The sequence below is a fragment of the Crinia signifera genome, chromosome 5 (assembly GCF_055691185.1).
Source record: "Crinia signifera chromosome 5, ASM5569118v1, whole genome shotgun sequence".
Lineage (NCBI taxonomy): Eukaryota > Metazoa > Chordata > Amphibia > Anura > Myobatrachidae > Crinia > Crinia signifera.
In genome coordinates this window covers 283,959,140-284,031,228 of record NC_139221.1, presented here as the reverse complement: position 1 = coordinate 284,031,228, position 72,089 = coordinate 283,959,140, and the positions used below count along the sequence as shown (strand labels likewise).

The following is a 72,089-nucleotide window of genomic DNA, read 5'->3' as shown; positions in this document are numbered from 1 at the left end:
CCTGAAATATATACATTGCTGGCCTATGCCAGCAATGTATATATCACTGGCTTATAACATTGGTGGCCAGGGCTCCGTCTCCGTACTCTGAGCAGGGCGGGGCGAGCAGGCTGTGTGGCGGGCGGAGGGAGCAGCCTCCGTGTGGAGCAAGCCAGCCCATACACACTAGGCGACTTTCAGCTGAAAATCGCCTAGTGTGTATGCCCCACCAACGCAGCGCAGGCTGAAAGGTGATAGTCTTTCAGTCCGGCTGACCGCCGCGCTCCCTCCCTCCCCCCTCCCCTGCTCTAGATCATACTCACCAGCGCCTTCCGCACCGCTCCGTCAGGCTGGCTCCACATCCACACTGGAGGTTGCTCCTCCGCCCGGACACACAGCCTGCTCGCCCCGCCCCCCGCCCACTTGTCCGCACCGCCCCGCTCTGTCACTGACTGACAAGTTCACTTCAATCCAGTCCACCGAAGCCCGGAAGCACTGCTGGCGGCCGGCCTGACCTCTGAGTAACCAGGCCAGCCGTCAGACATGACAAGCCGGCCCGACAGAGGGTGGATTGGGCCGGCCCAGCGGGATTTATCCCGGTATCCCGGTGGCCCAATCCGCCCCTGTAATATGTGCAGAGAGAATTAGATTTGGGAGAGTTATTTTGTTTCTCTGCAGGGAAAATACTGGCTCCTTTATTTTTACACTGCAGTATAGATCTCACTTTGAGGTAAGATCCCACCTAAATCTAATTTTCTCTACACATGTTACATCTGCCCCACCTGCAGTGCACATGGTTTTGTCCATTTAAAAAGGAATTTGCCTTATGGAAATAAACACTATCTGCTTGCATCTGTCGTGATTGTCTTGTAATATAAGGGACATATTTACTGTAGCATTCAACACATTTGTTTAAAATACACAGTGTTTCTTCTGTAGTAAAAGAGGTGCCAGGAGAACCCAATGTGGCTCACATGTAAATCCACCTGGTTTGGTTCCAGCTTTTGTTATAAGCTATAGAGTCCCAAACTGTACATTCACTTTAGCAGCTATGCAGTGGAGAAGTAGGAATATAAGTCCTAGACTCGCTCAGCCGGCTCAGCTAAGATTTCTTTTTTCCACTCTAGCCCAATACTTTTTTTTTACTAGCTCTATTCCTGGCTTTTTAGCACTTATACATACACTTCATAACCATCAATCTAGCTCCAATCAAATCCCAGCAGCAGGGCATCCTTATCCGTAACTTGAAAACCCCACAGAGAGCTGAAATTCTATTTTAATTCTGGATGACTGAATGGTTACATGGTTAAGTTAAAAAAAAATTCATACATCAATCATGTTCAATGCCTTATCCTCAAATATCCTAGGTGACCCTGAGAAAGTCTAAACCTCAAATAAAACATAATCCAATTTCCATTAAGAAGAAGGTAAAACTTCTTTCTGGTTGGAAATGAGACAAATCACAGTAATTTCAGGGTGCAGATGTGGGGTGGTGGTGGTGGAGTGTGATGGGTTGTACTGGCCTGCAGGGGTATAGGGGAATCCATGTAGAGAAGAAAAGAAAATCAGTTTAAATGTGACGCACTCCTAATTCACAAAAATGTCAAAATTGACTAAAATTCAAATATATCTTTATTAAATAGTACAGAACAATTATAGTAGTAAGTATCACTTACAGGTCATCATTATTTAAGTAGTAATCTCAAATTTTTATTATTTATGAAATAATGCTTGACCCGAAAATATGTTTCCCTGTATCAGGGATTTTAATGGCGAAAAATTAAAATAAGATGATAGATATAGAGAAAAAGAAATATGTAAAAAGATTAAAATTAGTCTCTGTTGGCCGTTAGTGTTAGGTATTAATGAAACGGTTCCTGTTAATGTTTCAGGTAAGTATGGTACATTCTTGTTGGTTGAAATGTAGTTAATAAATGGGTTTTATTCCCAACTCTGCATCTAGTGTCGTTTTATATTGCGTGCTTTAAAGATTAATCTCTTTCCAATGTTCACATGTGTGTGGTGTATTCAAAAGGTATTAGATAGGAAGATGGGTGGTGACCTGCCGTACGGCCTAGTAAACCACTTCTTTCTTCAAATCCTATCAGTCAAATCAAAAGTCATATACATGTCAATAGGTGCATTAATTCACTTATAGTGTAGATATAATAAGCAGTTATGTTTTTAATTCCGTGTCTCCCTATGCCTGTATCTGACAGGTATTGGGTGAGATGCACCTTACACATTCATTGTTATGATGCTCATGTAATAACGCGTAATCAAATGTATGTTAAGACCACATATGTGCTTTTTTAGCGCTCATGGTTGTCCAGAATGGGTGGTAATCAGCAGTGGGCTTGTAGCAAATTGCCCAGTCTGTACTATAAGTTTTGCAGTTCACCAATTATGGTTCACATATATTCGTGCAGATTGTTTAGAGCAAGATGCCCAGTCTGTACTGTGTACTTTGCAACTAGTCGTGCATATAGTTCTTATTCAGACTTTTTTTGCAGCCAGATCAGAGCACATTGCCCAGTTTGTACAGTGTGTGTTACAACCAATCACACATGCAATTTATTATTTAAGATATATTCGTGCAGATTGATCAGTTAATGCCAGTTCCACAGGAGATAGTTTATGTATCAGTTATATTCTGAATTTAACACAATTACCTGCTAATACATATTTCCGGCTGTCAGCCAAATATTTACAACACTTTTAAGTTATTTGACACAAATCAAAGCCACTTTATTTCATGGTTTATGTTACCGATTATTGAGTGAGTAACTCTTAACTTGTGTATGCGCCCCCCTTACTAGAGCTTCCGCAGTATAATCAGTATTTCATAAATCACTTTCTGAAATGTACAGGCGCCGGAGCGCTCTCAGTACAGTGAGCGGCTTGCAGCCAACGCTGTCTGGGACCGGGTCACTGAGCTCTGCCTGTCTTACAGTGTCTCAAGTGCACCCCGCTATCCCGACTACGACGGACGCTGCGGTGAGCGCTCGATACCCATTTATTAACTACATTTCAACCAACAAGAATGTACCATACTTACCTGAAACATTAACAGGAACCGTTTCATTAATACCTAACACTAACGGCCAACAGAGACTAATTTTAATCTTTTTACATATTTCTTTTTCTCTATATCTATCATCTTATTTTAATTTTTCGCCATTAAAATCCCTGATACAGGGAAACATATTATCGAGTCAAGCATTATTTCATTAATAATAAAAATTTGAGATTACTACTTAAATAATGATGACCTGTAAGTGATACTTACTACTATAATTGTTCTGTACTATTTAATAAAGATATATTTGAATTTTAGTCAATTTTGACATTTTTGTGAATTAGGAGTGCGTCACATTTAAACTGATTTTCTTTTCTTCTCTACATAAGTTCATATTTACTAATCAGTTGACAGCACCCTCAACCTAGGAGGAAAGTGTATATACTGTATATAACACACTTCCTATAGGTGGGCTCATTGCCATTCACACGTACAAACAACCCATCTAAATATTTGACGTACCATAGATGGTGCGGGTCGCTCACTCTCTCCTCATGTATAGGGGAATCCCCCAGTGGGCTCCACTGCATGGGACACACCTCTTTCTCTGGGGATAACAGGGTGCATGAGAGAATGTGACCACAGTAAGACTAATTAAAAAAATTAATCTAATAAACAATATATACACTTAACATCGGCACTCACCTTTCCTAGTTTTGGGGTGCCCTATGGCTTGTGACCACATTGTTTAAACAGACATTGTAGGGGCTCTGCACACACTAAATAAACTGATATTAATCATCTAGGGAAATGGTTAACATAAGCTATGGAATCTTAGTTAAAAACAGGGTGCATAATAGAATTTGACCACAATAAGACTAATTAAAAAAATTAATCTAATAAACAATATATACACTTAACATCGGCACTCACTTTTCCTAGTTTTGCACCCTGTTTTTAACTAAGATTCCATAGCTTATGTTAACCATTTCCCTAGATGATTAGTGACAGGTGTGTTGGTATGCTCACCTATAAAAGCAAAGTGTGCTGTGAGCTTCAGACCAGATAGCATGCCTGGAATCAAACATTGATGTGATAGCTATGTGTATTGTAGCCATTTTCAGCGATAGTGTTAGGACCTGCAGAAAAGTGGGGTCCCGTGAAGGGGGCTGCAGGCTTAAATGCATTGATCAATTCATGAACCAAATCTCCACTATTTATTATCAGTTAATTTAGTGTGTGCAGAGCCCATCCAATGTCTGTTTAAACAATGTGGTCACAAGCCATAGGGCACCCCAAAACTAGGAAAGGTGAGTGCCGATGTTAAGTGTATATATATATATATATACTGTATATATATATATATTTATTTATCAAGGGGTCCAGACCATGGACTCTGTTAAGGTTATCCACACCCCCTCTGCACCCCTAAAATTTGGGCCCCCGTCTGACACTGGAGTGATTACCTAGAGTCTGGCCTCCCTTGGAGTGTTGTGGTGATCATGTTGATGACAGATAGGTTCTTGTCAAAGCTTGGTTCCTCACACACCTTAGTGAGGGCCACTGGGCTAATTGCTGCTGTGAGCCATCTGCCAGAAGGGAGCGTGCACACGAGACGCTCACGTTCCCCATTCTGTAGGAGCCCGACGCCATCCTCTGCCGGCTCCACGCTGCTCCTCTGTCTCCTCCGTAGCCTCCCACAGCCCCAACTCACCCTGCCTGTCTCCCTGCAGCAAAAACGGGCAGTGAATCCAGCCGTGCTGACTGGGACGTGCTCACGCATCCTAGTCAGATGGAGCTCCTGTCCGCCAGCCTGCGCCAGCTCAGGAGATCTGGCGATTCATGGCACAATTTTCCAAATTGTAGTCCACATGAATGGCAAAGTATGGAAAAAAAAACATAATGAAAAATCTGATGTCGACCATATGCCCGTCGGACATTATTCTTTCGGCAATTTGTCCACCTTAAGTTTGACGCGCAATAGTGATTGACCTATTGACCGGCAAACCTAATTACTGTTGACCTAAAGTCTTGGGCAGTTGCTTTCTCTGGGCCAGTATCACCAAGGCAGATGAGTGCCATCCAGCTAAAATAAATAAATACAAGATTATTTATTGCTGTTTTAAATGTGATAGGAAAGTATTGTTATAACCACACTTTAATAAGCAAGTCAGGAAAATTTAAATCCTCCTCCTACAAGGAATATTTTCATATACATTTGAAATGTTCTAGATTTCCAGTTCATTTAGGGGTCAATTCATCATTGATTGGGATGATCCAATTAAACTTGTCACAGTTTGCGGCAGCAGATCCAAGTCAGGTGCTGCAAAAAGAAGCTGCCCCACAATGCCCTAAAACTACCTCATTCACTGCTAAGGTGAACGTTTACATTGCTAGATTCCCTGATAACAAACAGTGGGGGTTTAGTTCATGAATTCATTGAAGCTTGCAGCCCAGTGTCAAGGGATATTATATGTTACATAAAATACAATTTTGTAAATTTTATAGGTAACCATTTTATAGGTAATAATTTTCAATAAATAATCAACCAGCTGTTATTGCCCAGGACTCATCAGGCACCATAACATCACATGTCTTTGTCATTGCGCATGACTTATTAGCCAAAATAAAAATCACATTTTTGAGTCACCAGACAGTTTAGGCTGATTAGACTTAAGACTCTATAATAGTATCTGCATATGCGCAAGTCTGTCACTTTGTTATTGGAGCATCCCAGTGCTTTATGGCTGTAAAGTACTTATCCCAGAAGATATTGATATGCTATCATATTGACTGCTGTTTATGTTCATTCACGTGTACACTAAAAGTACCTTCAGTGAAACCTTCTCTGTTTAAACTTGTGGACTAACCTCCCTGCTCACATCTGCTATGTACCTTCCACCTTATAGTAATATGACAATAGATTCAGTATAATTGTATTAACAAATACTCATATTTGTTAATAAAAAAATATAGTAAATATATCTGAACAATAGCACTGGTTTTCCCACCAGGTACAGATTCCATATAAAGGAAAAATGTTGTCCTACTGGCATTGGATGCCCATTGGGTTTTGGATTGCAAATAAGGACAACATTTCACTCTAGTCCAGCAATACTGTTCTGTGCTCTGCTGTCCAGCCAACTTAGTGGCTGTGCTGTAAAGGCACCCTCCTACAAGTGGCTGTATTGATGTCACTGTGTCCATCCACATGTGGATGTGCATTAGGCAGTGACGTGCGGTGAGGTTAGTGGTTGGCGAGGCACTGGTTTGGTGGAGCCAGCAACGACGGGGTCCGTGGGGATAGCTGGGTCTGGTTTGCTTCTGCGCTGACAGGCAGGTGTAGGAGCTGCCATCTACATAAGCAGCAGAGACCAGCAGAGCAGCTTTTGTCTGACAGCGCATAAGCAACCCGGACCCAGCACTTACTACAGACCCAGTTGTTGCTGGCTCCACCAAGTCACAGTGTCTGCCCATTGGTCTGCCCACATACCTCTTCTACTTAAAACAAAAAACAAAAAAACACTTGTAGCCAAATGTACTAGCCTGTGTTCAGTGGCTGTGCGGAACGCCGGCTGAACTCCGAGGTTTTTTTAAAAGGGCAATCATTTACAAGGGATGGGGTTGCCTTGTAAATGTCTGCCGGCATCCTGCACAACTACTGAACACAGGCTAGTACATTTGGCCAAAATACTTCTTCCATTTAAAAACACACAGATACAGTGCACACTTCTATAACTTTACACACACACACACCTCTGTCACTTAACACAAACACACACAAACACCTGTGTCACTTAACACAAACACAGCCTCCACAATTGCCACACACACAGCACCGTTTTTCACAGATGCTGCTTACCTAAGCAGCACAGACTGGCAGCAGTGAGACGCCATGCGAGATACAGGAGACCCCGGACAGGAGAGGGTGCGGGGTGAGAGACCGAATGGAGCACAGTGTGTTCCCGGAGCCCAGATAACAGCGGGAGCTGTCGGCCTGGCTCCGCTTCGTGCCGCCGCCCCCCCCTCCCCCCAATTACATTACAGGTCGGCGGACGAGCCATGCAACGGCTCGTCCGCATATATAAACGGCACTTTATAGATAGAGCCTCAGTGACAGTAAGGAACGTGCTTTCTGCATACATGAAAGCACGCCCCTGTCACTGTGGAGGCGCCACTGTCCCCAATCACATCTGCCCTCAGTGACAGGGGCGTGCTTTCATGTACGCAGAAAGCACGTCCCTGTCACTGAGGCACTGCTATAGGTGCCGTATATGCACATTTTTTAAATGGGCTTTTGCAGCCTGGTGCTCGGCCCCTCCCACTGCCCGCCCCCGCCAACACTGTTACCTCATACTGTGCTCATAATGTTACCCACCTGGCTTCTGCACCGACCACTGGCGCCTCTGATGGCTGCCTAGGCGCTGTGCAGCTCGGCGGGTATGTGTCCCCTGTGTGATAACTGTACTGTCCCTGCTTATATTGTTACCCACCGGCTGCTGCAACGACCAGTGGCGCCGCGGATGGCTGCCTAGGGGCTGTGCGACTCGGTGGGTATGTGTCCCCGGCATGTGTTCCAAGTGTGATAAACTGTACTGTCCCTGCTTATATTGTCACCTGCCTGGCTGCTGCGGCGACCAGTGGCGCCGCTGATGGCTGCCTGAGCGCTGAGCAAATCGGCGGGTATGTGTTCCCGTGTGATAACTGTACTGTCCCTGCTTATATGTTACTCACCTGGCTGCTGCAATGACCAGTGGCGCCGCTGATGGCTGCCTAGGTGCTGCGCAGCTCGGCGGGTATGTGCCCCCTGCATGTAATGTCCTAATGTAACGTATGTAATGCCCCCCCCCCCTCATCCCTGCTTGATGCTGCACTGTAATCCGCAAAACATTCCTATTGTGCGCAAGCACACATGGCCAATAATGTTGATTCTATTCTATTTCTAATACTATACTATAGGGAGTGGGAGGCACCGCACTTGGTGCCTCCTAAACTATTAAAAATGAAAAAAGTATTATAATAATACGAAGCATATACTTATGACACATAATATGTGTCATAAGTATTTTCTTTGTATTATTTTATTATATTAATCATTAATGACAGGGGAGGCTCTGCCTCCCCTGCCTCCCCTGACTGCACACCCCTGGCATTAGGTCAGCGGTCCTCAAACTATTTTGCTCTGGGACCCCGTCAGGACAATAAAAATTATTATGGGACCCCAGCAAGTTACCACAGAATGGTCACACACATGTGTGTTCAGCAGACAGCACATACATGGCAGTATGGTGGAGGCACCTAATGATGGGAGGAGTCTGATGTAACAGACAATTCAACTGATTTTTCAAACTACTTGGATGAGTGATTAGAGAAGTCATCAGCCTGATGGTCAACAATATGGAGTCGCGACCCCATGCAGAGGTGGTCGCGACCCACTTTGGGGTCAGGACCCACAGTTTGAGCACCACTGCACTAGGTTATACGTACAGTATGCTTTATTCACTTCATGTACACATATAAAAGTGCTCTGACCATGCAGTGTGAGCCGAGATGCCAGTTAAATAATTACAAAAATAAAAATAATTATTTATATTGTTATATTTTGTTGTAATTTGAACCTGCTTGGGTGTAAAATAATTGCCCAATATTAGTGATACCTCTATAGTAACTCCATATAATAAGGTCACCATCCAACAAATTATGGAGGATAATTTTCATGACAGGTGGCCCTTGTTCAAACTGACTTTTCATTACTGAAGCTGCACCCTCCTCCAGTGTGTTCTCAGAAAGAGTTTTCTGCACAGCTGGGGACCTTATTAGTTAGTGACATAGGAGACAATATCCTCAAAATGTGTAAAAGATAATGGTGATGGGATGACCAAAGGACAATTCTTGTTTGCACCACTTTTAATTTGTGCCATTGCTCTGTGGTAATGTTTAACATATAGTAGGTGCTAGAAATTACCATGTGTTTGTTCCACTGCTCTGTCGCTTAGTAACCAGACAGATCGCAGCTGGAAGAAAACATTATTGTCCTGGAAGGTGGTCAAAATTTACTGGAAATTACTTAAAATTATGTTATTGGGGTTACTAATATGTTCTAAACAAAATAAAATAAAACTAGATATATTTTAGCTTTTTTAAGTTTTATTAAATATAAGTTTAAAACCAAAACCAGTCAGTTTTTAGGATAAGCAAAAAAGGGGCAACTAATTAAAACCAAAACCAACTAAAATATACAGTTTTAATACTTATTTATATAACTGGATTTTTTGTAAAAATAATATCAGCCAGTTACAATAATTCATTTTTAATAACTACTGATAATATCACATTCACAGTAAAAAAGCGAGCCACTGCCCATTGTCTCTGTGGTCAGTCACAGGCTGTAGTGTCTCCCTCCACTTCTCCAGTTCTGCCAGCACAGCATGGTGGACTATTTCAACCCAACAAGTCTACAGTGCCACCTCTGCATCCCTTTCTCACTGCCGCCCCCCCCCCCCCCCCCCCCTTAAATGTCCTACAGCAGAAGAGGAAGAGGTTGACAACTCTCTCCATGACACCACCTAAACAATTAGGTACACCCAGGAAGAAAAAGGAGATTCTTGCTGTGCCCAATACTGCCGGCCTCAGCTGCTATCTAGCATTACCCCTTCTCTATCCCCAGCAACTGCCCTTACACCATATCATTAACCACCTTGTTGCTACAGCTGCAATCCACCCTTCCTTGATCCTTGTTCTCAGCATTTTTTGCCCTTACCACTTCTTTGCCCTGGTAGAGCCCTAGAAGCTACCTTAGATAGATTGGCTACTTAACCTTAGATAGATAGTAAAATCTAATCTGAGCGGCTCCCATCCCACCATCCGCTGACCTGCACGATCGCCAGCCCATCCCCATTCTCAGCTATGGACGTGCAAGCATGTGAGACGCTTGCGTGCCCACATCCCTCCGCCATCAGCTGACAGATACTATAATCTGACGCGCTGGTGGGGAGGGAGAGATTGGCTCCATTTGTAGAAAGATAGATAGATTGGCTACTTAACCTTAGATAGATAGTAAAATCTAATCTGAGCGGCTCCCATCCCACCATCCGCTGACCTGCACCATCGCCAGCCCATCCCCATTCTCAGCTATGGACGTGCAAGCATGTGAGGCGCTTGCGTGCCCACATCCCTCCGCCATCAGCTGACAGATACTGAAATCTGACGCGCTGGTGGGGAGGGAGAGATTGGCTCCATTTGTAGAAAGATAGATATATTGATGGATTGCTTTTATGTGTAAATGTGTACTAAAAATATTGTCAAACCTCTTTTGTTTTCTTTTAGCTGGATATTCTCCATAAAACAAATGAAGATATCATAATAGCCGACTACTGGGAGGTGAGTCAAACTGAAAAGCACTACTCAAGGTTACAATCAAAGATGAAGCACAGCAACAGGAGATCCAAGACAGGCAATTCATTGTTATAAATTACTTCCTCGTTTACACTCAGAGTTAAGAATTATGTCTAGCCAATCACTACCAAAAAAATCTCCCCAACCAGCCACTACCCATAGTCTCTCTTGCCAGTCACAGACTGTAGTTTATCTTTTTTTCCCATTCCACTAGTGAAGCATGGCACTCTCTTTCAGTCCGTCATGTATACGGTACCGCCTCTGCATCCTTTCCTTACTGCCTCCACTTCAAATTACCTGGCTGCAGCAGCAGCAGTGGAAGAGGTGGATAACGGTGTCCAGAGACGGAACAAGCAAGATGTGGGCCCCGGTGCAAAAATATGGTTTGGGCCACCCTCCAACACACACAAAAAAATGCATTGTGTCTTTTTGTTTTGTTAACTTCAAATTTAAAGCCAATTACACATTATGCCACACACTGTAGTACCATTACACATTACAGTATGCCGCACACCGAAATACCCATTAACCATTATACCACACACCATGATGCCTATTACATATTATGCCACATAAGTGCATTGCATACATGCCTGTTGCCAGGAGTTACATGCTTAATGCCAGGGGATTACATGCCTCTTGTCACAGGGGGTTACATGCTCATTGCTAAAGGTATTATATGTTCATTGCCAGGGGTAGCCACATGATAATTGCCCAGGGGATTACATGCTCATTTCCCCGGGGGGATTACATGCTCATTTCCAGGGCGGATTACATTCTCGAGCCAGGTCTCCTCCTGTACCTTGGCGCACAGACTCCCTCTGCAGTGGCATAACTATAGAGGGCATGGGGGGAGCAAATGCTATGGGGCCCGGCCACTGGGAAGGGAGGGGAGGCAATCCACTGCACCCTCTTGAAGTTTTTATTTCTTTTCTTTTTCTTGTAATTGTCTACCCCCCAATCCACCCCATAATCTGTTACCTGTTGGAGCGCCTGTAAGGGAGAAGGGGAGAGAAAGTGAGATGGGGAAGTGTGAGGACCAGAGAGACAGAGGAAAAAATAAGAGAAATGGAACAGGGAGAGAGAGAGAGAGAGAGAGAGAGAGAGAGAGAGAAGTAGATTAATTGGTGAGAGAGGTTAAGAAAAAAAGGTACATGGAGAGAGGCAGAGGAGAGATGGTGAGAAAGGTATTAGATGGGGAGCACAGGATGGAGAAAAAAGGGGAGAGAGACTTGGGTGAGAAGAGAAATAAAGAGGCAGGGGAGGAAGAAATAGAGGAGAGGGATGTATGGAGGGGAAAGGGAGGGGTGGGGAAAACAGGGAGTAGGGGGAGAGCCTAATTATCCCCTTCCCTGATACTTTGTTCTATTTCCTCACCAACATTAAAAGCTGTGTACCTTCAGCTAATCCCGATATTGAGATCAGTCCCCCCACTGAGTACCACCACCACTACTGGACCTCATGCATAGCCACTGCCAAGCTTCCTGTACTGAAGCAGCCAGGACTCCTACTCCCCAGCTGACCACATTTAGCAGGCCTATGCCGGGCCTCATGCTCTGCTGCAGGTCTCCTTCTCCCCTATAACTTCCACTGGGCATCCTGCATTGCTGCAGCAAGGGATCCTGCTCCCCCCGATCATAATGCCGCAGGGCCTCCTGCTCCGCCACAGTTATTCACATTGCCGCTGCGCCAGGCCTCATGCTGCTCCATGCACTGGGGCTGGCAGTTGCTCTCTGGTGCAGCTGACGCTGGCTCTGCTGCAGCCTGCATATTCAACCAATTGCCGGGTTTCCTTCTGCGCCCTGGCGCATGGTCCCCTTCTCCCGCTCACTGGCAGGGATGGAACTGCTGTCAACTGCGGGCCCCATTAAATCCTTCGGCCCCAGTGCATTGCACCGGCAGTAGTTCTGCCCCAGACGGTGTCCAAGATGCCACCTTTGTATTGATCCAGCTGGATGCTGCCACCAAGATATAGGAGATACATGCTGTGCCCAGTATTGTCTGCCTCAGCTGCTATCTAGCCTTATCCTTTCTCTATCCCCAGCATCTGCCCATAGTACTGCCTTCCTCAACCCCCTTCTTGCCCCAGCTTCTATTTACCCTTAGCTGTTCCTTGTCCTCAGCACTGCTTGCCCCTCACCCACTTTTTGCCCCGCTACTGCCCTAGTGGGTACCTACCCATATCTAGATGGAAGGATATACATTTTTAAGTTTCATTGTATACTAAGAACATATGTTCACACCTCTTTTCTTTCATTAGCTTTGTCTTCATGTAGAAGACATGAAGATGTCATAATACTGTAGCTGACTACTGTGAGGTGTCCTGGACTGCTAACCACTACTCAAGGCTACAATCAAAGATGCAGCACAGTAACAGGAGACCCATGACAGGTACAGTAATTAATTATTAATAATTACAAATAATATCTTCCTCGTATACATACCCAATACTGCCTGCCTTCTCTTTCCCTAGAATCTGCCTTTTAAACATTATATCCTTAATCCTCTTTCTGCCCCAGCTGCTATATACCCTTACCCAGTCCTTGTGCACAGCATTAGTTGCACTTACCCCCTTTTTGCCCTCGTACAGCCCTACTGAGGGCAATGTCTACTGGTGGTGATGTCACAGTGCCACCTCTGCATTCCTTCCTCACTGCCCCCCTTTAAATGTCCTAGCTGCAGCAGAGGAGGGGATGGACAATGGTGTCCATGAGACCAACTTTGGCATTACCCAGCTGGGAAGAAGAGAAAAAGGAGAAACATGCTGTGCTCACCTTATCCCTTCTCAACCCCTAGCAACTGCCCATAGTTCTGCCCGTCTTTAACCCCCTTCTTGCGCCAAATGCTACAGTATCTATCCTTAAGGGCCCCATACATCAGCAATTAATTGTGACAATTTTCAGATATGGAGATGATTGCCACAATTAATTTTAGATGTGTGGGCTCCCCCTTTTGGCAATCCCAATCAAAATCGCCAATCGATTGCTTAATCAGGTTTTTAAACATGTTTAATAATCTGGTATTATCTGCAGATCTTTTTTATATGTGTGGGCATTCCCAATTCGTCTTCTTCATCTATTTACATTATGAACAGCAATCGATTGGGCAATTTCCAGATATGAAGATGCAATCTTTAGATGGAAAAATCTGCCGATCACTGAAATAAAACTGTAATGTGTGGGCAAAGTCAGATAGATTGTAAAATCCATTTATCTGGCCAAAAAATCCCTGGATCTGGAAATCCATAAATTGTGATTGCTGATGTATGGGGCCCATTTCCCGATCCTTGTCCTCAGCGTTACTTGCTCTTACCCCCTCTTTGCCCCAGTATAGCCCTAGTGGCTACCTACACTCAGATAGGTAGACTGATTGTATGAATGTGTCAATGTATACAAAGAACATATTATCACACCACTTTTATTTTATGGCTGGATCTTCTCCATGAAACAAATATGTCAAAATAGGTGGCTACTGTGAGACGAAATGTAAACTATTGGGTAAATTAGGTTTGTTTCGAATAGCAACCAATTAGATTCTGTGTAATTCGTTAAGCATGGGCCATCTTTACCTCCTGTACTGCAGTATGTATGTCATTGTATGTTACTTATTTTTTGATGATCCCCTCAATGTGCAGTGCTATAGAATATGTTGGCACTTTGAAACTAAAAATATAATAATAATGATTATAACAACAACAACAATAATAATAATAATAATAATAACAACACCAGTCGGCTATTCTGCCAACTTATTACCTCCTCCCACCTCCAAGATTTTTCACGTGCTGCTCCCTTACTCTGGAATACTCTACCTCTCCCCCTCAGACTCTCCACTTCTATACAGAACTTCAAACGGGCTCTTAAGACCCACTTCTTCACCAAACCCAGCAATCTGTCCTCCTAACCTTCTGTTCCTCTCCCTGTCTACCCCTCCAGTGTCACCCCTGTCTGTCTGCCCCTCTCTTTAGAATGTAAGCTCTCACAAGCAGGGACCTCTTACCTCATGTGCTTATCCTTTCTTACTTCAGTAGTCTTCGACTGCACCAAAGCATGCTGTTTGCTGCCACCTGGATACTTACGTTGCAGTAATCGTCTGATGTTCCTCTAATCCTTTACCCTGTATTTGTCCTGTATTGTCTTCAACTGTAATGCTGTGTACACACGGGGGCAATAGGGGCTGAAATCGCTGGGAATATGGTCGCTGGCGACCATATTGCCAGTGATGGGAGTGTGCCCCGGATAAATCGCCAGGGGATCGCCAGGTGCGCGCTTCCGTTTTCAGCCCCATTCTAATCGCTGGTTGCAGGAGCTTGCTCCTGCGACCAGCTGATTACCTCTGCGGCACTGCCGGCTGAGGTTCCTTTTCATCAGCGACCATCTCTGGTCGCTGATGAAAAGGGGACACTGAGCAATATATTGCTAGCAATATATTGCTGAGCAATATATCTCCCCCGTGTGTACGGGGCTTTAGTCACTGTTTTCCTGTTTTGATTATGTGTAATTGGGAGCTGCGGAACCCTTTAGGCACCATATAAATAAAGGATAATAATAATAATAATAATAATAATAATAATAATAATAATAATAATAACTAAAATATGTACACTGTAAGCCAGTGGTTCCCAAACTGTGCACCTAGGCTACCTGGGGTGCCTCGGAGCACTTGCAGGGGTGCCTCAGGTTGGTGGTCCAGAACCAATTAAAATTATTTATGGTCAGTGTAATAGGCAAAATCAGTGCTTGTGGCTTCCAATTATAAAATATGTGGGGAAACAGAAGTGAATCATTTTCTTCATCATATAACTGGACCTAAGGATAACATTTAAGCACAATTTTATTTTTATTTTTGGTAACAAATTTTTGGCCATGGGGTGCCCCGAAAAATATTCTGATACTCTAGGGTGCCGTGATTCAAAAAAGTTTGGGAACCACTGCTGTAAGCTAAAGTCTGCCATTCTATTGTATATTAACTATGTACAGTATAAAACATATCACAGCACTGGAAAATAATTGATAATATACAGTACTGTAAGACATTTTTCAGATGCTGTTTAGAGAGAAAACAAACATAAAGCTTTTATCACTGACATAATAAAACAGTATGTGAGAATAAGTGAAATAGTAGTAGCAAATGTATGTAATATATTATCACTTCTCAGACAAATGAACTTTTCTTGCAAAAACTGGACAAAAACAGACTTGTCATAACTATGGTTTCCTGATGAGAACAAGACTCTTTTGCGGTTTTTGACAAATATTATTCTTAGCAGCAGGAAAATATCTTCAATGGATGTTCCACATAAGTTTTAAGAACCACAAAGGTCTCTTGTGTGCACTAGACATGCATAGTACAAATGATGGTATAATACTATAAAACGCTAATTCAAATACCTATATTCTCTTGTGCACAATTTCTGTTTATCTTCTGCAACCAACATCAGTATAATGGAACCAGTTCGTAAAATAAAGACTTCAGTAGAAGGGAACCAGTTTGTAAAGGAAAAACTTATGAAGTGGAAAAGATCAAAGGACAGAAATCCAAGATAGAACCAGTAACTGAACCCTGGGTGACCTATGTTCTCACAAAATATTCCCATTGAACTCAATGTCCTGTCGATGTTGGGGTAGAATAACACAAGGATTTATGGAGTTGCAACTTGAGGTCTCCTTTCTAGGCGCACAATAACCTCACAAAATGAAGTTGTTTACTTTTAATGGTAATGGACATTTTGAATACTAAAGATGGAGCCGCTGTTATTCAGGCAGGGGATGGTGGAAGATTCGCCAGCCGTCATCCCTCGGCTGCAGCTGGAAGGGGACACACGCACACAAGATGCACGTGCGTCCCCTTACAGCAGAGCTCCCCACCGCGTCACCGCTGGTCCCCATATATATTATATATATCTTCAGAGAAGAAGAGACCAGCACACAGTGGCGTAACTATAAATTTTGCTCCCCCCAGCCAAAAAAGTTTCTGGCGCCCCCCCCCCATGCCTCTTAAACATTACGTCACACATCATAATGCCCCTTGCACTATATGCCACATGCCGTCATTAAACTTATACTCCACAAATCTAAATGCACCTTACACTATGGCCGGAATTTCATGCCGCCCGAGTTCAGTGCAGTGCGAGATATCCAATGAATTCTGATGTTTTTTAAAGGGGAATTAACTTACAAGGCATGGTTTGGCATGGTTTTGCCTTGTAAGTTATTCCCCTTAAAAAAAAACGTCAGAATTCAGCGGACATCTCGAAAACACTGAACTCGGGCGAGATGTCCGCTGTCGACGAAGTCGCACTGCCGCCAGAGAAAGGGTGTGACCTCACAGAGGGGGAAAGGCTTATTGGGAATAATGCTCCCACAAACCATGCCTCCCGTTTTCATCACTATGGAGGCATGTTAAGCGCTCTGTGAGCTTCTGGCATGCCCCCAGCCCCTCAGACAGATGCTAACGCATGGACACGCAGACGGCGACAAACAGACAGATACTGACAAACGGACAGGTCCTAAAACATGGGCGCTGACAAGTTGATACATGTACGCCGACACAGACACATATGTTGACACATGGACACTGAAAGACGCCTACACACAGGGATACGCTGACACACGGACTGCACATAGAGACACTGATGCTGACAGACGCTGACATCTAGAGACATAACACAGACACTGACACAAATATGCTGACATGTGATGACACAGACATTGAATGCTTTGAATCCCACTGTAGGAAACCAGGTTTTGAAAGAGTTAACCTTATTGTTGTGTTCAGCTCCTGTGCTGAAGCCTGTAGAAGGGGAGGGCTCTGTAACCAGAGTGCAGGGGAATAGAAGGCAGCCGCTGGAGCAGGACAGTCAAGAACAGAAAGCAGGGAGAGGGACGATGCTGCAGCTGCCCAGCCTGCGCGGAGGTACGGAGGCTGTGTGTACGGTAGTGTCTAGATCCCATGCAGTTTAGGTAATTTTCCCATCATGCCCTGGGTCCACGTATACCTGGAGGGGGAATATAAATCTGTGGCGAGCGAAGCGAGCCACCGTGCCCGAAGCGTGCGAGCGTAGCGAGCCCGCGAGGGTACAATGCTGCAAAAATAAAACAAAATAAACGACACCTACATGAATTACACATAAATTTAAAAACGTTGTGAGGGCATCTAACAACTTCCGCCCTCACTGAACGTCACTTCCTGTAAGCTATACTGCATGGGAACTAGTCTCTACCCTGTGTGTACTGTGTACAGAGGAAACAGTTCCAAACTTCCTGCCTGTAATGCTGCTGCTGCTGCTGCTGGGAGGAAGGGGGGGAGAGAGACGGAGTGAGACAGGACGGACCTCAGCTCAGCTCTGCAGGTTAGAGTGAGAGGCTTCCAGCGCCCACGCAGCCCCCGCTCCTCCAAGCAGTGGCGGGGGCTGCCTTACACAAGATACGCCACTGCCAGCACACCACCTTTTGAATGAATAATATAAAATATAAAAAAAAGTATATAACAATAGCCACATGTCGTTTAAAGCCACAAGGCAATCCAATTGAATATATTGGGGAGAATACTTATCGTTCCCTGGGAGAGCTGCATGCCAGCAGCCTGTCCCCCGAATTAGCCGGACAGCTGTTTCGGAGTGCTACTTTCGGTGGTGGTGGTGGTGGTGGGGGGCGCGCGCGAAATGAAGCCTATAGGCTTCTCTATGGGGTATTTACAGCTTTTGGTGGCGATACCCCTTTCAGCCGTAACCCGGCAGGGCAAAGGGCAGCTCTTAATGCAAGAGAGGTCCTTTGTTATAATAATCGCATATCTTAGTGCATATGCAGATATTATCGATACGTTAACAAGCGATGTGCAGCAAACTGGGGTGGCGGATGTTAGAGCAGCCCCCCCCCCCCCTCTCTCACTCTCTCTTAGGGCTAGATGTACTAAGCATTGAAAAATGGAGAGTGATATACCACTAACCAATCAGCTACTACCTGTCTTTTTTCAAACACCATCTGTAACATGGCAGTTAGCAGCTGTCTGGCTGGTGGTTTATCACTATCCATTTTATCACTTTTCAAGCTTAGTACATCTGGCCCACAATCCTCATCATGCCTTAGGGCCAGATTTATCAAGCATGAAAAAGTGATAAAATGGAGATTGATAAACAACCAATCAGCTTCTAACTGCCATTTCACAGGCTGGGTTAGAAAAATGACAGGTAGGAGCTGATTGTCTGGTTGTTTATCACTCTCCATTTTATCACTTTTGAAGCCTGATACATCTGGCCCTAAGTGCCTTCTGTATAATATAGTCCATCTAGCATGCCACTCACTTAACTAAAAGGCTGCCAGATCAGTGGTAAAGTGATACTATGCATTGACGTGGTATCACACACACAAAATAACATTGACTAATAATACCATGTTCTCATTGCCGCCCCTGCAAAATCCCGTGTTTTTCTTGCCGTGTTTTTGGCGGGGCACAGAGAATGGATACTTTTCTTCCCCATTCTACAGCACCTTAAACCCGGGAAATTCCCGTGTATGACGCGTTCACACTGCTTCCCCTGGTCTGCCCTGCCAACAAGTGTGTGAATATAAAAGCAGCTTTGATTGGCTGTTGAAAAAGTAGCTGTGATTGTCTGTTTTAGAAAGCAGCTGTTATTGGCTGGCTGAGGATGATGTCATATAAAGTGGCCTGTTTTTTCCAAGCACACTGCATTGCTGGAATCATGGCTGATGAGATGCTTTTGTTTTGCACCATTTTGCTGTTTCATGCAGCAAATGAGAGCTTGCTGCAGCTGCTTACATTGTGCTACCTTGCACAATGCACTTTGAAGAGGAGGAGAGCGCAATTTCTTGCTGAGAGAGACAGTGCTCGCCTTCATTATGTGCGAAGGAGAAGAGCTTTCATCACCTCCAGCGTTACCTCCATATTGAGGTTCAGCACATCCAGTACCCGGCGAATGTGGACCAGAGACTGCTCTCATGGCGAGGTATTTTGGTCTACAGTGGAGGGTTATGAGGATGACCAGTGGATGGAGCATTTTCGCATGTCACGTGGGACCTTTCAGTATGTGCTGGACCTTCTAACCCCTGCACTTTCCAGACAGACCACAAACTGCAGAATACCCATCTCACCTAGAAAGAGACTAGCGATAGCGCTATGGTGGTATGCTACACCGGGAGAATACCGCACAGTCGCCTGCTTGTTTGGAGTGGGGAGATCCACTGTATGCACTATAGTCCATGAGGTGACGCAGGCTTTGCTGGAAGGACTTTACCGTCGTTTCATCACCTTACCTCAAGGACAAAGGTTGGACGACATCATCGCTGGTTTCCTGCATCGTGGATATCCACAGTGTGCTGGAGCTATAGACGGTACACACATTCCTATTATTGCCCCCACAGAAAACCATGCGGATTACTTTAATCGCAAAGGCTGGCACTCCATAATTCTACAGGCTGTAGTGGACCACAAATATTGGTAAGTACATTTTTTTATGATAATATTAAACTGTACTTTGCGTATTGCTAGGGTAACTAAACAGAAATCTTAACACTTTATATTTTCAGCTTCACTGATGTCTTCATTGGCTGGCCTGGCCGTTCCCATGATGCAAGGGTTCTAGCAAATTCGGACCTATACCTTATTGCTGAGGAGAAGCAGGATGGCTGGTTGTTCCCTAGAGAGGTAAAGATATGTTTTTGCATGTTGCAGTTGGGATATTTTTAGTGTTATGTATGCATGTATGTATAACCAACGTACCACATGTATTGTTGTTTTTCAATGTCTCTCTTTACACCGGTAGAGAAAAGTGGCAATCTGAATAGCATACTTGTACTCCAAGAATTCCATATTGTAACTCTTATTTTACTTTGCAGAAATCGAAGATCATCGATGGGGTGGAGATCCCAGTACATATAATCGGGGATGCAGCATACCCATTACGACGATGGTTAATGAAGGGGTTCACCCAGCGCCATCAACTTACCCCGGAACAAATTGATTTCACCCACACCCTCAGTTCTGCACGAATGGTGGTAGAAAATGCCTTTGGCCGTCTAAAAGGCCGTTGGCGTTGTTTAATGAAGCGCAATGACATTGATACCAGCTTCATGCCTCATGTAGTTGCTGCCTGCTGTGTGTTGCACAACATATGTGAGTTTAAGAAAGAACAGTTTCTACCAGAATGGACCGTACTGGAGCCTGAGGAATCAGATCACTCTGCAGATTCTGAGATGTATGAGGGGACAAACACATGTGCAGAAGACATTCGCAACACCATTACCAATAACATATTTGCTTCAACCCACTAGTGTACTATAGTTTTTAATTTTCAATAAACTTCAAAAACATTTCTGTTTGTTTGTACATATTTTATTCATATGTACAACATATATTTTTTTAGTTAAATAGCATAAAGTGTACCAAAAATGCACATAGAAAAATATAATAAAACTGTAATGACAATACCCAAATGCCTTACATAACTTCTGTACAGGCCGGGTGGGCAGACAAATAAACAAAAAGTCAATAAACACCTCTACAGCACATGGTAGCGGGGGTTTTCCTTTCTTGGAGCCGTTCGATTCTCCGCATGACTATGTGGACCAGCCGCATAATCAAGGCAGTGTGGTGGAACTGTGGGAGGCTGAGTTGCACCCGGTGTACGCTCAGGGAAATGGCAGTGATTTGCTGGAGGCTGAGGTGTCCCAGCAGCATACTCGGGGCACTGCGGAGGAACTGGTGGAGGCTGAGGTGCACCAGCTGTACGCTCTTGGAAATGTCGAGGATTTGCTGGAGGCTGTGGTGTCCCAGACGCATACTCTGAGGAGTGCGGTGGAACTGGGGGAGGCTGAGGTGGACCTGCTGTACGCTCAGGGAAATGGAGGTCATTTGCTTGAGGCTGAGGAGTCCCAGCAGCATACTCAGGGAAAAGGTGTGACATTGGTGGTGGGTGAGGTGTGCTGTATGGCACCATGTTCCCCTGGGTTGGGCCTACAAAATTTGGTTGGCCTGCGCTATACATTGGATAACCATACTGAAAATTATTGTGTGGTGGCTGGGGCAGTGCATGGCCTTGTGCCCTAAATAGACTATTAAGGAACTCCATCTGCGTATCTCGGTTCTCTCGATTGATACGCTCATGCATACCAACAATGGCAGTAATGAACGTGTTCTGTAGGTCACGCTCATTGTCCATAAATCGCTGCAGACGAGCATCTTCATGAACTTGCATCGAATTATCCATTTCCTTCAGGTGTTCAAGCATTACGGTGGTCATTGCTTTTGTGGCTTGTTCCATCTTAGTGGACCTCTTTCTTCTCAGTGGCACATTATAAACTATGGGAAAAACAAACAACACATTACTATACAAGACTATAATAATGTTACTTCTCCTTCTACCCAAAAGACATTGTTGGTGCCCATGCACTTGGAAAACCATCTGTGCTGAAGGCTAGATATCAGTAAAACCTTAACTTCTCATTCAGACGTGTTAGCAATGTTGCTGACAGGCCTGAATCAGATCCCCTCTGCACAGATGCATGTGGATGTTAAATTTCAAAAATACTTAAATAAAAAAGCAGTGTTGGCACATGCATGCTTGAGGCCTTTTCCCTCCTGCACTCTTGCTACATGCTGCGACATATTTCTTTAATAAACAAAAATATAGTACTGTGTAATAATGGTGTGTGTAAAAAGTTATAAACTTACTGTTGGTCCGCAACTTTGGACGTGCACTCTGTGGCAATGCTTCAAAGGCTGGACTTCCTTCAGCAGGTAGTGATGATGCAGGCGTTGATGGTGGTCGCTGCAAAGGTGATGGCGGATGCTGCACAGGTGAAGAGAATGCCGTGGGGCCTACAGCTGAATTGTGGGAGTTAAATGATGAATCCAGAACTTCACATTGGGCTTCACCATGGACTGAGCGGGAATCCATTTCACTGTCTGTGGCCTCAAGGTCAATGGGTGACGCTGCTGCTGCTACTGCGTTTTCTTCACAGACACTTGCTGCACTGCCAGCAAAACTGCTGGAGGAGGACAGTGATATGGGATTAGCCAGTGCAGAGTTCCCAAAGATGACATTACACTGGTCATAAAATGGCCAGTCCATACGGGCACCACCACTCTTCCTCCTGTTTAGGTCATGGACCTTAGCATACTGCTTCCGCAGGGCTTTGAGTTTATTCACTACCTGTTGCTGCGTTTTGACGATGCCACGGGCAGACAGGATTTTGGCGATGTTGTAGTAAACAACGGAGTCCTTCACTGTGCCGGTCACTTGCTTTTTTATCTCCTCCTCTCCTCTCACTGCTAGCAGCTCGAGCACTTCCTCATCCCTCCAGTGCGACATGTCTGCTCTCCTCGACGCAGCATATGGACGTCAGACGCAGCATGAAATGGACGTCACGTCACATCCGCCAATGAGCTTCTTTTTTTCCATCATGTTTGAAAAACCCGTGTCTGCGCTGTTCAGACTGAAGTACACCCGTGTTTTACCCAGGAAAAACCCTGCAAAAAACCCGTGTGTAATTCCCGGGGCATAACACCCGGGAATTTCAAAAGGACGCGTTCACACTGAGACACGACACGGGAAATTACCGCTCGCCCTGCCAAATACCCGGGTTTTTTAGGCAATGAGAACGGGGTATTACAGGGAATGGAAAGCAGTTCACTGAAATCTGGGATGTTTGCCAGTAAGCACAGAAATATCTGGGAGAGTTCTCTGTGGTTAGATTACAGAAGTATGTGCCACCAGAGAGAGGACTTTATACAGAAGATGAATGAAATGAACAAGGCTGACAGAGGGGGTGTGGTACAGGAGTCCGACAGTCGGGATCCCGACAGTCATTAGCCCGACGTCGGGATCCCGACTGGCCGGACCCAGACAGCATGGTGAGCGCAACTAAACCCCTTGCGGGCTCTCTGTGCTCGCCATGCTGCGGGCACGGTGGCTCGCTACAATCGCGACCTATTCTATTCTCCCTCTATGGGGGTCATGGACCCCCACGAGGGAAAATAGCAGGTGGCTGTCGGGAACCCAGCTGTCAATGTAATGACAGTCGGGATCCCGATGTCTGGTAAATGCCTGTCGGGATCCCGAGCGAGGCAGCTATCAGACTAAGGACCTTATTCTGGTTAACAATGCCAGGGCGGCCACCCCCCCATTCGCACGTTGTGCACGTTCCCCTGGCATGCAAATGGATGTTTTACTGTACATAAACATCCATTTGCAGGCCAGAGGGAAACTCTCCCATCTTTTGATGGTCGCCGGCCCCCGACACCCACATCACCGGGTGATTTTCATGGGAACGCCCATGAAATGCTGGGTGTTCCCATGGCGAGTACCCCGGCCTGCCATCCCACCCCCCCCCCCCCCCCCCCCGCCATCCCACACTCCCCTTGTATTGATGTTGTTGATTTATGCGCCCCTGTCCATATCGGCGCTGCTATCTAAATGATAGCAGGCCGAATGTATGACCGTTCCGCCCCCGCTGCCGCTTTTGGCTTCACCAGCATCAGGCTGGCGAAGCCCTATCTAAACAGCAGGGACAGCGCTGTCCCTGCTGTTGGCTGTGGGCTGCGCTAGGGATCTCGCATGAGCAGCGAGATCCCGTGCATGCCCAGTCGAGCCGGCTGGGGGACAGGAGACAGCGCATCAGTGTAAACTGATGCGCTATCTCCAGGAGGGGACATCGCTGTAGGGGGGAGTTAGCGATCCCCGGCTTTGGCAGACAAGATGTTAATACATCTTGTCGATGTCCCTTCCTGCTTCGCCTCGCTAATGAGGCGAAGCAGGAAGTATTATAGCGGAGCGATAAGCGCCGCTATAATACATCTGCCCCAATATCTGCCCAAGCCCATTCTTGGGTTATGCTGTCTAAACCATTCTCTCCAAGCCCATTCTTGGGTTATGCTGTCTAAATCATTAAAGATATATCACAATCATACTACAGTATGCAGAGATTTCTCCAGGAAAAAAAAACTATGTAAGCCCTTTTTACTGATAAAAATTTTTAAGTTTATTCCTTCTTTCATTCCTATTGTATTTATGTGAAAAACTATTTTTTTTCTCAAAGTAACATTTATTCTTATTGTTTATTTTTCTATATTTTTATTATGTTTTAAATGTTTTGACATTTTTTGGCTCAATATAAATGGGTACCATCGACTTCAGATGGTGTTACGTTGATGACAAGTGGAAGGGGGAAGAAAATCATTGTTAGAGAGAAAGAGAAAGAGAGAAAAAGAGAGAGAGAGAAAGACAGAGGGCCAGATTCTCTAAGCTTCAAAAGTGATAAAATAGAGAGTGATAAACAGCCAGCCAATCAGCTCCTGCCTGACATTTTTCAAACACAGCCTGTGACATGGCAGGTAGGAGCTGATTGGCTGGCTGTTTATCACTCTCCATTTTATCACTTTTGAAGCTTAGAGAATCTGGCCCAGAGAGAGGGAGAGAGAGAGCTGTAGTACTTCCAGCCGCTCGCTAGATGTCAGCAAATTCACTGACTTTCTTGCTTGTAAAGAAGATAGCTGAGCATTTTATAAGCAAATAATCAAACAATAATCTTGTATTTATATTGTTATTTGTATTAAATTTAAGGTGTTACTTGTATAGCTACATAAACTTACATTAGTTAAACAAACATGATGCTTAGGTCGACACACAGCATACCTCCCAACTGTCTTGTTTTTCGCAGGACCGTCCCATTTTTTTGGGACGTCCCCCCCAGGGCGGACAGTGTCCTGCGGTCGGGGAGGGCAGTTGGGAGTTCCCCCTGCCAGGCACTGCAGAGCACTGTCGACCACTGAAGGTCTTGTAGGTAGAGAAAAAGGAAAAGGATTGTAGTCTCTAGGGTGACTCCCTAGGGTGCACCTCCACTATCTATTACCTGTGGTGAGGATCTCTCTCCTCTGACAATACAGTGTCTTTCTATAGTGGATTGAACATACTATTCTACAATCTACAACATACCTTCACTTGGGCACTGGTATCCCGATCCCCCCCCCCCCTTGTGAAACCACTGAAGGTTGACAGGTCTTAGGAAATAGCATGACGTGGGTAAGGTTGACATGGTCTGAAGGCCAACACAAGCATTAGGTCAACAATGGGAAGGTCGACCATTTCATGCCCTCCCATCCTCTATGGCGTGGAGGGAGAGAAACTTGTGTGTCGAACGCAGCGAGCCCTGCGAGGGGATGCGGTACACTTAGATGCTGTCCATGTTGACGATGTCGACATTCCGCACAAAAAAACTTGAAAAACTCATGTCAACCTTTTCACTGTCGACCTTCCCATGGTTGACCTAATGCTTGTGTTGACCTTCGCACCATGTCGACCTTACCCACGTCATCCTATTTCCTAAGGCCTGTCAACCTTCAGTGGTCAACCCAATTCATGTCCCCCTAAAGTGGGTCGATCCAATGACCCATACTAATATCACTTTCACTTGTGTTCTTTATATTTCGCTATTTTTTAAATGTGAATGAATAAAAGTTATGTTTTATGTCTATTCATTTTTCTTGGGAGACGTCATCAATGTTTAGATAGCATTAATCAATACAACTGATTAATCCAGTCCGGAGTGCCCCAAGCAGGAATACTTTGTTCTCCTCTTTTTTCTCTGAATTCAATACATATTCCTGGGTGGACCCCCCTCATTATAGTCAAAGCACTTTAAATCAATACGACATATATAAAATTATAGAGGGAATGGACAGCTCTACCATAATATATCATCTACAAACTGTGCGGAAAACTGTGCATTATTTTTACACTGCAATTTAGATTTCAGTTTCAACACACCCCACCAAAATGTAACTCTCTCTGCACATGTTACATCTGCCCCACCTGCAGTGCACATGGTTTTGCCCATTTTGAGAACAAATTTGTACTGCGATTAGATCTTAATAAGGGCCAAAGTGTATTATTCTGAACAGTTCTTAGGAAACAATGAGATTTATGCTACTCGTTATCGTTAAATTAACATTTGCTGGTGGAAAAACAATGTTGAATTTGAGCAATCCTTGGGGAGATCCCTGATTTTTCACACTTTGCTGTCCTTTCATGCTCAGCAAGCCAGAACATACTGAACACAGAAAGGTACAATTGTTTTCACCCTTAATAATAAAGGCAGCACCTTATAATATACAGTATCTTACATTTCAGATCATTTTATGATGAAATATACTGCCGAATTAGGAAGAATGCTTATAACAAATTACAGATGGTAAATTGTCTGCACAAGGGGGGTTATTCTAGTTCAGTCTGAAAGGCACAATCACTCTGTAATGGACAAAACCATATGCACTGCAGGTGCGGCTGATGTAACGTGCAGAGAGAGTTAGATTTGGGTGTTTTATTGTTTCTGTGCAGGGTAAATACTGGCTGCTTTATTTTTACACTGCAATATAGATATCAGTTTAAAGTAAAAACCGCACCCAAATCTAACTCTCTCTGCACATGTTACATCAGCCCCACCTGCAGTGCACATGGTTGTGTCCATTACAGAGTGATTGTGCCTTTCCGAGTGAACTAGAATAAGCCCCAAGGTGTGCTCAGGAGATAAAGGACCCACCACAGAAAAAGCAGTTCATTAGCAAGTTGCAGCACAGAAGTCTATTAAATTAATTCACTTTATCTGGGAAATCAGAGAACCAGGATGGTATTCATGGATTTTGAGTAGTGATATACTAATGACAGCATGTACCAACTTTTTGAATGTGGTCCAGAATAAAGAGAGGCTAGACCAAATTCATTAAGTGTGTTCTAAAAATAATACTTGCTAGTACGTTATCCATCAAAGATATGAGGTGTACAGGGAAACAGCATAGGACATTGAGGGACCATATGTCATTTGTAATAATGTTAAGTATTTTTCTAAATTCCACTTGAGCAGAGATCATAGTCAAGGTCAGATATGGCAAAGGAAGGTGGATGTTAGGCTCTGGGAAAAATGGGAAAATTGCTCTATAGGAAACCTGACTATAAGGGCCTTATTCTGGTTCACTAGCTCGGATGCTAACTCGCATCCTTGCGAGTCACCCTAACCCCCCCTTGCGAATAGTTAGCCAGCGCCACCCATTCACCCATTCACAAGCAGGATTCGTTCGCAAGGCTTGTGAATGGATGTTTTATATGCACATCCATTAGCATGCCAGTGGGAACCTCCCCCATCTTTCGATGGTCGCCGACCATCGAATGATGGTGAAGGTGCATGCATAGGTAAGGGTGGTCCAGACCACCCTTACATATGCGTGTAGAATTGCAGGGAATTGGGCGGGCAGCTGACATCCGGTTATGTCAGCAGTCCCCCCCCCCCAGGTGCTACATGGACACATTAGTATGTGTACGCCCAGCATATTCATGGGAACACCCATGAAACACTGGGCGTTCACATATGCTAGTGGCCCAGCCTGGCACCCCACACCCCTTTCCACCCCCCGCTCCCAAGGCTGGGTGTGTGCACCCGGCAAACAGATTTTTCGCCGAGTTTGCACGTACCCAGCGTATACACATGCGCAGAAATGTGAACGAACCAGAATAAGGGTCTAAATATAATAAAGTGCTGGTGTTCTTCCTTAAATGGCAGGTTCCGCTCTACTGCTAAATCGATGTTAAGCTGGTACCCAATCGAACAAATGTATTATTATGCATACATATGTTATCGGAGTGGTTTAATTCAAGCTGTCTTTTCTCTTTGACAGTTGTTTACTGGCACCCTACCAGCTTTCATTCCCAGCAGTCCATGCGTCTTCGATCCAGCACAGGCATCCCTCGATTGTTTTGTCACAATATAATAAAGTTTATTATACAATGTTAAAAGCACCCCCACGCCACCTCCAGTATCAACGTGAACCCGAAGCGCGGCAAGTGCAGCGAGCCCGCGAGGGGCGGCGGTATGTGTCCTCCGACCTTTTCATACCCCCACTATCCACGTCGGCGTGGAGTTGATTTTAGATAGTGTGGCGAGTGCAGCGAGCCACCAAGCCCAAAGCGAGGTGAGCGCAGCGAGGTGAGCGCAGCGAGGTGAGCGCAGCGAGCCCCGCAAGGGGACGCGGAATACATGTAAAGTAATACGCGTCCTCTCGCGGGGCTCGCTGCGCTCGCCACGCTTCAGGCTCGGTGGCTCGCTGCGCTCGCCACACTATCTAAAGTCAACTCCACGCCGACGTGGATAGTGGGGGTATGAAAAGGTCGGAGGACGCGTACCGCCTACCCTTGCGGGCTCACTGCGCTCGCCACGCTTCAGGTTGCCGTTCATAGTGGGGGTGCATTTATGCGCCCCTGTCCATATCGGCGCTGCTATCTAAATGATAGCAGGCAGAATGTATGAACGGTCAGCATCGCTGACCGTTCCGCTCCCGGCCAGCGATGGGGCCCACACTGGCACTGCTGTGGCGGTGGCTGGTGGGTGGCAGGCAGCAGGGTCGGGCAGCGGGTCCCTGCTGCACTACCAGTTCCCATCCACCGCAAGGATCCCGCCACTGACTGCTCATCCGCACCCTGCTGCCTACCCAGCACTGCATGGATCCCCACTGCCCAGGTACCACTTGCCTCCGGCTGCAATTTTGTTGTCCAGGGCACCACATACCTTAATCCGGCCCTGCTCACATACCCCTGTCCCGGGGAACATTGTGCATTATTACAATACATGCCTCTTCAGTTGAGTTTACAAAGTCTGACAAACCAGTACTCTCCTTTTGGGGTAGACCTGTTGACAGTATATCTAATCCACATTCCTATAAATCACCCATATTAATAACCAATCATTTAGGTATCTTTATATCACCTCTTTGATACATGCTTCAATAGAAGAATGATGATAACTTCATTATCTAAATTAAAACCCAAACGTGAGTCACCTTCATCTAAACAACCAGACATTCAAAATAGTTCCCTACTTTACAGTATGTTGTTCTTTCCTCTGGATCTGGTCAGGATCTCTCATTGCACCCATACCTCAGGAAGGAGACCTATTATTGCATGGTAGCAGTTTTACCGTGAAAACATACTTTACATTTTATTAACTTGAATTTTAAAGCTCTCACAAATGTTTTTCTTTTTTTTTTAATGGTCTGAAAGAAACAGAAATGGTTTTATTATTTTAAGGCAAAGTGAGGATAGCAAAATATTGAAAAGCCACCTGAGCTATGAAATCCCAAATTAGACTAAATTTTGTGTTTTTCTCTGAAATTATATAGAATTTTTATTTTTGAACTACCTGTTTGTTGCCTTGTTTTAAGGCATTTGTTTACAACTTTTACAGGCTGACTCTCCCATATTCAAAGTTATGAAATATTCCAAAATACTTAATTTATTGGATGACTGAGATAGTGACACCTTTGTTTTCTGATGGTTCAATGTATACAAACTTTTTTTTATAGGCAAAATTATTTAAAATATTATAGAAAATTACCATCAGGCTGTATGACACACAATGCATTTAAGGTTTAACCTTGGGTCCCATCTAGGGAAGCCAATACCAAGATCAGCGGGATCCTGGGATTTTAGCCTAAAAATGCCAAAATTTGAATCCCAGGATGGAGCCTCCAATCCCAGGATTTACAGCAGAAGTTGCACATGCGCTGAACACTAGCAGCACTTTGCTCATACGTTACCCAGTTGTGTGGCTAAGTAGGACCGGTGTCTATGGTGCTTAGGCTAGACACATAGACAGGACCAGTGGCATTTTTTAATGTAGCTGGCAGACTGACTTTCACCAGGAAAGTGGCTGCAGCAGTGGGTTCTGATTGACTTCCGGTTAGCTCCAGTTGGCTGGTGCCACATTTGAAATGCTGCTGACGCTGTATGTACTTATCTCCATGGCTGCCTAATAGAAAGTGCTATTTAATTATATTCATACTATCTGTTCCCCCATCTTTGCTCATTACTCCCACCCTCCTTTACTATTCTCTACACCCAACATCCCTTACTGCTCCCTAAACTCAAGCTCCGTACATATGGAGCAATATATGGCTCAGTGTCCCGTTTTCATCAGTGACCAGAGATGGTCGCTGCTAAAATGGGGGAAACAGCTGATTGCAGGATGCTCCTCTGACCATCGACCACCCTAGTGTTGGTCACGAATTGCGTGCTCCCGGCAACAGTCACCCCGTACACATGGGGATATGGTCACTTAGCAACCATATCCCCGGCTTATAGGCTAGGATGGCCCGTGTGTACAGGGCTTCAGCCTCATTTGCTGCAACCTACACACTTCCTCACCTCTTTCTCACCCACCCACTTTTCCTACTTCCTACAGCAATCCATAGTGCAATCTCTGGATCCCGGGAACCCCAGGATTGAGCATTTTTTCAAACCTGAATCCTAGGATTGAAAGACGGCCCGGGATGACCCTCCCTCCTCCCAGCTCATTGTGGTCAAAAATCCGTAATACTTCTTGTTTCAAGCACTTTGGATATGGGAGACTCCCCTGTGTTTTATCAGACTGGGTTATTATTTTTGCCAGTTACGGCAACACTTGCTTTGGTAGGACAGTCAAACAGCACTTATGGCCCAATTCAGACCTGCTCGCTAGGCTGCATATATTTTCTGCCTAGCAAGCAGATAAGCGCTGACCACTGAACGCACACCCACCATGTGTACGCTTACACATCCGCTCGCATGCGGCCACACAGACAAAAACTCATTTGATGGATACTCACCATCAAATGATTTTGCCTCTGTTCGTTATGTAAATTAAGCCAGGACTTTCTTTTCATTTGAATGCTTGCTGAAGAATTTGAGTGGCCGCTGACATCACAAGACATCAGCTGCCCGCCCCAAGCAGGCAGGGGCATTTCGACAGGCCCGCCCAATATTTCTATACTCGCACCCACCATTTTTGTGATCATGCCCATGAAACGCCCCCTGCCTGTCAATCACGCAGTGAGTGCCCCAGTAAATGAAATATCACCGATGAAGCTCGCTGCAGGTGTCTGCGCATGTGCAAACCCCCACCACCTGGGATAGGAGCGACTTCCGACCTGTGTGAACTGGTCTGAATCAGCCCCTTAATTGAAAGCATCTGAATAATCTTAATCTCAGTGTTAAAAAAACTTTGCTTGGCTCTGTTCAGGTCACTCCTGTTTTTGAGTACAGATGGTGCCGCACTGGTGCGCCGAAATGACCTGTCTTGGCACGCCGATTGTCGGGATAGGAACACGCGAGCGTCTCACATGCTCGCACATTCATTCCCACAAATGGGGCGCATGAGCATTTCACATGCACACTCGCCTCATTTGCGCCGCGGCGTGCCGAGCCGGGAGCCACAAAGTTGACCGCAGCTCCATTTCCACTTGCTGAAACAGTGGGAAAAGACAAGATAAACTGACAATATGTAGTTATAGAATCACTGTATTTTTCTGTGTAAAAAGAAATTTTGTAAATAATTTCCAATATAGTCAATCTCTGTAATAGGCCATAACCCGTGTCTTAGTTTTACTGTCAGAAAGCTGCAGCAACTTGTCAGGACAGTACAAAAAAGGATTCAAATGGACATATAACATTGTGGTATTGTATAACAATAACTCATCACAATATTTTTAACGTATTACAAAACTGCGCTACACCCGCCCATTAAACACAAACTGTGCTCCTCCATTGTTCATGTTTTCAATGGTCTCCTGTTGAAACAAACACAGAAAACATTTTTTATTAAATACATAGCAGTAGCAATTCACCGACATAAATGAAATGAGAAACACCGACATAAAAATATTATTGTGTTTTATTGTGATGTAAAATAGTTATGAAAAGTTGTGCAGTTTGTAACTTTTAATTAGAAATTAGTGAAATCTTCCAAACGGTCCTTCCTGTGTAACATCCAGCCCATTATCCATTGGGTAGTGCCAATCAGAACTTTTCACCATCAACGTTTATCCCTTAGGGGTCCACACACCACACAGTATGATGAAATGACAGCTTGATACACAAGAAATGACATCAGTGTTTTACAATTCAGCACATAAGGGCTGAAGCAAAGTTTTCCATTTAATGAGTTTAATTTAAGACTGAAATGGTAGAATGCAACTTAACTGGGTGCGACTTAATACGCTGGGCTGCAACTAATCACAGTCTCATGTATTCCTTGGCATCATAGTGACAGGCGCCCAAGTTGTGCCAGATTTGCCACAAATTAGACACAGTGGGGCAGTATTAAGCCTTTGAGTGTCAACATCTCGGTTAGAGATGTGCAAAATATCCACAAAAACTACTAGCGTTGCTCACATTTGTTATATAAATTCAAATAAAAAATGTTGTTTAAAAAAAGATTATATTTCCTATGTAAGGTAAACATTTAAGGTCATTATGTTGAATAAAAATATTTGCTTGCCAATTTTCACACCTATTTTGCCAAATTCCCTTGGAACTCAATCAGCTCCTGACATTTTCAAACACATCCTATAGCATGTTAGTTAGGAGCTGATTGGCTGGACATTTCACACTTTTTATCACCCTTGCGTTTATCTCTATTTAAGGCTTGGTACATTTGCCCCATTGTGGCAAATCTGGTCACGGCTACATTTGAAATACATTAAATAGTGAACCATTTTACAGGCAAATACGAGGAATTTGGTAAAACACATATTTAAATTAGAGTTTTATCCCCCTATATATATATATTAGATTGATTATGGGTCCATGGGTGACTTTATTAGTGCTACAATTTTAAAAACCTGACTTTGTCATCATAAAAAAACTTTTTCTTTCTGATACAATTTATTAATATATCTCTGATCTAACATATAAATGTTCTCCCAATTACACTCACTGGACTTTTGTAATATAATCATTTTTCCATATTCTACCCTACTCACTTCTCTGATTTATGGAACTCTCTTCCATACCCTATCATAGGCTCGTCAATCTACAAAGTATATACATGCTTCTAGAAGACTCTGCTCCATACATAACTGTGGGCAGGATGCTCTATAATCCACCACCCCTCATGCCTGCATTCGCCAGCTACCGCATTGTTAATAATCGCACCCGGGAGAAAGTGTCATTGGGCAGGCTGGAAAAGATTTACGACGGATCCCTCACACAGCGCTGTGGAGCCCATAGGCTTTTATAGGGTATTGCTAGTTTATTATGGCGATACCCCCCGCAGCCGTACCCCGGCAGAGGGGCTTTAGTGGATATGAAACTGGGAAAACTGTGATTTTACCGCATTTTCACTTTGGTGCATCCTGCTCTAGATCTTTTCTCTTCATGACCATAATGTTTGCCTCTATTATTCGAGTATCAAAATGGCCAACCAGAGCTACTAAGATGAATTACTGCTATAAGGTGCGTACTTTTGAAATTTGACACTCATTTGGTCAGGGTCAACAGTACCTTCCATTTCATGTAATTGATGTAATTTTTTCAAAACAGTTCATACAACAAGAAATTCTCTAATCTTAGAATACTACTAACACAAACAAAATTTGAGCAACGCAAACAGGTTTGGCCCATAGTCGCGCTGGTTTAAACATGTTCTTGCTTCTTCGAGCATAATGGCTGTATGGTGTGTTAAATTATTTTTAAAGTGGTCTTTTTAAATAGAATTTTAAGCTAGGAATTCAAACTACTGTAGAACTTCTAACATATATATATGAAGTTCAAATCCAGAACGTGATCTTCGTACCACCAGTTCAGCATCTTAATCCCAGCTGTTATACCACAAACAAATTGAGGTCCTCAGGCTAGCCGTGTCCTTTTGAATTTCTAAGCAGTTCCAATTACTTAAGCATATCTGGTCTTAGGGGTAAATTTACAAAGATGGGAGTTTAATTGAAGATGGGATGTTGCACATAGAAGCCAATCAGAATCTGCTTCTTATTTATTAAGATAATATATATCTGGTTGGTTGTTATGGGCAACATCCCATCTCCAATGCAACTCCCATCTTAGTAAATGTACCACTTTTCTGGTTTCTGGTTGCCCGGAAACCCCCCTCCTCTTGACAAGTGGCTCAAATTATGACACCAATGGCAATGGTATATGATTATTAGCTTCTGGGTTAGCTAATTAAGTTTAAGGGACAGAGCGGAGCTGCTGCACATGCCAAGTGATAGCAGCTTCTTCTGCAAAGTTTGCAGTGTGTGGACCAATGTTTACATTAGTGCCCAGGATCGCTACCAGGTTCTTCTATTGCTCCCCCAGACTCCTACACTTGCTCCAATGTTCTGTAGATTGAGAGATTGTGGTCTGCATTTGGAAACCCCCTTCTATAAATCCTGCATTTGACACTCCATGTGGCGCCGCTGAATGGCTGCAGAGCTCGGTTTTCTGTTAGAATTACTGTGTATGGCCAAGGTTGAGGTTGAGCCAGTTCCACCACCCCATTACAGGTGGTGGAACTCAGTTCCACCCAGTTACCCCCCCCCCCCCCACTTTAACTCCAGTTTGTTATACATATTGAAAAAAACCTAAATGTAATTTCATTGACGTGGAGGCCTGAATGCATTATCATTGCAAGGACAGATTTCCCCTAATCACAATGTGTGTTGGTGACACATACATACATTTAAAATAAAAATAAAAAAACTTTTTTTTTTAAATGCTGTAGGAGGAAGAATCATGAAGTCCATAACTTCCAGATCAGTTCTGTTTTCTCATGTCTGAGTGATACATGATTGGAGTTCAGAAAGTTTCTTCAGCCAAAATTTCATTTATAAAGAAAAAACAAGACAATAAAATTGGCCAATATACTGTATAGGCAGGGCCGGTGCAAGGCACCAGAGCGCCCCAGGCAAGTCGGGGTGGGGGCGCCCGGGTACTTTTCCTGCGGCGCTGTAAAGCTGGCGGCGGCAGCGGGGGTCCCTGCAGTCAATAAGAAATAACGAGCGCTATCCGCCGGGCTATGCGGAAGCGCTTCTGTTTTGGAAACACTGGCCGCACGGCGCACGCTGATTGGCTGAATCTCAGCCGCCAGCTTTTACGCACATATACGCCGCAGGACAGGTACCCGGGCGGCAGGGGGGGCGAAATACCGCCCTCCAGTGGCCGGCGCCCTAGGCAAATGCCTAGATTTGCCTTGTGGTGGCGCCGGCCCTGTGTATAGGGACTGGATGAACAATTTAGACCCAGATGTACTAAGCCTTGGACAGAGATAAAGTATCAGCCAATCAGCTCCCAACTGCCAAGTTACAGTGTGTTTAAAAAAAGACAGTTAGTAGCTGATTGGTTGGTACTTTATATTCATCCTCTTTACTTTATATCCATCCAAGGCTTAGTACAGGGGTGGCCAAACCAGTCCTCAAGATCTACCAACAGTCCCCGTTTCCCAAACCACCTAGCATGTGCACAGGCCATTACCAACTGTCACATTTTCAAACATGTGCTGTATTCATTCCTAAATGACACATTCTACAGATCCACAGGTGGTCTGATATACATGAACTGCTGGTAGATCTTGAGGACCGGTTTGGCCACCCCAGGCTTAATACAGTACATCTGCCGATACTGTATATTTGACAATTTTTAAACAGCAAGTTTTAATGACAAAAAAACAACAAAAACAATGATAGAAATAGTTTCTTCCTTGAACCCAATTGTTTAAGGCAGATGTAAATATGTAGGACATTTAATAAAGATATTCCTATTGACACCGCAATGTGCCATTCTCAGCTGGAAGTGAAGGGACTTTCTCCATTTCTAGTTGCTTGATTAGAAGTTAGAAGAGAACGTGGAAGGCCAGTTGATAAATGTATGTACAGTAGTTATGCTTGAAAGAGTGAAGAATTATATGTACAGTACAATTCCCAGCTACAGAAGACTGCCTCCTCCTATGATCGCCTGCAGTTACATGACTTGCATGCCTAAAGTCCATTCCTTAGGGTTTCTTTGAATAAAACAGGCAATCATAGTGTTTATTCCCATTTTTTTGTGAATTTATTGTGCAGAAATACTGGCAACTAATTTCTATTTGATATTTTAAGCCATAAGCTTGTGTTGCTCTTTTGAAGTGTTTTGCTAGGGAGCTGAATATGTCAAATAGTGTCCTTACGAAGAATCTTTTGTCCCTCTCACCAGGCGCCTTTTTACTTTATGATTTGCAGCCTATAATTTGAGTTCCATTAAAAAAAAAGAACAGCCCTTTATTCCTTATGGAACGGTTCAAAAATATAGCAAAGCAAAATTTAGTCTAATTTCCATTTCCGTTCCATTGGTATTAATTGGTATGCTGAACATCACCCATAAATCATTGCTGCTGGCAATGGTAATGCAGCCCCTGTGAATTTTTTTTCCATTTCTGTATTTCTTCATTGTTAAAGAAAAAAAAAAAAATCAGTAATCCGTACTGATTGCCAAAACTGTCAGATAAGTGTTTTATCATTGGCCTCACCACCTCTGTTTCACTAATGTCTTTTATGTTGTGTTTATTACAATGTAATTAAGGTACCATTTTAACTTCACTTTGTATATAGTGATATCCTAGAAGAAAAATAAACAGTAGGAAATACATTTCCAAGTATGTTCTAGATCAGGCATGTCCAAAGTGTGGCCCTCCAGCTGTTGTGAAACTACAAGTCCCAGCATGCCTGGCCACAATTTTGCTAAAACTATGGCAAGGCATGCTGAGATGTGTAGTTTCACAACAGCTGGAGGGCCACATTTTGGACATGCCTGTTCTAGATAGTAGCGAAACATACATGTTCGGCCTAATTGCAAGTTGTATATGGCGCATGTAGCCTGAGTCAGACTTGAATGTATGGCTGTAAAATTCATAGCGGCCAGTTAAGCCACCCCCCCTGCTCGAGTGAATTCCCGCCTTGCGAACCAATGTGCACACTGTGTGTATGGCTACACATCCATTTGCAGCCATGAGGAAATGTCCAAAACTCATCATCATCGAATGATTTTTATACTGGCCACATCTCATCGCAGGCGCTGCGTAACGCTGGAAAAAAGCATCCAGTATTCAGCCTGGATGTGGCATCACACACTCCTCTAAACGGTCAGAGACACCTAGCTTTTTCCTGGACACTGCCAGCATTTTCTTAGGCACGCCTGAGTTTTTCTTAGCTGGCCTACTGACCGTCAATCTAATGACTTTCGACCTAGACATTGTTGTGAGCTATACCACCCCCATTCTCCCCATGCTAGGTGTAGGAGAAATACCTGAATGTATACACATGACTCAGAACAGTGAGTAACTCTCGTTACACCCTGAAACTTTGACCAGATGGTTCTCTTGCATGTGACTTCATTTGGCAACCACAAAGAAACATCTGAGACGCTTGCATATGCTCGCCAAGATGCATATGCAGCTCATAACACACATGCGCATTATTTAAAGTTGTGTTTGACTACGAATCGATTACATAATGCTGAGGAGGTGGCTTCAAATTATTTGACGCTCTATTGCTTCAGTAAGGAGTTCTAAGCAGAGCTGCACATGCAGGCCGCCTTATCCTGCATGAATTCCATTAAGGGAAAAATCATATTTATATAATTGTATAGCCTCCAACTGTGCCTTTTTGGCAGTACAGTACAGTATCGTGTTTTTTTTTATGGCCTGTACTTTTTTTTGGTCTTTAACTGCCCATTGTAAGTATAGGAAAAGGGATGTGGCCACACCCCCTTTAGCCGTGGCCACACCCCTTTCTGAATATGTACCAGTTTTTGCTCTTCAGATGTTGGAGGGTATGTAGGTGGGAAGTTTGTCTCAGAACTGGCCCACATCATGTTCTAGTGCAGTGGTTTCCAAACTGTGTGCCTAGGCACCCTGGGGTGACTCGGGTTGTTTACAAGCATGACCAAAACACATTGTTTATGCACAAAATGATAGGCAAAACCAGTGCTGGTGGCAGCCAATCATAAAATGTATGGACAGTTAGAACCACAGCTATGCCACAGCCACAGTATTTGTTCAAGGCACCCCTAGTCAAAAAATGTCTTATGGGTAAATAAAATAAAAATAAAGGTTCAGTTATGTGGGGGGGGGGGGGGGGGGGCACATAACTGAACCTGAGGGTGACAGTTAAGCATCATTTATTTTATTTATTTTTATTTACCCATAAGACATTTTTTGACTAGGGGTGCCTTGAACAATTAGGGTGCCCTGGTCAAGAAAGTTTGGGAACCACTGCTCTAGTGGATAGATAACTGGATTAAGGAGTTTACCATGGTTACCCTCTGGTTTCCCTGGAGTGTGAGGTGTGAGCACTATACTCTTTTCTAAGTTATTTACATTAAAAAAAAATAAACAATACATGTTTTAATCCAATATTTTTTTTTTATTTGCAGTCCAACCCAACTAAATATTAATTCCTTGGCCCCTTCTTCAGTCTCACCGACCCAGACACAACTCATTGATTTACCTTTTCTGTCATTTCATGTGAGTGATGAAGTGAATGTTCTCTTTCTAAAAACATCCTCCTTTGTTCATAACTGGCCAGACGACAAGTAAGCCATGTAGATATGGTGCAGCCGCTGATACCTATGCATGCAAGTGACAGTGAAGCAAGGTGCAATGAGGATGTTTTGGAAAGGGGGCGTAAGAATTGAATGTTTAGGATGCCTCCAATAAGTCCACAGATGCAGCAGGCGGAAAAGAGAATCATCTGCAATGTGGAAAGAAAAACAATTGAGTCTCTGCAAGTAGAGGATGGAAGTTAGCAATCCATGATTACAGAGCAAAAGGACCTAGCAATAGTGGTATAATATTCTCCTGTTAAATGCTGGTGGAAGATTCTTATTAAAAAAAAAAGATGTCGGGGCAAAATGTATTTAATTAAGGTACAAACAAGCCAAGGTCAGGGCACCTACAGTATTGTAGTCATTCATCAAAACAGGGCACATAGAAGAGGTCAGCACTCCTACAGAATGTAACCAGTATTCTCTATGCGTTGGCAACTACAGTTCTTAACGTAGTAGTGATGCAAGGCTCTTCTCAGATAATGTGGGAGGATTGTAGTGTCATATACAGCTTTAGAGTGAAAAAATGTCAACTGGTTCAAGGTCATCATATTATGGTGCATTGGTAGATTATGGTTCCACGAGCTCAGCCCATGAGTCTGGAACACACTGGGCCTTATTCTGGTCGATGCGTAAATTTCCAAATTCTTTCGGATGGCGTTTTTTAGCCGTCTGCGCATGCGTGGGCAACGCTATGCGCATGTGCCACGCACGGTCTCCGTACTCGTTCTCACTAATACCATACAGAAATGTGCACCGCATTCACTCGGGAAATATGGGCGTATTATGGGCGTCATTCGGAAGTACACAGGGGCGTAGTTTCAAAGTGGGCTAAACTGGGCGTAAACATGGGCGTACGCGAGGGACTGCACTAATTCTGGTAGGCGTGCATTCGGACAGAACACCGACTGAAAACGAACCAACAGGCAGGAAATATGCGGTCTTCATAAGCAAGTTTCACTTTGCGGACACCACTCGGTCATGCGCTAGGCATTTGGATCGCCCAATTAGTACGGCCGCACCTGAACCACAGTCAGCTGAACACAATACAATCCACTCCTCTACTCATTACTCATTACTCATTAATTACACTCTTTTCATTGCTTCAATTGGAACCATTGCAGCCTAAATGGACCATTACTAAACACACAAATATATGCTGAAAGCACGGTAGCATTTTTTACACACATTTACACTGCAAGCAATGGACAGAACTTGCTAATATAAATTTACATGTCACTTTTACATTCAGCAATAACAGCACACATTTGGTAACAATGAATGAATAGCACTTCACATGATGTAAGGGTTAATGTAAAGTGATAGTAATGTGTTTAATGTGTTTAAGTATCTATTAGGATTTAAATGATTCCAATTACACACAAACAATTTTTAACGAAGTAGCCTAATTGCATAAGTGTGTCATGTGACAGATTTATGAGTTCAGAGAATAGTCGTGAGTTTTGCGGAAATACACCGCATCGGTGCGTATGGGCAGCTTCACGTCCGTTTTGACGCTGTAAGACCATGCAGAATCTTTGTGTGGCCACCGCACACGCACGGTTTGGATGTTGTCCGTAAACACACCCTCTTCTTAGAGAGCGAGTCCGTCCGTATGCGGAGGACCTGTGGGCGTTTCTTCTTACAATGTCCGCACAGCGTGGCGTGCGGTCCGCTCCAAAAGAATTCGGAAATTTACGCACCAACCAGAATAACCTCCACTATCTACAGTAGCTTAACTTTACAGTTAACATTTTTATTATTATTATTATTATTATTATTATTATTATTATTATTATGATTTATAACACAATTACTTCTCTAGATGAAAAAGTTTTTAACTGGTTCAATGTCATCATAGTAAGGTGCATTGGTAGATTATGGTTCCACAAGCTCAGCCCATGAGCCTGGAACACGCTATCTAGCTTAACTTTACAGTTAACATTTATTATTATTATTATTATTATTATTATTATTATTATTATTATTGATTTATAACACATTTACATCTCTAGATTAAAAACTTTTTAACTGGTTCAATGTCATCATAGTATGGTGCATTGGAAGACTATGGCAGCAGAAGCTCCCCCTATGGGTCTGGAACACAATGTCCCAGCTCATCTCAACATTTGAAAATGTTATTATTATTATTATTATTATTATTATTATTATTATTATTAATAATTTATAGCAGATTGATAACAGACACTTACTATAAGTCCTGATTTTTTTTGGGCGCAGAAGATCCCACAAATGCCACAAATTAGAAACTGTAACGAAAACAAAAACAGGCATTTATTATATTGCTATTATTGCTATACAAGGAGGTAAAAAAATAAATATATATATATATATATATGTATATATATATATATAGATATATACACATACACACACATATATGTATTTCATTTTTTTAACCCCACCTCTGATTTATATGTATTTATTTAACACATGCACTTTCTCTCTGTGTGTATAAGATATGCATATCATATATGTATTATTTCTAGAAGGTGATTTTCCGTGGCGCTCCCTTTATCTCCCTTCTTCATACTTAACCAGAATCGATAAATGAGGTACCATTTGAAAGATTAAGTTCTCCCCTTCTGATGAATTGTTAATTTACAATTGCGCATTGTATTGTTTGTTTACAAATTACTGTGTTAGTGTGCCACATACTTCCCCGCTGGAATTATGCATCTCCCCGTGCATTCCATAGCATGAGGAAACAATAGAACCATAATAGCATTGAAAAACAGTTTTAGGGGGGGGTGGCGATGAAGCGTCGGGACCCGGGGGGAGCTTCGGTTGAATGGGATGTGCGTGCATCTCGTTCGCGCGCATCCCCTTCTGGCGGCTGGTGGGGGCTGGCGGCTGACGAATCTACCACCAGTCCCTGCCTGAATGAGATGGGCTCCATCTGTACCTCACGCAGTAGAAATATAAGAGAGGGTTCAAGGTGAAGCTAGGTAGGGAATGCATCGTGGATTTAGATTAACAAGTGGATTGTGTTTCCTTTGTTGGCAGAACAAACTGCTAAATTTCCTTGACAGAGCCATCATTGGAGACCCCTTTTTACTATATGTAGGGCAATATGAATGAACTGATATCATGGTTCTCATATTTTAACATATCTGAAATATGGATCTGGTGGCAACATGGTAAGAACATTATCTGTGTGTCCCAACCCACTTACAGTAGCACCAATTATAGATATGCTGCTGGTGTACAATCTCAAACAAAAGCAACTGACGCCGAACTGAATGTTCCAATGGAATCTGATTGCCATAAGCCCCATACACACACTGGGTGACTTTCATGTGAAAGCCGCTTACTTTTCTTGCATGAAGGCTGCCCTGTGTACGGGGCAGCGATGAGTGGTGATCGCTGCTATGCGTTCCTGCATCACACTGCCGGCCACCACTCGTCTGCTGGTAATACCAGTAGATGAGCAACAGAGTGGACGGCTGTCCATAGCCTCCTTCTATGGAAAGTCGTCCAGCCCTAGAAAAATGGCTGTGCAGGCAGGAAAACGTTCAGTTCGTATGCAGTGTGTATGTACTGAGTTTTTCAGCCCAATTATTTTCCCCATCATCATACACCATACACACTGGGCATAATCATCCAGTGTGTATGGACCTTTAGACAACCCATCACGGCTTGTAGATTCCTTGAATAACACACAGTAAATGTATGTAGCATGATTTCCATTATTCTCTACAGACATGATCTGGTAAAGTACAGTAGGTTATTCTTAAAATTTGCATTTGATTAACAGCCATCCTATTGAAAATAAGGACATATTTTCACTTAAGATGTAATTTTATACAGGGTGAAGATACAAAACTATGAACAATCTTAGAATATTCCTGAACATAGAGGTTACTGGCCCAACACTGTATCAGAGAACTGCTAAATGTAGTTATTTGTGGTGGAACTCTCTCAATGATGGTCTGCACCTAAAAAAAGTCTGAAAAAAGGGAATTTAACTCTTCTCCCGAAACAACATTAAAGCTTCCTGTAAGACAGTCATCAATGCAGCTGTTGCCAGCTGCTATCTAAATGCAATTTTATAAAAAAACATTTTATGGTATACACAGAAAGAATAGTGAGAGATCAGACACTTGTGTACAATGGTGATCTTAATCAGACATCCCACAATCTCGAACAGTAGAATCCAAACACCAAGAAACAGGGAATGGATCCTTTCAATTCCCAATTTAAAGCAATTAAGATAGATGGAGGGCCAAGTGCCGGACGGAAACCCGCCTCACGATGTTCCACTCTCAGAAAGTAATTTCTCTATGGAAATGGGGACTCAAGTTTCCCAATGATAAAAGGCCAGTTCCTGGCGTTTGTTAAATCTCTGTGTGACTTCTGTCTGGTGGAAGTCAGCCTGAAGACAACATGTAAATGTTGAAACGTAGCTGAGAGCTAATTCTATTAAAACCGTTTATTCACAAGGCTGGAGTGCTGCATCATCGTTCACTATATATGCTGTTTAAGTATTGGATGCGGGCACCCGCCGAGGACTTTGCTACAGCTGTGGAGTGCCGGACACCAGTGTTGTATATATATGAGTAGCAGGCACATTGATTGCCTGGGTTCCTTGTCTGCAAATGGAGTATACAGGGGGCTTGTATTTGACCGGCACTCTACGGACTTGGCTTCAGTAACAAAATTCTAGTGACACACTCTATATATATATTATATATATATATATATATATATATACAGGTTGATCCGGCACTCCCAGGGTTAAAGTTGCAGCTTGCTCTGGTGCCCTTCCAGCGTATACAGCAATATAGACAATCTTGTAGCGAGGGCGGCACTCTGAGACTTCATAAGAGTTTTCAAATGCTTTATTGCATATCAATACACCGACACAGTGTTTCGAGCTACTGCTCGTCCTCAGGGCATGACGAGCAGTAGCTCGAAACACTGTGTCGGTGTATTGATATGCAATAAAGCATTTGAAAACTCTTATGAAGTCTCAGAGTGCCGCCCTCGCTACAAGATTGTCTATATATATATATATATATATATATATATATATATATATATATATATATATATATATATAATTCTATTCAGCCAGGCACTCTACCCTGACTTTGTCAGATACCTGGGTGCCTCCTGGAATGTATTTAGAGAACGGCGATGCAAGACAGTAGCACTCCACAGGATTTTGTAAAAGTCAAATGGTTTATAAAGATTCCAAAGTTTCGGGGCTAAAAACCACTCCTTTATCAAGGTGTACACCTTGATAAAAGGGTGGTTTGTAGCCCCGAAACGTTGGAATCTTTATAAAGCGTTTGACTTTTCCAAAATCCTGTGGAGTGCTACTGTTTGACTGTGGAGTGCTACTGTTTGACTTTTCCAAAATCCTGTGGAGTGCTACTGTATCTGTACTGTTGCATCACCGCTGTCTCTCTCTCTCTCTCTCTCTCTCTCTCTCTCTCTCTCTATATACTGTGTGTATATACAGTGGTCGAAAAGGAAATTTAGAAGTGGGGGTATAGAAAGGTAGTAATTTTTTCTGTGCGCGCTTTCCAGAAAAGGGGGCATGGCTCCACAAAAGGGGGCATGGTCCCTAAACAAAGGTTAGGGGGTAATAGGTTCATACACACTGACATAGGGGGTCACACACTGGGGGGGTTAGGAGGGTACAGGGCACTTACCAATCTGTGGGGTAAGCTTAAGCCTGCAGAGTGTCAGTGAGTGGAAGTGGCCTACAAGTCTCTTGCTATTTGGACACTGGAGAGCACACATGCACAGGCTTTATTAAGGAGTCATTTTTGTATCCTTATTCAAGCTATCTAAGAAAGAGATTACAGTATATATCCCCCTGGAGGATAGAAAACAAAAAGTCCCCTTTCTATTTGTATGGAAGCATCCTTGATTGTAGCATCACTTCAATATTAAAAAATAACAATGTGGTGAGACTACAGCCAATTTAAATATGGTATTCACTTTCTATTGATTCAAAGATGAAAAATTGATTGATCACTTGTAGGCTACAAGTTTAAGACCAATACCTACAGTAAGGTTTCATTCTCATTTTGAACATCCATGGTTGAGAAATCCATAGAAATCCCATTAAAGTAATTTAAATTGAATCTTTAAAGATTTGTAAAAAAAATGTTACACCCCTGATTAAGTCTCATAAAGGAGCAGACGTATTAAGCCTTAACAAGAGATAAATGCAGGGGTGATAAAGCGAGATAAACTTCCAGGCAATCACATCCCAACTGCTATGTTAAAGGCTGTGTTTGAAAAAAGTCAATCAGGAGCTGATTGGCTGGACATTTATCTTTCTTTATCACCCTTGCATTTATCTATTGTTATGGCTTAATACATCTGCCCCATTGAGACAAAACGCGTTGGGTACTTGTTGTGATCCATAATCTAAAGAAAATATTCCTGATACAAGATTCACTTTCAAGGAAAAGCCTTTTTATGTTTTCTTTTTAATAAATGTTATATATATATAAGTAAAAGTTCATGTGGATTATGAAAAAGTTAACAAACGCGTTTTGTCTTACAAAGACTTCATCAGGGGAACAGTTTACAACCTCTTAAGTGTATAACAGTTGAAGTTATCCAATAAAAAAACGGTACTCTTTACCTAGAATGCCCGCGATTTCCCATTGAAACCCATGTTAAACATGGAAATCGTGTCGGTCGCGTCGCGGCCGGCCATAAATGTACCCGCGATGCCCGCGACGCGATGCTCCCGATTTCCCATAGGAATCAATGTTAAAAGGCGCGATGGACCCGATTTTACTGTTAAATGGCTCAATGGACCCGATTTGGCCATAGAAATCAATGTTAAATGGGCCACAGAGCCCATTAACCCTTAAATGTCCCCCCCAATTTTTAACGCCACCCCACGATCCACGCGAACCCGAAGCGTGGCGAGCGCAGCGAGCCCGCGAGGGGCGGCGGTACGCGTCCTCCGACCTTTTCATGCCCTACTATCCACTAGGGCGTGGAGTGAGAATATAATAGTGTGGCGAGCGCAGCGAGCCACCGAGCCCGAAGCGTGGCGAGCGCAGCGAGCCCCGCGAGGGGACGCGGATACCTTCACAGTTATACGCGTCCCCTCGCGGGCTTCACAGGTGTCCGTGGCGACGCCGACACCTGTGAAGCCCGCGAGGGGACGCGTCTACCTGTGAAGGTATCCGCGTCCCCTCGCGGGGCTCGCTGCGCTCGCCACGCTTCGGGCTCGGTGGCTCGCTGCGCTCGCCACACTATTATATTCTCACTCCACGCCCTAGTGGATAGTAGGGCATGAAAAGGTCGGAGGACGCGTACCGCCGCCCCTCGCGGGCTCGCTGCGTTCGCCACGCTTCGGGTTCACGTGGATCGTGGGGTGGCGTTAAAAATTGGGGGGGACATTTAAGGGTTAATTGTGCTTATTTGGGCTCTGTGGCCCATTTAACATTGATTCCTAGGGCCAAATCGGGTCCATTGAGGCATTTAACAGTCAAATCGCGGTCAATCAGCCTTTTTAACATTGTTCCCTATGGGAAAATCGCGGTCATCGCGGCCATCCCGATTTACCCGCGATGCCCGCGATGACCGCGATGACCGCGATTTTTACCCCCGACGACCGCGATTTCAATCGCTGGCGCCCTTCTAGGTAAAGAGTACCAAAAAAACTATATAGTCATAGGTAGTAGGTTATTGAACCCTAATAGCTGGAACAGGGGGGATTACCTACTCGCTATTATAGAAGACCCTTTGACAAGAAATCCATTATCAATGGGATGAAATTTAAGTGACAAACCCCCAAGGGTATTTGGTACCGATATTTCTAATGGCTTTCCTGTGACTCCTTGAACTGAACCAATAAGGTTCCAAATTTGGTGCCAACGATTTAAAGCTCCTGTGTGAAGCTCCTTCTCTTATGGGATCAGCCACTAGATTAGTCTTTGTAAGACAAAACGCGTTGGGTCACTTTTTCATACTGTTGAAGAATCGAATAAAATACAATATTGGAAATTCATCACTTTATTCATTATTTGGATCTATGGAATAGATATATATGCAAGTACATCTATGTGACCCCCGTGCCCTTGACATTTTTTCATTACTTTAATGACTCTCATTCCTGTTCCTAAATGGACTTTATTGACCATTTTAACTAATCTCTTTGCTGAGCTCCTTACGCCTACATATTGGAATTGCAATTCCTTTTTTTTCTGTTCCAGGGTATAACTTCCATATAAAGAGCAACATCAGTTATTTTCTACCTTCATATTGACCTTATTATACTTGTTCCTGTATCATTCCACCATAATGGCAAGAAGTGTAGAATATTTAGACATACTGTAGATACAGAATTAAGTAGGAGATATGCAGTAGGTTTTAATTCATTTAATTCCAAATGCTGACATATCTCATTGCTCTGTTAAACAAGGCACATGATTAAACTAGATACAGATACTTTGCAAAGAATGAACTCAATACTCCAAACTCCTTACTGTTTCTAAACTTCTTCTCCTCCCCTGACACAGTCATTTTGCCACATAAGCTTTTAATGGAGATCCAGGTAATCAGGACAATCAAAAGGTTTTGCACTTCTCTGTTCTTTTCACTCTAGATAAAGAAGGCACCTAACATTCATTCTAAGGGCCTTATTCAGATCTGAGATCAGTACAAATTTGTTTGGAAAATGGGCAACTGCAGGTGGGGCAGATGTAACATGTATAGAGAGTTACATTTGGGTGTGGTGTGTTGAAACTGAAATCTAAATAGCAGTGTAAAAATAATACAGCCAGTATTTACCCTGCACAGAAACAAAATAACTCACACAAATCTAATGCTGTGTACACACAGTGAGATTTGACATTAGATTTTGACTATATAGTCAAAATCGCATGCAGATCGTAAGCCGATCGTATGTAGATCGCACAGGTTTTTTACCTTGCGATCCCGACGCGCGCTCCTGTGACAGCACAAATCGAAAACCAGATAGACAGGGCAGCAATGACTATATAGTACAGATTGTATGAATTGTATGTAAAAAGAGTTAAAGATTGTATAGCACTCGAATCTTAAGTCGAATAGCAAGGGAATCTCACCGTGTGTACACACCATAACTCTCTCTATACATATTACATCTGCCCCACCTGCAGTGCACATGGTTTTTCCCATTTCCAAACAAATTTGTACTGAGCTCAGAAATTTGTACTGAGCTGAATAAGGCCCTTAAAGCCCTGTGTGCAGTTGTTTCAAACAATCGGATTGATTCCTGGTCGAGGTTCTGGAATCACATTAGTTACTGGCAATAGCAATTCTAGACTAATCTTCAGCCCATGATAATCACTACTTGATTTTGCCTTATGTTGTTGAGATTCCACTGCTGCTGAGAAGCAAAGGAACAAGAGCCAGCTGACCTGAAGGATGAGGGAAAAGATCTATAAATCTATCTTCATGATGTTGGGTAGCCTCTCATGTTCTTACTGTATGTTGCTTTGGATGTGATACAGCCTGGCACATTAGCAGATTTTTTGATTGGAGATTCTTTGATTTGTGTTTTTTTTGTTAGAGTCCTTTTTGGGGGATACGGTCATTGGGTCACCAGCATGATGTCGACAAGCATTAGGTCAACACCGTTAGGTCGACATGCATTTAGGTCGACAGGACTTAAAGTCGAATTGCAGGAAGGTCGACACGACTTTAGGTCAACATGGGTTAGGTCGACAGGGTCATTGGGTCGACATGGTTAAAGTCGACAGGGTCATTAGGTCGACATGTTTTTTTGTTTTTTTACTGTTTATTGAGCACAAATGTGCCAACAGGCGGTATTCCATGCCCTACCATCCACTAGGGCGTGGCGGGAGAATAAAATAGTGTGCCCGAAGCATGGCGAGCGCAGCGAGCCATGCAGGGGGACGCGGTGCTACATTTTAGTGTTTTTGTTGCCTGTGTTGACATTCCGGGTAAAAAAAAAAAAACATGTTACATTTTTCAATGTCGACCTTACCCATGTCGACATAATGACCCTGTCGCCCTAAACCTAAAGTCATGTCAACCTTCCTGCATGTCTACCGTAACTCTTGTCGACCTAAATGCATGTCGACCTAATAGTGTCGACCATAATGCTGGTGACCTAATGATCCATACCCCTTTTTGGATCAATTATCAAAATGAAAAAGAAATCTATACAATGTACAGTTGTACACTATGATAACCCACTGTTAGATGGCTTCCTTTTAAGAGAGACTAGGTTTGTAGTGGTGATTATCACCGATTTTCCAGAAATGTATGTATGTGAAATCCATGTCAAAGGATATATTGATTGAAGTGACAATATAGATTGTTTTGATGTGGTTCAGGTGGAAACAGAGATCAGAGGAGCCCCCAACTATTAGTCTTGTAATAATTAGAATTATAACAAAAGAGGGACTAAATGGTATTTAGGAGTAAGCTTGCACAGCTTCCAGGTTTCTGTGTACATCAGGGTTGCCGACCCTCCCGGAATTTCCGGGAGTCTCCCGAATATTGGGTCCCCCTCCCGGCCTCCCGGAAGGGTGGGCAACCCTCCCGGATTCAGGGGGGACCCCCGCTGTCCCCCGGATCGCGGCATTTTAGCCATGCCCCCTCCACGGAGATCCCTGAATTTGCTGGTTTACCAGCATGGGGGCGGGGCTTAGTGATGCCACGCTTAAGCCCCGCCCCCTGAGCTGCTACTGAAACTCTCCTCTCCGGGCTTCTCCCAGAGAGGAGAATAAGAGAGTCGGCAACCCTGGTGTACATCTGAACCCCTTTGAGACTGGTGGACCTACAGTATGCTGAATGCAGCGTGCCTATGAAGAAAACTGCTGCCTTGCCATCAATTCCAAGAGAGAGGCTTCAGCAGAACCGAATGAAGCTTGGAATGGAAATCCTCAGTATACTTTTTTGTGATTTTATTATATTATTATTATTATTATATACTTATATGGTGATTCAAGGGGTGAGATGAGATGTAATAGGGTATGATTTTTAAGACAGCTAAAAAATTCCACCAAATCGCACATGTCACATGCACAATTTACGACTGAAAATTCACAGGATAAAAAGAATAGGGGTCCCCCGTATTTTGGAACCAGCACCGGGCTCCAACAGCCAATGGTGTAATGTCACAGCCGGGGGACACTTTTTATACAAGGTGCCATCACATTAACACCCTGGCTGATCAGCCCTGGACAGGGTCCCTGGGGGGAATGGGAATCCCCAATAACATACCCTCCAACAGTTAAAGGGCAGAAATCGGTACACATTTAGGGAGGGGCGTGGTCACGGGTGCAGTGGGTGTGGTTTCAGGTAAAGTAGGAGCGGCCACACACCCCTTCACGAATTAATGTGTACTGGGCAGTTTTTTAATGTATAGGGGGAGCAGCATCTAGGGTCCTATACAAAAGGAGCAGCATTTAGTGTCATATACAGGGGGAGCGGCCTGTGGTGTGTCCTATTATACATTGTGAGCAGCATGTACTACTATCATACATGGGGAACACTGGTGCCGAACACTGGTGCCGGGTGTGTAGGGGAGGGTGGGGGGGCTCTGCCGCCGGGTGTGTAGGAGAGGGTGGGGGGGCTCTGCCGCCGGGTGTGTAGGGGAGGGTGGGGGGGCTCTGCCGCTGGGTGTGTAGGGGAGGGTGGGGGGGCATTTAAAGTGTTGTAGTTTTGATCCAACCCCCCCCCCCCCCCCCGGCTGCTGCGTGGTACTTCCCGGGTTGCCCAGCCTGCACGCGGCTGTTTGTTTTCAAGGAGGAATGGAGCAAAATGAGCAACATCTACATCCAGGAGCCGCCCACCAACGGCAAGGTGCGGGGGGGGGGGGGGGGTGACCGCAGGGGGGCTTCCCAGGGGTTTTCAATCATCTTACCGCCTGTCATGCGGCGCTGGAGATGGAACCCCTGAAAATCGGTACAATCGATACAACTTTTTTTAGTCGGTACAGACCATAAATCGGTACAGTTGGAGGGTATGCAATAAAGGGGTCCCCCCAGGCTTCACCCATCCAGGGCTGAAGCCAGAGCTGTCCCTGGCACCCCTGGGCAGTTGGTGCTGGGCTGATTGTTTTGGTGTAAAAAAATGAAATAAAAACAACTTTGGATTGTGCTTTGGAACAACAAGTCCCAGCAAGCCTCCCCCGCATGCAGGGACTTGCAGAACCACAAGTCCTAGCCTGCGGGGCATTAATGGGTCCACTGGCCCTTTTAGTCCCGCAGCATGACCAATGTTTAACCCCCCAGTGCAATAACATACATGAATACACAAATTTACACGCAAATATACATACTCACCTTGCCACATGTTCCCCGCAGGGTGGTCCTTTTGTCCAGTAGTAGTCCAAGGGGTTAAAAAAAAGCTCTTTCCGAACCCTGCACTTGAAGATCCATATCTGGGAATAGTCAGATGCTTCTCTTCCCTGATACTGAGGCAAACCTGCCTCAACCAATCAGAGCTGAGCTCGGTTGTAGCTGACTCCATGGAGATGGGTACATCAGGTGGGGAACTTCTCTGGAGCTCATCCCTGATTGGTTGAGGGGAGTCCCAGTGACTGACATCAGGTTCTGTCAATTTCGCCTTCTAGAAACAGGTCTATTTGTCTTGTAATTTTTGGTCATGTTTAGGGTGCAAATTTTGAAGTTCAATTTTTTGGTCACAGCAAAACATGCAATTTTTACCACAAATCGCACACTACTTCATGTGCGATTTGTGGTAAACATATACGATTTTGGCTGTTTTTGACTAAAAAGTCTCATGTTCTAAAAAAATCAGACCCTATTACATCTCGCCCAAGGAGTCTGAAGTGTTTTATAAAGTACAGAAACAGCATGAATAAAACAAAGAAAGAAAATTACTTACTCACAGTACAGAACACTGCTGAACATGGCAAAAGTTTATGCCACTGCTGTATCAGCAGTCATAATACCCAAATAAGCAGAGGGGCAGCTGAACTCAAATGTTTAGTGCTGTTGTTAACAGTGAGGAAGAGATAATGGTATAAGTAAGTAAAGGAAAACCGGGAAGCGGTCATCTATTAGACTGAACTTAGGTCTACAGTCATTAGGTCGACCCCACTAGGTCGACTGGCAGGAAGGTCGACCTGACTTAAGGTCGACATGGGCCAAGGTCGACATGACTTAAGGTCGAATTTGCATAAAGGTCGACATGAGGAAGGTCGACTGGTCATAAGGTCGACATGAGATTTTTCACTGTTTTTTGAGCCGACGTGCCGACTGGCGGTATTTCATGCCCTACCATCCACTAGGGCGTGGAGGAGGTTATTAAAGCTGTGGCGAGCGAAGCGAGCGATGCGAGGGTCCGATTCTCATTGCCAACTGTGTCCATGTCGACTGTGTCGACATTCGGATAAAAAAAACAGTGAAAAACCCATGTCGACCTTATGACCAGTCGACCTTCCTCATGTCGACCTTTATGCAAATTCGACCTTAAGTCATGTCGATCTTGGCCCATGTCGACCTTAAATCAGGTCGACCTTCCAGCCAGTCGACCTAATGGGGTCGACCTAATGACTGTAGACCTAAGTTCATTCTGACAGATGTACCGATTCTGGAAAACCACATGAGGTGCAGCATTACTGCCTCACAGCACTGAGGTCATGGATTCGATTCACACTATGGCCCTAACTGTGCGGAATTTGTATATTCTCCCCGTACATGCGTGGGTTTCCTCCGGGTACTCCAGTTTCCTCCCACATCCCAAAAATATACTGGTAGGTTATTTGGCTCCCAACAAAAATTAACCCTACAATGAATGTGTATATATTGTGTTGAACTATAGATTGTAAGCTCCACTGGGGCAGGAAGTGGAACTGACATGAATGTTCAACTACAGTATACTCTGTAAAGTGCTGCAGAATATGTGTGCGCTACTGTGTATAAGAAACGGTTAACAAATAAATGAGGGAAGAGGGGCCTGCTCATGAGAGTTCTAAATTATGGTTACCAATAGATGCAGAGGCGGAGGTACCGTGGGTGCAGTGGGACCCCTGAGGACTAAGGCGCCCACTGCAGCCCCTGTCACCCACTGTTATTCAGTGTCACCCTCTGCCTCTCCCTGTCATCCACCGCCACATTGCATATTGTATTTAATATTTTGCACCTGGGCTCACCACAAGTTCCGCCACTGATGATGTAGTTGCCTGCAGTCGCCATATTGCTCAACATGGAACGCAAGTATATAAAACAGCATCACATGCAGCAATATGTACATTTTAATGTGCAAAAAAAACCCTGTTATTTGTGTTTAGGATAAAACAGCACAGAGATGCTTTATACTGTAATCATTCATCACACTGTTCTCAGTACACAGTCATACAGCAAGACATTGCATTCAGATGATTTGTATATGACTTATTGGGGAATAGGGCAGGTATAGTATCAAATATACATTATGAAGGTACAGTCAAATATATGAATAATCCTTATGGCATTTTAGAGAAACAAGCACAAAAGCTTTCATATGCAGGCAGAAAAAAATACTTTAAACTAGATATGTGATTTACTCTGATTTACTCTGATTTCAAAGCAGGATCTTATTGGCTATCAACTGTCAATAACTGTCATGTGATTTGGGATAGCCAATAAGATCCTGCTTTGAAATCAGAGTAAATTAGAGATGGCCAAAACGGATCATTAAGCTGAGCCGGGATCCACCGGATCTGTCGGTGAAACGATACAAATCTTTTAGACGGGTCCTCGGCTCACTTTAAAAAAAAAAAGGGGAAATACATGACCGAGTAGAAACACTGATCGATGGCTGGGTGCAGAATCACCATCGATGGAAACCATCGATGGCGTCTGCACCGATGGCCATCCCTGGCAGCAGCAGCTGATCTTTCTATCACTTGTAGTCACGGCACTGTACTCAGTCTACAGAGGTAGTACATCTCAGCTGCCACAGGTGGCAGCACTGAGATCAGGAAAATGCATTGTAAACTGAAACGGATCACCTTTTGGGATCGGCGGGTCATTCGTTCTTGCATGGGATCCGTTCAAAAGATCCGGTTCGTTCGCGAACGACCCATCTCTAGAGTAAATCAGAGCCTGCACATCTCTACTTTAAAGTAGTTATTGCAGTCATCAAGGCATATTGTACTTGTAATAAAGGTGGGGAACGCTGAGTGACTGGGCTTTCCAGAGTGCTTTGTACAGTAAAGTATATACTGTGGCTTGGGATCCTTTAAAACCACAAAACACTAACAGGGATCTCACAGTCCAGTTTTTCAAAGTTTTCCTTTATATCCATATGAGCAACTGAATTACATCTACATACAGTAGGCTGCTCTGAAAATGTGGTAGGAAAAAGGCATTATACTACTCAGACATTTGAGCTTTACTGGACTGAAAATACTTAAGCAATGGGTGCTAAAGCACAACACAACTCTGACACACATGCCATGCACCAGCAATGTGTGCCGAGCAATCTGTGTGGACCAGTGTTTTCTGATGAGAACACTGGCGATAGGACTAGATTTTGACTACATGCAGTCAAAATTTAGTCAGATAATAGCAATGTGGGGGACAGCTGTACACAATAAAATCAACAGTAGAGTGCTTCAAAATATGACCAGTACATCCAGTGTCAGACTGGGGACATGAAAAGCACGCTGGAGGAATGCAGTGCTAGGAGCCTAAGTTTCGGCCAATATCCAGATATAACATAGTCTCTACAGAGGCTTGGCTATCCTTTAGAGCAGGGCTGGGCAACACCGGCCCTCCAGATGTTAATGAACTACACATCCCAGGTTTTGCTATGTGGCCATGCTGAAACTGATGCAAGGCATGCTGGGATGTGTAGTTCATCAACATCTGGAGGGCCGGTGTTGCCCAGTCCTGCTTTAGAGCAGGGCTGGGCAACACCGGCCCAAACTACACATCCCAGGATGCTTTGCATTAGTTTTGCTATGTGGCCATGCTGAAACTGATGCAAGGCATGCTGGGATGCATAGTTCATCAACATCTGGAGGGCCGGTGTTGCCCAGCCCTGCTTTAGAGAATGCATGGGCTGGGCCTCTTGATAAATATATATTTGCTAGCTTCAAAAGCTAGTCTGCTACCTTGTGATTGCCTCTGTGTTTCTGTATGTGTGATTGCCTCTGTGTTTCTGTATGTGTGATTGCCTCTGTTTTTATGGATGTGTGATTGCCTCTGTTTCTGGATGTGTGAAATAGATGTAGTTTCACTCGCTGCCAGCAGATGTCAGTGTTTTAGGTTAAACATGGACACTAGACACACACACATATATATATATATATATATATATATATATATATATATATATATATATATATATATATGTAATAGTAAATACTGCTAGTGCATGTATGATAAGGTGACAGCAATGCACTGTAGAAAACACTTCCTTATTTCTGTGCAGTATGAGGTAACATATCATACCTGCCAACTTGCGAAACATGAAAGTTGTGACACCTGCCCGCACTGAAGGCATGCACCAAAATTTGGGCATGGCCTAGCAGTCAGGGGGGATTGCCTATGAAGTGCGTCACTCCCACTAGGCCACACCCCTTTTTTGTTGCTGTGGGGGCATGGCCAGCTACTATGTGAGCTGCTGGCCATGCCCCCACCCCCTTCTTCTCCAGTAATTGATGATGTGCGCATGCGCACAATGTCTATTTCCCACTGCAGGCTGGGCAGGGGGGGGGACTCCCAACTGCCCCACCACCAGAGACATTGTTGGCCCTAGGCGAGGACGCAGGACTGTCCCAAAGAAACGGGAAGGTCCCATAAAAATTGGAACAGTTGGTGGGTATGATATATGTATAATGTCTTATTCAAGTTCACAATCTGGAACCTTATCCCTAGAGGATTAGTTTATTATACACACTCAAAACACACACACAAAATCGGGTCCCCCTCCTGGCCCCCCGGGAAGGTGGACAAGTCTCCTGCATTGCCCCGCAGACCCAGCATCCCCCTTACCCACTGCATCAATTGTACGATGTTCGCGGGTGCACGGGAGGGGGCGGGGCTAAAATGATGTGAATTGTGTCATTTAAGCCCCTCCCCCAATCCGCGGACCCGCAAATTGCCGCGGATGACTGTCATGGGGGTGGGGCTTGATGATGTCAGCCTTGTCCAGCCCCCTGACAAGTAGCCTCGTCCTGCCCCCTTTCAATCCTCTCTGGGCTTCTCCTGGACAAGGCCGGTGCATGGCACCGGAGTGCCCCAGGCGGAGAGCTGGGGGGGGAGAGGGAGAGCAGCGTCTCGCTCCATGGGGGGAGGGAGAGAGGGAGCAGCGTATCGCTCCATGGGGAAGGGGGAGAGAGAGAGGGGGACGCACAACTTTACCTTGTTCCGGGGGCTGCCTCCGGGATAACCGCAGCTCCCCCCTCTCACAGCCCAGTTACCTTACAGTCCGAGCGCTGCAAGCAAAGCGGAGTACACACAAGAGGGATGGGAGCAGCCATCCTCCCTGGTGCCGGCAGCAGATGGGGGAGGAGAGAGAACTGGGCTCTGCGCACACAGACACAGGACGGAGCGGAGATGGGACCCAGGCCCTTACCTGGCTGGCTGGTTAGCATAGTGTTGAATGATCGCTGCCACGATCTGGCCACTGCTTGCGGCCACCACCACGGACTGCTCCCAATTGGCCGCCCTCCAGTGGCCGGCGCCCTAGGCAAATGCCTAAGGCTGCCTAGTGGTGATGCCGGCCCTGAGAGGAGTGTACAGAAGCAGGCAAGTATGCCCTGTGGACCAGTCCAACCCTGAATGTATTTGTGAATCAGTGGCGTCTTCAGAGGTGGGGCTGCAGCACAGTCTAAAGTTCAAATAGGTGAGCAACACCCACTGACAGTGAGTCAGTGTGGAATGGCAGTTGGTGGCAGTTGCTGTGCCTTTCATATTTATATTTTGAACTGTGCTGCAGTCTAAACTCTGGAGCCTCCCCTGCCACAGATATTCACACATCAACACCAATGCTCATCTAGGATAACAGAGAACTACTGTGTATTTTAAACATTTGGAACAATACTGAATACTGGTGAAAAGCTACAGTAAATGTTGGTCTTGACTATGGCATCCAAACAGACATTTGATTTTGCTAAACTGATAGCTACTTTCTCACTTTACAGCAAGATGATTTCTCTCTGTACTTGTTTCTATACTGGATGTCCCCTTTGTATCTCTTTTTTGTAATTCAAGCTCATGCTGGGTATGTATTTAATAAAAAAAAACACAACCAGTTTTAATCTTGCAGCAAAAATCCCCATACATTTTATGATTCACAATTTACTCCTTATGATGCTGGACAAGTATCTTCTGTGTCCCAGCACAAAAAAAAACAGCTTGTATACTGGAGGGAACAGATGACCTACAGTATGCATCACAAATTCCCTGTACACCATACTGTACCTCCGGTACTCTTTACCTAGAAGGGCGCCAACGATCAAAATCGTGGTCATCGCGGGTAAAAATCGCGGTGATCGCGGTCATCGCGGGCATCGCGGGTAAAATTGGATGGTCGCGATGCCCGCGATGACCGCGATGACCGCGATCACCGCGATTTTCCCATAGGGAACAATGTTAAAAAGGCTGATTGACCGCGATTTCACTGTTAAATGGCTCAATTGACCCGATTTGGCCATATTAACCCTGAATTAGGCCCAATTAACCCTTAAATGTCCCCCCCAATTTTTGACGCCACCCCACGATCCACGCCAACCCGAAGCGTGGCGAGCGCAGCGAGCCCGCGAGGGGCGGCGGTACGCGTCCTCCGACCTTTTCATGCCCTACTATCCACGTCGGCGTGGTGTGAGAATAGAATAGTGTGGCGAGCGCAGCGAGCCACCGAGCCCGAAGCGTGGCGAGCGCAGCGAGCCCCGCGAGGGGACGCGGATACCTTCACAGGTAGACGCGTCCCCTCGCGGGCTTCACAGGTGTCCGGGTCGCCACGGACACCTGTGAAGCCCGCGAGGGGACGCGTATAACTGTGAAGGTATCCGCGTCCCCTCGCGGGGCTCGCTGCGCTCGCCACGCTTCGGGCTCGGTGGCTCGCTGCGCTCGCCACACTATTATATTCTCACACCACGCCGACGTGGATAGTAGGGCATGAAAAGGTCGGAGGACGCGTACCGCCGCCCCTCGCGGGCTCGCTGCGCTCGCCACGCTTCGGGTTGGCGTGGATCGTGGGGTGGCGTCAAAAATTTGGGGGGACATTTAAGGGTTAATGGGCTCTGTGGCCCATTTAACATTGATTCCTATGGCCAAATCGGGTGGATTGAGGCATTTAACACTAAAATCGGGTCCATCGCGGCTTTTAACATTGCTTCCAATGGGAAATCGGGAGCATCGCGTCGCGGGCATCGCGGGTACGTTTATGGCCGGCCGCGACGCGACCGACACGATTTTCATGTTTTACATTGGTTTCAATGGGAAATCGCGGGCATCGCGTCGGTCGCGTCGCGGCCATACATAAATGTACCCGCGATGCCCGCGACGGGCGCCGTACTAGGTAAAGAGTACCGTACCTCCTAACATTTGTAATCTGAATATCGGCGACGTATGTGCGGTTGAGAAAACGAGGTGTGGTCTATATCAAAGGGTTTAGTATCACGGATGCTGTGGCTGCAAGCCATGCCTCTGTTTTTCATCACTATGGGGCTTGGCAAGCACTGTGTAAGCTGCTGCCCATACCCCCAGCCCATCTGCTACACTGAATAGATGCTGTGCGCATGCCGTCTATTCCAGGGGGGACTCCTAACTGCCCCCACTTTGGTACACTGCCAGGCCTGGGTGGGACGCGGGACAGTCCCAAAAAAAACAGTAATGTCCTGCGAAAATTGGGACAGTTGGGAGCTATGGTACAGTAATCAGTACAAAATGTATATAGAGTTCTACAGTGTATAATAATATAACAAGAAAACTTAAACTTAAATTGGTTTGAACATGCATACAGTAAATCTTACTGAGATCATATCCTGCTTTCAGCATGCAATTTCCGCTACTGAGTAGATGGAAAAGATCACACCAGCTAATATTAATGGTAAGTGCTCATTTAGTAATCCCATGGGCATGTCTCATAAATACTCAGGACAAATCTGCCCCTGGTCATCCCACTCCCCCTTCATCAAGAATTAATTTCAAACAGAATCAGATTATGATCTTGATAGATCATTATAGAATCTCCAACCATCCCAAAGGTCTCTTAACCATCTCAGGAAAGTGAATTAGCCCAAGCACTTTGAGGTCCTGCAACTTCACCTGCCTGTAGGAAGAGGGCTGAAGCTGGCTGTGCTGTCAAGTCCCTGTTGCCTTGTCCCAGTCATGCTGCTAATTCCTGGCACATGTACACAGTACAGGGTTGCCAACCCTCCCGGAATGGCCGGGAGGCTCCCGAAAATTGGGTCCCCCTCCCAGCCCCCCGGAAAGGTGGGCAACCTTCCCGGATACCGGCAGACCCCCTTCCCCCCGCATGGCTACATATGCAAATTGCATATATTTAGCCCCGCCCCCTCATATTGTGGGATTTGCATTACTGGGGGCATGGACTGATGATGTCTCCATCAGGCCCCGCCCCCAAAAGTGATGCTGACAGTCTCCTCTCTGGGTGAAACCGGGTAAATGTCGGCAACTCTGACATAGTATTTGACAGGCGCTAGGCCCGGCGCATGTGCAGTAGCAGCCAGGCTCGTACTGGCCCAGCGCGGGACCGGGGGATTCCCCGGTAGGCCCCGGCAATTTTTGGCCCCACCCACTTTTTGAGGTGGGCGGGGTCTGGCTGAAACTTGGTCACCTGGTCCCCCGCCAGGCATGTGGAACACACATGCTGAGCTGGTAGCAGCCGCAGGCACCTGAGACTGAGCGGGGAGCAGCAGCAAAGCCGGAGTGAGGGAGCCGGGGAGGAGGCAGAGTCTGAGTGAGGGAGCTGGGAGCAGCAGCAGCACGATTGCTGGGAGTGGGGAGTTAAGAGCCCCCCACGGGTCGCACAGGATGGACAGACTGATGTCATGATGTCACACGTCGTACCCAACTCTACATCATGATATTATGCGTTGGACACCCCCGATGGGCCCTTACCCTCCTAGTCTGACGCTGACAGCAGTGACAGTACTGCACATCCACAAATGCCTGGCTTCTATGGGATGCGGGTGATGGGCAGGTAGGACTGCCAATAGGAAGTCACTGCCAGTCATAGAGTAGCCACTGCAGTCTCATGGGCTGCATCTGATTTCGCTGACACTGAACGGGGTGGCCGATTATACGGGGGGGGGGGGGCGGCCTGCAGTCCATAGCTAGAATGCACCACTAATTTGAACACATCTGTACATGCATAGGCTCAAGGGTAAAGTGCAGTACAGTAATACTTTTATAGTGCTAACAACCATGAACAATATGCTGACTAATGTGTATGCACAGTATGTGTCAATTCTATTACAAATGCAAAACCGTTACATATGTTCCATAAGGAAGGTGTAATTAGCAATATGCAAAAAGAATGTAATCTCTCACGAGCAGGGTCGTGTATCTGCCACCCTAAAAATAGCTTCAGTGTCCTGTCCCCTGATGCAACTGTCTTTATTTACCATTTAGTTGTCTTATGTTGCCTTGTACTGTCATTTATTATTTAATTGTTTTATTTTCTTGCTCATTTATGTATTTTTAGGCGCTGTAGAACCCTTGTGGTGCCATAAAATTAAACGGGATTGGTACTAAATCCTGACGGTCGGAATCCCGGCGGTCAAAATACCGATGCCGAAATCCCGACAAGGGGGGACGTGGATCCCCCCCTTGCGGGCTCGATGCGCTCGCCACACAGCGGGACCGGTGCCTCGCTACGCTCGGCACACTAATTTATTCTCCCTCTATGGGTATCGTGGACACCCATAGAGGGAGAAAGTGTCGGGATTTCGGCGGCCGGGATTCCGGCATCGGGATTTTGACCGCCGGGATTCCGACCGCCGGGATTCTAACTGCATCCCAATTAAACAATATTAATAATAAGAAAAAGAAATGCAATCACTTGCTAATATTTCCTGCACAATACTTATACAGTATATTCATGTCACAAGTATTACAGGTATTACATTAGCTTTTAAATAAAGTTAGGGGGGATGAGCGCTAATTAAGAAAGAATAGATTATGAGAGAAAGGAAAATAAGTGAGAAAAACACCTGAAAATAAAAATGCGGGTTAATTGTAATGCTTACAGCACTTCTGAGGCTGTTCCGTGGTCCCCCCAGTGTGCTCCCCACCTCTGGAAGCAAGCTCCATCCCACCGGAGCCCAAGCGACACCCGCCGCATCAGGCGCACCGTTCGTGCTGACGGAAGAAGAGAGAGGACGTGCGGCGTCTCCACCGGCCGCAGCACGCTGATCTCCCAACCCGCCACACTCGGTCCCGGCACTAGAGGTAGGGATAGTTAGTACGGCACACTCCACGGACTTTAACATCAGCTCAATTAACCCGCATTTTTATTTTCAGGTGTTTTTCTCACTTATTTTCCTTTCCTTTCTCTCATAATCTATTCTTTCTTAATTAGCGCTCTTCCCCCCTAACTTTATTTATCTGCCAAAACATATTGAGCTGCTTTTTTTCACCCCACTCCAGCGCAGTGAAAAACACCCCATTTTTTATTACAATAGCCTTATTACATTGGATACAGTGTGGCACTTTTATAGTAGTACATTTTAGTTACAGTATATGCTAGTGGTTTCCAAAATGTGGGGTAAATGTATGAAGCAGTGATAAGAGTGTGCACCCAATCAGTTGTTAAGTGTCATTTTATAGAATGCACTTGATGAGTGTTACTTCAAAGCTGATTGGCTGTCACTTCTCCATTGTCTTACTTCTCCACTCTGATCACTGCTTCATACATCTACCTCTGTGTGCCCAGGCATCCTTGGGTGCCTTGAAACACTTGAAAGGGTGCGATGGGTTGCTGATCCTGGACCAAACCAAATAATTTATGTTCAACATTATAGGCAAAACCAATGCTTGTGGCTGCCAATCATATAATGTGAACCACAACTATGTCCATCACTGCATAACTGAACCTTAGCACTATTTACATAATTTAACAACTATTTTTAAAATATATATTTTTTTATGTATAAATGAGAATCATTCAGACTAGGGGTGCCTTAACAAAAAGCTGATAATCCATGATTCAAGAGAGTTTACGAACCACTGGAAAATATCACTGACTGGTAATATTTACATGCCTGAAGGCTATATTATAAATGAGAGATGGGGCGATGGTGCATTTTAAAGCATGACACTTATTTTACACCCAGTGTACACTTTATTCCCAAGACAAAATTCAATTTCCAATTAGATGTTTAACCAAGGCCAGTGCTAGGGTGTTAGGGTGTTCGGTGCCCTGCCCCCCCCCCCCCCCCCCCACTGCAAATTATAAATTTGCGGCATCTCATACTTTACATACTTTATACAGAGCAAGTGCTGAATGTGCATGCTAAAAAAGGGTGCATAATGTCCTTAGAAGTAGTGTCTCTAATACACATGTTTGCAACAGTGCCTTAACTAGACACTTTAGTGCCCTGTGCCGCCCCCCCCCCACCCCCCCCACCCCACACACACACACATCAATGAAAGGGTTAGTACGCGCTATAAAAAGTGTGGCTTTTTAGGGAAGGTTTGTTGCCCCCATAATAATACCGATTCACATTACACCACACAGTAGTGTCCATTATTCACATTAAACCACACAGTCATGCCAGTTATACACATTGTGCCAACATGAGCCTCTCTAGGAGGGACACAATGTTCTATTCCTGGACTTCTCCCTTAATTTAGGATTACCATCACCCAGGTGGAAGCACCGTACTGATCAATTAACCTGTTCAAAGCAGGTGATGGCAATAATAATTTAAGGCAGAAGTCCAGGAGAAGAGCACTGTGTCCCTCCTGGAATGGGTCATGTTTGGAGGTATGGGTTACATGCTTGTTGCAATGCGGGATTACATGCTCATTGCCAGGGAGAGCTACCCTACTCATACCCATACTGTACCTCATGTATACCCATTACACATCCCTCCTGTGCCCCACAATCATACAAAGGTGTAGGTGGTGTAGGAGTATCTGACCTGACACATGAAAGTCAGACTGATGGAGTGACAGGGCCTCCTGATGCTGATAGTGGCACCCCTCTGCCCTCCAAATTGTCAGCAGCTAGCCTGGGGTCCCTGGCAAAGATTCTTGGGTGCTGTGCTCAGCACTCACCTAATTCAGTCTGTGGCAGACTTTATAATCAATCGAAAAGCCTCCCAGCAATGTATGTAGTGTTTTGCTGTGAGGATTTTAGATTGATTATAAAGCCTGCCACAGACTGGATGTGTTGAGTGGAGTCTGTGCTCAGGGCAGCAGTGGAGGGATCAGGCGCTGCCCGCTCTTCATGCTGCTGGCGCTGCTACCTGTGTAGTAGTTAGACAGGCACAGGCTGTGAAGGTTGGCAGCAGAAGTCCACATCAGCAATGTAGCTGAGCAGGGAGAGCGCCTATCCAGCTCGGCAACCCCCCTGCTTTGCAGGACTTGCTGAATGGGTAGCACCAAAGCCTCAGACCAATGTGTTAAGTAGGTAGAGCCTTTCCTTTTATCCTATTATTGTCACCTCAGAGCCAACCCCCCTGCTTTGCAGGACTTGCTGAATGGGTAGCACCAAAGCCTCAGACCAATGTGTTAAGTAGGTAGAGCCTTTCCTTTTATCCTATTATTGTCACCTCAGAGCCAGTACTTTATTTGTAAAGAAAAAGAGGTATATCTGGGATAACAAAAAAATAAATAAAAAAATAAGTGAAAATTAGAACTTTTAACGGTACTCTTTACCTAGAAGGGCGCCCACGATTTTGATCGTGGGCATCCTTAGTAAAAAAAATTACGTCGGTCGCATCGCATGCGACCAAAAAATCGCATGCGATGCGACCGACCCGATGCCCGCGATTTCCCATAGGGAACAATGTTAAATGTCCCAAATGACCCGATTTTCCTGTTCAATGTCTCAATTGACCCGATTTTCCATAGGAAACAATGTTAAATGGGCCACAGAGGCCAAATAGGCACCCTGAAGTGTGAAATGGCCCCCACAATTGTTAACGCCACCCCACGATCAATGTGAACCCGAAGCGTGGCGAGCGCAGCGAGCCCGCGAGGGGCGGCGGTACGCGTCCTACGACCTTTTCATACCCCCACTATCCACGTCGGCGTGGAGTTGAGAATAGAAAGTGTGTCGAGCACAGCGAGCCACCGAGCCCGAAGCGTGGCGAGCGCAGCGAGCCCCGCGAGGGGACGCAGACAGCTTTGAAGCCCGCGAGGGGACGCGTATACCTGTGAAGGTGTCCGCGTCCCCTCGCGGGGCTCGCTGCGCTCGCCACGCTTCTGGCTCGGTGCCTCGCTGCGCTCGCCACACTTTCTATTCTCAACTCCACGCCGACGTGGATAGTGGGGGTATGAAAAGGTCGTAGGATGCGTACCTCCGCCCCTCGCGGGCTCGCTGCGCTCGCCATGCTTCGGGTTGACGTTGATCGTGGGGTGGCGTTAACAATTGTGGGGGCCATTTCACACTTCAGGGTGCCTATTTGGCCTCTGTGGCCCATTTAACATTGTTTCCTATGGAAAAATCGGGTCAATTGAGACATTGAACAGGAAAATCGGGTCAATTGGGACATTTAACATTGTTCCCTATGGGAAATCATGGGCATCGCGTCGGTCGCATCGCATGCGATTTTTTAGTGCATGCGATGCCCGCGATGGCCGCGATGGGCGCCCTTCTAGGTAAAGAGTACCCTTTTAACTAATGGTAAATAATACTATAAAATTGCCGTTCCTTGTAGAACTTTAATGATCTGCATGCTATCCAAATAATACAAACGTATCACTCACAAATGATGACATCCTTATATACATTTCTATGTATTATAGTAATTGCATTAGCTGTCCTTTAATAAAGCCATTACCTTTAATGCACATAAAAAAGCATTAAGTTCTTTCAAATACTTCAGAGGTTTATTCCATCTTATTGTAGAATAATACCTAAGGATCATCATGTGATTGTATTATGGGGAGTATTCAGACCTGATTGCTGCTCTGCACAATTGTAGAGCCCTGCGATCAGCTAGCTACCGCCCCACCAGAGTGAAATCCTGCCCTGTTCAAGTCTGCGAATAGCTTGCCAATAGACGTACAGCTGCAAATCCATTTACAACTCACTCACCATCTATTGATTTTCCCAGGCTGGGCGTAACCCGGACCCTTCCACACCTCTGTGATAGAAACAGGATGATCAAAGCTGGAGATTTACACTCCTTCCCTGAAAACACCTGGACCCACCTGCGTTCTCCATGATACTCCCAGATTATGGCCGGTTACCAGCCCCAAATGCCGGCTTCCTGTTACCAAACTGTGACTGGATTGTGTCGAAAAAAATAGCTGATATTTGTCACTGTTTGGCCTGACGCATGCGCACTATGATCCATACAAATGCATAGTTGTTCAATCGGTCACCGTGCGAATTCCCACTGATGTGTGTACAGGGGAACAGTTTGGATTCCTCTTTGGTACTATGGAGGCATCACTGGCAGTCTAACCTTTATTCATGTTTGTAATACACAAAGGAACTCCTTTCTTGTTGATATACAATGCACAACCTTAGCATGGTACTAAAAAGCTCTTAGAAAACTACTTAGCTATGTTTATTGTGTCACAATATTCAATTATCATGTATCCACAGACAAGTGACAACATATTGCATGACATCAGCAAACAGACAACTAACAGATGGTTAGGAAACCTGTAACATACTGTGCCATCACTGCTTCCCTAGCTTACTGTATAACCCGCAGACCTGTCACAACAATCAATAAAATCAGAACATTAGACTCTAAATGGAAACTGGGTAGACTGACATGTACATAAGTTAATTTAGGTTATTTAAAAATAGAATTCAAATGCAAGCTGTCATTTTCAAAATATTCCTGGGCTCATAGCGCTATAGGCAAACTTGATAGTACTTTAAATACAACTTAAATGATATATTCATGAATGCAGTAGTTAAAAAGGGTTGGGGTGGAGAGAATATGAGCTAGTTAGATAGATAGATAGATAGATAGATAAGCACCAGTTTAAAGAGGCCTAGCTCCCCGTAATCCCCTTATTCTCTGGCAGCACAGTAACCTCTGGGTTTGTACCACAGTGTATGGCACATGTGTAGTTCTTCAGGAACATGGCACCCACGTTGTGTTCCCTGGGACTTCTGTACAGCGCATTCACAAATCACCAGGATAATGGCCATGAAGCCATTTTTCCTGTGAATTCTTATGAATCAACTGAGAGGTAAGTATAAATATATACGGGTGTAGGGTGTACTGTATGGGTTCCCTTGGATCCTGTGAACCACACAACCTGCAACCATTATAGATACACCAGCCATGGTTCATATGGTGCATGTGTCAAATGTAAACCTGATGGCACACCGTTTGTTAATGTGTCTAGAACCAGCGTAATTCTTACCGAATGAAAGGGTACAGCAAGTGGGCATCTCATGGCTTGTACATTGAGGAGCAAACTTTTGCACAAGGGGAAGGCTATATTTTGAATATGCTTATTATCGCACCTACGATTCCAACAACTGGCACAGAAACATCTACTTCTGAACCAGGCCTGCGGTTTTTGATGTGTGTCACACCAACGCAGAGCATCAGCTGCTAACATGGAGGAAAATCAGTGTGAAATAGCCCTAAATCACCAGTTGTGATGGGCAAGAAGTGTGAGATTTGGCTATGATGTCACAGCCGAGCACCAGACTCCTACTCTGAGGCACAGACAAGTCTGTCCATCTTCTGTCTCCTAAAGGATCAAGCTACAAAAATTGTGAATGGTCACTGACTCCAAGGAAGAGAGAGAGAGAGAGAGAGAGAGAGAGAGAGAGAGAGAGAGAGAGAGAGAGAGAGAGAGAGAGAGAGAGAGAGCAAATGCAGTACTGTTTGTGACTTACGATAATGAAAAAAAAAACCTATCTATCTATTACATTACTACAAATATAATGTTATAAGGTTTGTAGATAATAATAATAATAATTATTATTATTAATAATAATAATAATAATAATAATACAACAGCATTGTATTACTTTATATAAACACAATCTAACATCTACAGATCTGTATGGAGCCTCCGATTACCTGAAGTTGCACTTACTTTTAGCATAGTAAATAATACACCCCTACTGAGATGACAAGAAAGGTCTGGCTAACCTAAGCAAAGCTGGACAGTAATATACAGTACATATTGACATGGGTAACTGTATACTGTTGTAAATGTGTAATACAGTATATAAAGCTACATAGTAATATAAATAGTGAAATGGCTAAGTATTCAATGGTATATATCAAATATATAGCGTCATGTATAAAGCTGCATAGTTATATATGGAGTAAAAGTAGTAATATATGTATAATATATAAAGCTGAATATATAGCTATAACTGTTCTACTATATCTATATAATATTTAATTTATAAATCTGCATAGTTATATAGCAAAGTGGGTAACTAATACTAGCTGTAAAGTAATATATTTTTATATATATATATATATATATATATATATTATCTATCTATCTATCTATCTATCTATCTATCTATCTATCTATCTATCTATCTATATGCTGTGCAGTTATGTAGATTGGGAAATGGGTAATGTTATATATATATATATATATATATATATATATATATATATATATATATATATATATATATGGATAACTGCATATTACAGTGTATGTATTCTAGAGTATACTGTAATATAGAAGTATATGAAATGGGTAACGTACACACGCCCCGCTCCATACCGGAGAGGAGTCTCCCAGCTGCAGCGGTGGCTCCGTCCGATTCCTGACCCTGATGACAGTGACAGCTCCCACCGCGATGCTGGACAAGCCCAGTCCTATCTCCAGCACAGACAGCACCAGGAGGCTCCCAATGATCTGGCTGCTGGTGCACATGCTTCCCCGGGCATCATCCCTCCCAGCTCAGGCAGGGGAAGCATCCATCAGCCTCAGATCTTCCTCTTGCGTCTTCCTGCTCTACTCCTCTCCAAACTTTTCCTACAGCACATATTTAGGAGACACACAGATTATGTCTGGTAAGCACACTGCTGGCACTGGGGGCACAAAAAATCCTGAGGTACCAGGCAGGAGGCATCATAGGTACCAGGCAGGAGGCATCATAGGCGCCAGGAAGGAGACATCATCAGGCACCAGGCAAGAGGCATCATAGGTTCCATGCAGGACGCATCAGGGCAGCCGGAGGGTTCTCATTGCATGATGTGCAGGCGCTGTCCAGGGTGCTGAAGTCTATGTAGCTGTTCTCTATGTAGCTGTTCTCTTGCTCCTTCCCAGCTGCTCCTGTCTTCTGTCTCACCAATTCTACACTGGAGCCTGACTTTCACCTCTCTGTTGACTGGTGTCAGTATTACAGACAGAGGGTTGTATGCACCATGCAGGAAGGGCGATTGCATTAGATAGATTAGGCATTTCTTGGGGCGGCATAAAGTAGTGGGCGGCCCCAGAGCTGGAGCGCACTATCTGAAGTGATGCAGCCAATGTAAAGAGCAGAGCCTTGCTTAGCCTCCTGCTAGAATCCTCCGTCTTGGCTGCAGCAGGTGGAGGCAGGAGATTTATCACTCCTTCTGCGTGCAGCTCAATAGTGAGAGTGCAGACAGGGTAAGACTGCTAGGCTGGCAGTGCACATGGCATTAATATGCTCCATGGGAACTGATCAGCAGGACACGTGGGCTGCAGCTGGTGACACAGCACACTGACCTGAGAGTGCAAGTGAAGGATACGACCTCCTCCTTCTTCACCAATATAGTAACAGTTTACTGCAGAGCTTTATCCTGGGTATACACTGAAGCGATTCCCGATATTGTCAGATTGCGTTGCATGTACAGACGACAGGAGGGGTAGTTTCCGCTCTCATCGTTAATGATATTGGGGGGGTGCATTAACATCCACCGTGGCACTTGGCCACACATTATCGGTTACCGCATCGGTAATAATTGCATATGCACTAACATATCAGTAACGCACGCAGGGGGGGGGGGGTTTCTGAGCACCCAGAAACCCCCCAGGAGAAATTGGCCCTTGGGAACCGGAGATATAATACTTCAAAGCAGTGGTCCCCATCCAAGCCTGTTAATTGCTCTTCCCAGTCAGATATTTCAGGTTCTGTCTGACTTAGAGTTTTTCTGAGGGTATATTCCAAAAGCTGGGACTCCCCCCCTTTGATGGACACTAGCAGCTTGTCTCTACTGTTCCCAGAACCAGAGTTATCAGCCTTCCAGCAGCTGGTTACTGCTCCAGCTCCACACACCTGGTATGTAGTTTTATATACTCGGCAGATTGCTCTGCCTCCTGAACTGTGATCCCCTAGTCCCCAGTACCATTTGGTAGGTGGGATTCTCTAGTTTTTAATTCCATTAAATCTAAGAAATCTATTGCCGGGAACTGGAGATATCTGCAGTCAAGCAAGCTGTCCTCCCACCAGAAATTTATGAATAATAAGCCCACTCCACTATACACCCCTCCTCTGTGTATTAACCATCCTCTACCACCCTGGAAGTTATGTATCAGGGCCCCTTCATTCAGCCCAATGCCCCCTTCTCCCACCTCATCTCCCACCATCTGTGCAGTAAAGGGGTAATTAGTGGAAATTACTGATCCAGGCCCTACATGCTGAGCAAAAAAGGACAAAATAGACAGCGCTATAGGACTATATTTAAAACATAGAATACATTTTATTTATACATAGCAATTCTATTCATATAAAAATTCTATTCATATATGACACAATATCACCGGCCGGTGCTCAGTAAAAAAATCACTCTCCTTCTGACAGCCAATGATTATTAGATTTCAAGTAATTCTGCACACATGAGCATAAAAGTCAGTTCTCACAGTCCTTTTGCGCAATCAGAACTGGGTTAGTATTTATATTAAAGCTTGATATAAGCAACAATTTCTTGCTCCTCAGAGCCCGTGCAATTGCAATTTGTTAATGTAGCAAATAAGCAGCTGTTTTTAGGCTGAAGCTTTGATTAGTACGTTAGTAGCATAATTGTAATTCCTTATATAAAGATGCACGCGGTGCAGATCAATAGCAGTAAGAGTGTACTTGCTCTTTTAAAGCTGGATGGCACAGTCCCTTCTGGCTACCATGAGCGGGTCCCCGGCTGCTGGCGCTTCCCCAATATTTTGCAGCCTTCTCTGGGAGTCCTCGGCTCCGGTTTCTGGGTCTCCGGCCGTGATCCCTTGGTGCGTGATGACGTAGCCTGATGACGCGTTTCTCCGCCTTGTAGGGTAATCGGCGGCTTCCTCTGTGATCTGCACCGCGTGCATCTTTATATAAGGAATTACAATTATGCTACTAACGTACTAATCAAAGCTTCAGCCTAAAAACAGCTGCTTATTTGCTACATTAACAAATTGCAATTGCACGGGCTCTGAGGAGCAAGAAATTGTTGCTTATATCAAGCTTTAATATAAATACTAACCCAGTTCTGATTGCGCAAAAGGACTGTGAGAACTGACTTTTATGCTCATGTGTGCAGAATTACTTGAAATCTAATAATCATTGGATGTCAGAAGGAGAGTGATTTTTTTACTGAGCACCGGCCGGTGATATTGTGTCATATATGAATAGAATTTTTATATGAATAGAATTGCTATGTATAAATAAAATTTATTCTATGTTTTAAATATAGTCCTATAGCGCTGTCTATTTTGTCCTTTTTTGTTCTTTCATTTGCCAAGGGTTGAGTATCCCTTGTAGATAGCAGCTTGGACTATATTCAAGGTTTTTGCGCTCAGTATAGTTCTATTTTCTACATGCTGAGCGGTTGATATAATACCCCCTACCACCCGCGGGACATCAAAGCTTCCTCTCATAGCACCCCCCACCCCTACTGCTGGAGGATCGGTAGGGGCCCCAATACATTGTTATGCCCAGGGGTCTACACTGCTGTTGATGCCCCTGTATGTATATATATATATATATATAGCTTGCAGAGGGCAGGCACTCGGTCAAATCAGGCTGGTAAATGCGCCGGGGTGCCGGAGGGAAGATGAATAGGTTGCAGAGTCTGGCACTCTCACGGTCTTAGCAGCAAAGAAGACACAACACAGCAATGGTGGGTCAACGTTTCGGAAGTCGGTTTACTTCCTTTTTCAAGACAAGGTGCAATACAAAATACAAACATGCGTGTCATACCTATAAGTGTACCTGGAGGGGTTGGTCTCATCACGTGCAGCGCTGGTCCGCCCTCGACCGCACCTCCGGCCCGGCATCTCCCAGGGGCGCATGGCTATGACGTCAGTCCCAGCTGGGAGCTTCTCAGTACATCAGAGAGTGGGGGAGTGGCTGGGCAGCGTCACTGTTTCCTGAGCAACCAAACAAAACAAAAGCAGTGCATAAGAACAAGCTGTGATATACGTGGCTGTAAGGAGTAAAGTATATAAACAGTGCATAAATAAGGCTAAAGGTAACGGGTGAATATGAGCATGGGATACAAAATGAAAGTATGCATGATATCCAAATATATTAAAATGCATAAGCAATATAGTCGACAATGTAAAGTCGACATATGCGCTCCAACTAAAGAGCAGTCGGCGTGCCTGTGTCGACAGGTGCAAAAAAAGGCAAATCTGCGCAAAAAATGCGCAAACATGGACAAAAAAGCTGTCCATAGATATGAGATATAAATGTCCAGGGGACCTCGGGAGAAAAAACAGTTAGAGAAACATATTAAACGAGAAATGTTCATTCAGCCCCTTAGGGCTCACAGTATCCAATGTATGAATCCATCGGGTCTCCAATTGTATGAGCCTCTTGCCCCGATCTCCTCCTCGAATGTCAAAAGGCACATGATCTATAATAGTATGACGGAATTGGACCAGATTATGCTTAGCAGCAGCAAAATGTTTAGCCACTGGCTGGTCAGATTCTTTCTTGCTGTTGAGGGCAGCTCTGATGGAGTGACGATGCATGGCCATCCGCTCTTTAAAAGAACGGATGGTCTTGCCCACATAGCATAAGCCACAAGGGCATTTTATAAGATACACAACATAAGTGCTAGAGCACGTGAGAGGGTATCTGATGGAGAATCTTTTCCCAGATAAGGGGTGTGTAAATGTCCTGCCAGTGATCATGTGGCTGCAGGTAATGCAGCCAAGACATTTGAAGCAGCCATCAGGTCTGCTCTGTTTAGGTGGATTTCTCTTAGTGACGTCAGTGCGTACGAGCATGTCCCTGAGG

General features: G+C 44.6%; 2 protein-coding genes across 4 annotated transcripts; both read right to left on the bottom strand.

The window, feature by feature from the left end:
• Positions 1–20,681: 20,681 nt before the first annotated feature.
• LOC146081147 (uncharacterized) lies at positions 20,682–22,778 on the bottom strand. The gene is made up of 2 exons (XM_083189139.1): positions 22,082–22,778; positions 20,682–21,709 (listed from the first exon to the last, which is right to left on the bottom strand). Exons 1-2 carry the CDS (start codon positions 22,719–22,721, stop codon positions 20,910–20,912), a joined length of 1,440 nt encoding a protein of 479 aa, XP_083045265.1. The 5' UTR covers positions 22,722–22,778; the 3' UTR covers positions 20,682–20,909.
• Positions 22,779–31,790: 9,012 nt separating this feature from the next.
• On the bottom strand, positions 31,791–68,481 carry TMEM196 (transmembrane protein 196). 3 transcript variants are annotated; one of them, XM_083186379.1, is made up of 4 exons: positions 67,610–68,481; positions 40,994–41,050; positions 38,684–38,926; positions 31,791–31,996 (listed from the first exon to the last, which is right to left on the bottom strand). In XM_083186379.1, exons 1-4 carry the CDS (start codon positions 67,778–67,780, stop codon positions 31,937–31,939), a joined length of 531 nt encoding a protein of 176 aa, XP_083042505.1. In that variant the 5' UTR covers positions 67,781–68,481; the 3' UTR covers positions 31,791–31,936. The 3 variants fall into 3 exon arrangements, with proteins under 3 accessions (XP_083042505.1, XP_083042506.1, XP_083042503.1); XM_083186380.1 differs by having other exon boundaries at positions 67,628–68,481; XM_083186377.1 differs by lacking the exon at positions 31,791–31,996 and having other exon boundaries at positions 38,518–38,926.
• Positions 68,482–72,089: the final 3,608 nt, after the last annotated feature.

Excerpts from the sequence above, each read along its gene's own strand:
- TMEM196 (XM_083186379.1), bottom strand. The coding sequence starts at position 67,780 with ATGTGCACCAGCAGCCAGATCATTGGGAGCCTCCTGGTGCTGTCTGTG. Across the intron at positions 41,051-67,609 it reads CGGTATGGAGCGGGGCGTGT|TTTCTAATTTGTGGCATTTG; the intron begins GTACGTTACCCA and ends TTTTCGTTACAG. Across the intron at positions 31,997-38,683 it reads CACATGAAATGACAGAAAAG|GAGACCATTGAAAACATGAA; the intron begins GTAAATCAATGA and ends TTGTTTCAACAG.
- LOC146081147 (XM_083189139.1), bottom strand. The coding sequence starts at position 22,721 with ATGTCGCACTGGAGGGATGAGGAAGTGCTCGAGCTGCTAGCAGTGAGA. Across the intron at positions 21,710-22,081 it reads TCCAAAGTTGCGGACCAACA|TTTATAATGTGCCACTGAGA; the intron begins GTAAGTTTATAA and ends TTTTTCCCATAG.